The 65,550-nt window shown below is 45.1% G+C and overlaps 1 protein-coding gene across 1 annotated transcript; it reads right to left on the minus strand.

Annotated features, from left to right (window-relative positions):
- Positions 1–32,423: 32,423 nt before the first annotated feature.
- On the minus strand, positions 32,424–59,394 carry RUVBL1 (RuvB like AAA ATPase 1). The gene is made up of 11 exons (XM_066596149.1): positions 59,138–59,394; positions 53,759–53,845; positions 52,949–53,081; positions 43,720–43,871; positions 42,184–42,273; positions 41,450–41,599; positions 39,496–39,559; positions 38,877–39,075; positions 38,193–38,295; positions 34,998–35,089; positions 32,424–33,640 (listed from the first exon to the last, which is right to left on the minus strand). The coding sequence occupies exons 1-11, from the start codon at positions 59,276–59,278 to the stop codon at positions 33,481–33,483; spliced, it is 1,371 nt and encodes a 456-aa protein (XP_066452246.1). The 5' UTR covers positions 59,279–59,394; the 3' UTR covers positions 32,424–33,480.
- Positions 59,395–65,550: the final 6,156 nt, after the last annotated feature.

A 65,550-nucleotide genomic window follows, 5' to 3' on the forward strand; every position in this document is an offset into this window, starting at 1 on the left:
GCTTTTTTATAAATAGTGGGTGAGAGAGGGAGAAATGTAAAATAAACTTCAAAAAACTTTTTGTCCTTCGCTCTTTCTCTCTTTGTCTTCCTTCTTTCTTTTCATTCTTTTTCCTTTCCTTTTCTTCTCCTCTCCCTTCCTTCCTTTTATCTTCCTTTTCTTTCCTCTACCCTTACCCCCCAGCACCCCCGCCCTCCTATAGTCTCCTCATCATTTGCCAGTCCGGGCAATATTCAAGTATTTAAAGAGTAGAGGTAATTGTATACAATTTTTAATATGACGCCGAAAAACAAGGTTCATGGTTGCTCTTCTTTTATTTCCGTACGGATACTATATATATATATCCGTTCTGCATGTATTATTATAAACTGTATATTTTAATTTATATTTATTCTATAAATCCGCTCATGAGATATTGTATGCAATTTGTGCCTGATTATGTAACCCATTAGTATATAAAAAGCTGTCTAGATGCATTTTATATAAGAAATAGAAATGTATACAATATGTAAAAAAATATATATATTATTGAACGGTAATAGATGGTAGATTTTTTAGGAATTCGCTTGGATGCATGCTGAGAATGATAAATCTTCATTTAAACCTAGAGAACTCTTACTCTGTAGACAAAAAATCCATTGCGTTTCTTCTCTGAGAAGTTTTATGTCCAGGTTTCCTTTACGTTCATTTAGTTTAATCTGACGAATAGCAATGAATCTCAGGAAATCAGTTTTTCACCCATGTTTTTCAATAATATGTCGTGCAATCGGGGTGTCCACACTGGTTCTTATAGTGCTTTGATGTTTGGAGAAATGGTTTCAGAGTTCTTGTATGGTCTTTCCCACGTACTCTTTAGGACAGGGGCAACAAGCTATATAAATTATGCATTCACTCCTACAATTGATAATTTGACGAATATGATATATTCTATTGTCAACAGGGTTTTTGAAGTTTTTGGTCTTGATAATATATGGCCAAAGAGAGCATAGGCCACCTGGGGTGCATCCAGTTCATGGGACATGTTTAGATGTATTTTTGGTAGCAGAAGATTGAAAATGACTTCTTACCACAAGCTCCTTCAGATTTGCCCCTCTTCGATAGGTGACAGAAGGATGTTTATGAATGACATCCTTCAGGTGCGGATCGGACAGGAGAATGCGCCAGTATTTATGAAGTATCTTATTAATTTCGGTGGTATAGCTATCAAAAGTCCCAATACATCTTTTTATATTGTCATTAGGAGAGGTATTGTGTATTTTCAGGAAATTCTCCCTAGGCTCAGATTTTGCTCTTTTATACACTCTTTTTAATACCTTTGTGGGGTAACCACGTTTCTTAAATCTGGTAAATAAATTGTTGTATTCTTTTTGAAATGCCTGGTCACTTAAACACTTTCTTCTTGCCCTAATGTACTGACTCATCGGGATGCCTTTCTTAAGGGCCAGAGGATGATGACTACTCCATTCCAAAAAAATGTTGGTGGAAGTAGTTTTGCAAAATATCTCAGTTTCAATGATACCTCTCTCAGTTATTTTTAATATAAGGAATTTAGGAAGTTAGCTGTGGATGGACTCATATCATATGTGAATTTCATTCCTGTTTTATTGGAATTCAGATGTTTCATAAAGAGATTCGCATCTTCAATATTTCCATTCCATATTACGATGATGTCCTCAATATAATGTCCCCAATATTGGATGTTGTTATTGAACTGTTCAAGATCGTCAATAAAGACGTGTTGATTCCCACCAACCTAAAAATAAGTTTGCGTAAGTTGGTACACATACCGTGCCCATGGCGGGAACCTTGTTGTTGGAGGAAGAATTTACCGTCAAAGATGAAAAACTTATGTGTAAGTAGAAAGTTTAGTAGTGTTATTATGAATTCATTATGAGCACAGTAGTGTGTCCCCCTCATGGAAAGAAACATGTGATTGTTCCCAGCAAGAGAAACCAAGTAATCTTGAAGATATGATACCTTTTAATGGCTAACAAAAATACATGGTACTATAGAGAGCTTTCGAACCTCTCAGGATTCTTCCTCAGGCATAATTAAATAGATCCAAATACATGGATGTGATTAATTTGCACTTAACAGAATACCACAACAGGATGAGTAGAGAAATAAATAAATACTTAAATAGTCCACTGATAAAGGTGTAAAAGTTTTATGGTCTCTGAATTAGTGTTAGGGGGGTCACGAGATCAGAGTGTTATCTGTGCTATAGATTTCTCATACTTTCCATTCCATGAATCCTCTTGAAGAATTTAACCCTCTGTTGAAAGTTTCAAAAGTTATTATAAATTTGTACTCCCAAATTCTTCTATGCCTTTGTGATTTGAAATCGTCTTTAAGTATAATAACTTTCATGTGTTCAATGTGTCCGTGACTGGAAAACTGCTTGGCTACAGGTAATTCTTTCTTTCTCTCTTTAATTGTGTGGTAGTGAGATCTCATCCCGGCTTTTAGTTTTTGTCCTGTTTCTCCAACACAAAGGGGACATTTACTGCACAGGATCTGGTACACAACATCGGAATTGGAATATGTGACTGTCCCAGAGATCTTATACTCCTGTTGTGTGTTGGGAATTTTGTATGCTGTCCTTGGTCAGTACATGTGAGCAGGTCTTGCAGCTTCGTACATTGCAGGGATAGGTTCCTTTTTGTGTGTCAGAAGGCAATGCACTCCTGACTATAAAGTTCCTCAAATTTCGGGCTGCTTGTAACACAGAAGGGAGGGTCCTGGAATATTGCTTTTTAAACGGTCATCCTTGTGTGGGGTATGATGGAGTTTTTTTGCAGTTCTCCTTAGCACCTCTAGCTGTGAATTGTAGGTCCCTACTAGAGGTACATGATCGTTTCCTTCCTTCTCTGTGTATTGGAGTAGTTGATTTCTGGGTATCTTGGTGGCTCTGGTGATTTGGTCACCAACTGAGGTGGGATGGTAGCCCTGATTAAAAATGTCCTTTTAACATGGTATCGATGTTCTTCTCTGTTTGTTGGGTTGGGGCAGATCCGATTGTATCTGATGGCCTGCCTGTAGACAATGGACTTTTTGATATGTTTAGAATGGGAAATAGAGTTTTAGAATGGTGTCTTTTGTGTAACGAATGTATGAGGGTAGGGATTAGAGATGAGCGAGCACCAAAATGCTCGGGTGCTCGTTACTCGGGATGAAATTTTCGCGATGCTCGAGGGTTCGTTTCGCGTAACGAACCCCATTGAAGTCAATGGCCAACCCGAGCATTTTTGTATATCGCCGATGCTCGCTAAGGTTTCCATTTGTGAAAATCTGGGCAATTCAAGAAAGTGATGGGAACGACACAGCAACAGATAGGGCAGGCGAGGGGCTACATGTTGGGCTGCATCTCAAGTTCCCAGGTCCCACTATTAAGCCACAATAGCGGCAAGAGTGCCCCCCCCCCCTCCCAACAATTTTTACTTCTGAAAAGCCCTCATTAGCAATGCATACCTTAGCTAAGCACCACACTACCTCCAACAAAGCACAATCACTGCCTGCATGACACTCCGCTGCCACTTCTCCTGGGTTACATGCTGCCCAATCCCCCCCTGCACGACCCAGTGTCCACAGCGCACACCAACATGTCCCTGCGCAGCCTCAGCTGCCCTCATGCCACACCACCCTCATGTCTATTTATAAGTACGTCTGCCATGAGGAGGAACCGCAGGCACACACTGCAGAGGGTTGGCACGGCTAGGCAGCGACCCTCTACAAAAGGGGCGGGGCGATAGCCCACAATGCTGTACAGAAGCAATGAGAAATATAATCCTGTGCCACCGCCATCAGGAGCTGCACACATGGGCATAGCAATGGGGAACCTATGTGCCACACACTATTCATTCTGACAAGGTGTCTGTATGCCCCAGTCAGACCACGTTTTTTTATAAATAGTCACAGGCAGGTACAACTCCGCAATGGGAATTCCGTGTGCAGCCACAGCATGGGTGGCTCCCTGGAACCCACCGGCTGTACATAAATGTATCCTATTGCAGTGCCCTGGACAGCAAAGCTAACGTCAGATTAAATGCAGGTGGGCTTCTGCCCACACTGCATGCCCCAACCTGACCGGGGTTTTTAATTCATAGACACAGGCAGGTACAACTCCCTATTGTGAAGTCCCTGTGGACCGACAGCATGGGTGGGTGCCAGGAAGCCACCGGCGGTACATAAATATATCCCATTGCATTGCCCATCACAGCTGAGGTAATGTCATGTTTAATGCAGGTGGGCTTCGGCCCACACTGCATGCCCCAGTCAGACTGGGGTTCTTTATAAGTAGACACAGGCAGGTACAACTCCCTATTGTGAAGTCCCTGTGGACCGACAGCATGGGAGGGTCCCAGGAAGCCACAGGCGATACATAAATAAATCCCATTGCATTGCCCAGCACAGCTGAGGTAATGTCATGTTTAATGCAGGTGGGCTTCGGCCCACACTGCATGCCCCAGTCAGACTGGGGTTCTTTAGAAGTGGACACATGCAGTTACAACTCCGTGTGGACCGACAGCATGGGTGGCTCCCTGGAACCCACCGGCGGTACATAAATATATCCCATTGCATTGCCCATCACAGCTGAGGTAATGTCATGTTTAATGCAGGTGGGCTTCGGCCCACACTGCATGCCCCAGTCAGACTGGGGTTCTTTAGAAGTGGACACATGCAATTACAACTCCGTGTGGACCGACAGCATGGGTGGCTCCCTGGAACCCACCGGCGGTACATAAATATATCCCATTGCATTGCCCATCACAGCTGAGGTAATGTCATGTTTAATGCAGGTGGGCTTCGGCCCACACTGCATGCCCCAGTCAGACTGGGGTTCTTTAGAAGTGGACACATGCAGTTACAACTCCGTGTGGACCGACAGCATGGGTGGCTCCCTGGAACCCACCGGCGGTACATAAATATATCCCATTGCATTGCCCATCACAGCTGAGGTAATGTCATGTTAAATGCAGGTGGGCTTCGGCCCACACTGCATGCCCCAGTCAGACTGGGGTTCTTTAGAAGTGGACACATGCAGTTACAACTCCGTGTGGACCGACAGCATTGGTGGGTGCCAGGAAGCCACCGGCGGTACATAAATATATCCCATTGCAGTGCCCAGCACAGCTGATGTAACGTCAGCTTTAATGCAGGTGGGCAAAAAATTTATTGGATTACACTGTAGGCGAGGGCCCCAAAAAATTGGTGTACCAACAGTACTAATGTAGGTCAGAAAAATTGCCCATGCCCAACCAAGAGGGCAGGTGAAACCCATTAATCGCTTTGGTTAATGTGGCTTAATTTGTAACTAGGCCTGGAGGCAGCCCAGTTAAAATAAAAATTGGTTCAGGTGCAAGTTTCAACGCTTTAATGAGCATTGAAACGTATAAAAATTGTTTACAAAAATTATATGACTGAGCCTTGTGGGCCTAAGAAAAATTGCCCATTCGGCGTGATTACATGAGGTTTCAGGAGGAGGAGCAGGAGGAGGAGGATGAATATTATACACAGATTGATGAAGCTAAAAGGTCCACGTTTTTGATGGTGATATAGAACAATGCTTCCATCCGCGGGTGCAGCCTATGTATTGTTTAGGTATCGCTGCTGTCCGCTGGTGGAGAAGAGAAGTCTGGGGAAATCCAGGCTTTGTTCATCTTGATGAGTGTAAGCCTGTCGGCACTGTCGGTTGACAGGCGGGTACGCTTATCTGTGATGATTCCCCCAGCCGCACTAAACACCCTCTCTGACAAGACGCTAGCCGCAGGACAAGCAAGCACCTCCAGGGCATACAGCGCGAGTTCAGGCCACGTGCCCAGCTTCGACACCCAGTAGTTGTAGGCGGCAGGGGCGTCACGGAGGACGGTCGTACGATCGGCTACGTACTCCCTCACCATCCTTTTACAGTGCTCCCGCCGACTCAGCCTTGACTGGGGAGCGGTGACACAGTCTTGCTGGGGAGCCAGAAAGCTGTCAAAGGCCTTAGAGAGTGTTCCCCTGCCTGTGCTGTACATGCTGCCTGATCTCCGCGCCTCCCCTGCTACCTGGCCCTCGGAACTGCGCCTTCGGCCACTAGTGCTGTCGGATGGGAATTTTACCATCAGTTTGTCCGCCAGGGTCCTGTGGTATAGCATCACTCTCGAACCCCTTTCCTCTTCGGGTATGAGAGTGGAAAGGTTCTCCTTATACCGTGGGTCGAGCAGTGTGTACACCCAGTAATCCGTAGTGGCCAGAATGCGTGTAACGCGAGGGTCACGAGAAAGGCATCCTAACATGAAGTCAGCCATGTGTGCCAGGGTACCTGTACGCAACACATGGCTGTCCTCACTAGGATGATCACTTTCAGGATCCTCCTCCTCCTCAGGCCATACACGCTGAAAGATGACAGGCAAGCAGCATGGGTACCCTCAGCAGTGGGCCAAGCTGTCTCTTCCCCCTCCTCCTCATCCTCCTCATGCTCCTCCTCCTCCTCCTCAACGCGCTGAGATATAGACAGGAGGGTGCTCTGACTATTCAGCGACATACTGTCTTCCCCGCCTCTGTTTCCGAGCGCAAAGCGTCTGCCTTTATGCTTTGCAGGGAACTTCTCAAGAGGCATAGCAGAGGAATGGTGATGCTAATGATTGCAGCATCGCCGCTCACCATCTGGGTAGACTCCTCAAAGTTTCCAAGGACCTGGCAGATGTCTGCCAACCAGGCCCACTCTTCTGTAAAGAATTCAGGAGGCTGACTCCCACTGCGATGCCCATGTTGGAGTTGGTATTCCACTATAGCTCTACGCTGCTCATAGAGCCTGGCCAACATGTGGAGCGTAGAGTTCCACCGTGTGGGCACGTCGCACAGCAGTCGGTGCACTGGCAGATGAAACCGATGTTGCAGGGTGCGCAGGGTGGTAGTGTCCGTGTGGGACTTGCGGAAATGTGCGCAGAGCCAGCGCACCTTTCCGAGCAGGTCTGACAAGCGTGGGTAGCTTTTCAGAAAGCGCTGAACCACCAAATTAAAGACGTGGGCCTGGCATGGCACGTGCGTGAGGCTGCCGAGCTGCAGAGCCGCCACCAGGTTACGGCCGTTGTCACACACGACCATGCCCGGTTGGAGGCTCAGCGGCGCAAGCCAGCGGTCGGTCTGCTCTGTCAGACCCTGCAGCAGTTCGTGGGCCGTGTGCCTCTTATCTCCTAAGCTGAGTAGTTTCAGCACGGCCTGCTGACGCTTGCCCACCGCTGTGCTGCCGTGCCGCGCGACACCGACTGCTGGCGACGTGCTGCTGCTGACACATCTTGATTGCGAGACAGAGGTTGCGTAGGAGGAGGAGGAGGGTGGTTTAGTGGAGGAAGCATACACCGCCGCAGATACCACCACCGAGCTGGGGCCCGCAATTCTGGGGGTGGGTAGGACATGAGCGGTCCCAGGCTCTGACTCTGTCCCAGCCTCCACTAAATTCACCCAATGTGCCGTCAGGGAGATATAGTGGCCCTGCCCGCCTGTGCTTGTCCACGTGTCCGTTGTTAAGTGGACCTTGGCAGTAACCGTGTTGGTGAGGGCGCGTACAATGTTGCGGGAGACGTGGTCGTGCAGGGCTGGGACGGCACATCGGGAAGTAGTGGCGACTAGGAACCGCCGCCGCCATCATACTAGGGGCCGCCGCCGCCATCATACCTTTGAAAGCCTCCGTTTCCACAACCCTATACGGCATCATCTCCAGGCTGATAAATTTGGCTATGTGCACGTTTAACGCTTGAGCGTGCGGGTGCGTGGCGGCGTACTTGCGCTTGCGCTCCAACACTTGCGCTAGCGACGGCTGGACGGTGCACTGAGAGACATTGGTGGATGGGGCCGAAGTCAGCGGACTTGAGGGTGTGGGTGCAGGCCAGGAGACGGTAGTGCCTGTGTCCTGAGAGGGGGGTTGGATCTCAGTGGCAGGTTGGGGCACAGGGGGAGAGGCAGCGGTGCACACCGGAGGCGGTGAACGGCCTTCGTCCCACCTTGTGGGGTGCTTGGCCATCATATGTCTGCGCATGCTGGTGGTGGTGAGGCTGGTGGTGGTGGCTCCCCGGCTGATCTTGGCGCGACAAAGGTTGCACACCACTGTTCGTCGGTCGTCTGCACTCTCAGTGAAAAACTGCCAGACCTTTGAGCACCTCGGCCTCTGCAGGGTGGCATGGCGCGAGGGGGCGCTTTGGGAAACAGTTGGTGGATTATTCCGTCTGGCCCTGCCTCTACCCCTGGCCACCGCACTGCCTCTTCCAACCTGCCCTTCTGCTGCACTTGCCTCCCCCTCTGAAGACCTGTCCTCAGTAGGCGTAGCAAACCAGGTGGGGTCAGTCACCTCATCGTCCTGCTGCTATTCCTCCGAATCCTCTGTGCGCTCCTCCCTCGGACTTACTCCAATTACTACTACCTGAGTGATAGACAACTGTGTCTCATCGTCATCGTCCTCCTCACCCACTGAAAGCTCTTGAGACAGTTGCCGGAAGTCCCCAGCCTCATCCCCTGGACCCCGGGAACTTTCCAAAGGTTGGGCATCGGTCACGACAAACTCCTCCAGTGAGAGAGGATTCGGAACCATTGCTGCCCATTCTGGGCAGGGGCCCGAGAACAGTTCCTGGGAGTCTGCCTGCTCCTCAGAATGTGTCGTTGTAATGGAGTGAGGAGGCTGGGAGGAAGGAGGAGCATCAGCCAGAGGATTCAGAGTTGCAGCAGTGGACAGCGCAGAATTCTGGGTGGTCGATAGATTGCTGGATGCACTTTCTGCCATCCACGACAGGACCTGCTCACACTGCTCCTTTTCTAATAAAGGTCTACCGCGTGGACCCATTAATTGTGAGATGAATGTGGGGACGCCAGAAACGTGCCTCTCTCCTAATCCCGCAGCAGTCGGCTGCGATACACCTGGATCAGGAGCTCGGCCTGTGCCCACACCCTGACTTGGGCCTCCGCGTCCTCGCCCGCGTCCACGTCCTCTAGGCCTACCCCTACCCCTCAGCATGCTGTATTACCAGTAGTGCAGAAACAGAACGCTGTAATTAAATGTGCCGCTTATTGGCCTGTGGTTGGAGGCTGACTTCCCTTACGGAACGCACAGCAGAGCCAGGAAATAATTCTGCGCACGCCTGTAGTGAGACGTAGGTGCGTATGACTGAGCTAGTGGAATTCACAGCGCAGAAGCAGTCAAGTGGCCAAAGGCCAGTAGTAGGCCTTAAGTATTTTGCTTCTATTTTTTTAAAATGCTGAGCTGATACAGCAGACAGATACTGTAGGCAGCGTATAATATTATGTATACTGTTTCCCTCTGGCGGGATGACGGCGGTGATGTAACGGAGACAGCAGAGCCAGGAAACAATTTTGCGCAAGCCTGCTGAAACGCTTAGCTGCGTATTAATTAGGACTACTACCCCCAGCAGACAGATACTGTAGGCAGCGTATAATATTATGTATACTGTTTCCCTCTGGCGGGATGACGGCGGTGATGTAACGGAGACAGCAGAGCCAGGAAACAATTTTGCGCAAGCCTGCATTATTTTTAGGGACTCCATTTATTTCCGCACAAGAGCGCAACGGGGCCTGGAATTTATTCAGTTGTGCCCTGAAATCCTATGGGTGTTCCCTCCATTATAGGTCGAGCCATATGTCCTATAAGTAGATTGGGGGTACTATGGCTATGTTTCTAAACACAGGACAAACAGGGGTATCCATTTTGGGGTGAAAGTCTTCATTCATATGCGTGCTGTACAAAAAAACTTTTTAAATTGACACAATTGGCAAACAATGAAAATCGTAATTTTCTCTTTCTGCTTTGCTTAGATTCCTTCAAAAACGGTGGGGTCAAAATATGCAGTAGGCTACTAGATGAATTCTTTAAAGGGCCTAGTTTTCAAAATGGAATCTATCGTTTTGGCCACTCAAGGGCTCTACAAGTGTGCTATGGGGCCTAAATTGCCTTCAAGCAAAATTTCCGTTCTGAAAGCCTCCGGCTGCTCCTTTCATTTTGGGCCCCGTTGTGCATACAGACATAATATTACGGCCACAATGGGTATGTTTCTGAACACAGGACTAACAGGGCTATCCATTTTGGGGTGTAAATCCTAATTTTCATATGCACTATAGAAAAAAAAGCTGCCTTTAAAATGATGTATTTGCAAAAATATGACATTTTATTTTTTCTCCTCTAAATTGCATTAACTCCGGAAAAAATACTCATGACACCCCTCAGTGAATATATTAAGGGGTGTAGTATTTAAAATGGGGTCATTTGCGGGGGTATCATTCATTCTGACACCTGTGAGCCTTTGCAATCTTTGCTTGGTGCAGGAAAACAAAGTATTCCTCAAAATGTTGATAATTAGAGATGAGCGAGTATACTCGCTAAGGCTAACTACTCGAGCGAGTAGTGCCTTAGCCGAGTATCCCCCCGCTCGTCTCTAAAGATTCGGGGGCCGGCGGGGGGCGGGGAGTGGCGGGGGAGAGCGGGGAGGATCGGAGGGAAGATCTCTCTCTCCCTCTCTCCCCCCCGCTCTCCCCTGTTCACTGCCGCAACTCACCTGTCACCCGCTCCGGCAGCCGAATCTTTACAGACGAGTGGGAGGATACTTGGCTAAGGCACTTCTCGCTTGAGTAGTTAGCCTTAGCGAGTATACTCGCTCATCTCTATTGATAATCAATGTTAATAAATTATAAATTATGAAATTATCAATATCAATGGTTTAAAAAATATGAAAGTTTTTCAAATGTGCGTCCAGAATAAAATAAACAGATGGAAATATATATCTTATTTAGATTTGTACAGTATGTTTGCACATATTTAAGATATTGCAATTGAAAATGTGAAAAAATGATAATTTTTCAAAATGTTCCCAATTTTGGCGCTTTTAATAAATATACAAAAATTCTAACAGTCTATTTTTACCACCTAAATTAAGTACTATATGTGGCAAAAAAATTATGTTAGAATCACTAGGATATGCAAAACCTTTACAGAGTTATTCTATGTTAAAGTGACACATATCAGATTTCCAAAATTTTGCTCCGTCACTAAGGCGCAAACAGGTTTCATCACTAAGGGGTTAATGCACCTTTATGGATCTCCTGAACTTTGAGGTATAGTTGATCCATATTTACTTTTGAGTCCCAGCATGGGTTTGTTATTTTATTATATTTTATTTAATAGTATCATAAACTGTTATATCATAATACTTAACTAACTGTCCTTTCCCATAATATTTGTGACACTATAATGAAGGATTTTTTCGCCCCGTCCATCAGGAGAGTGAACGTTTCCTGGTTATGGAACACACCTTTCTTCACTTTCGAGTCTCGCGATGCATGCAATACCCGGGAGATGTTGGAACTTTAGTGTACTTATGTGCCCAGTGAGTGAGATTTGTGGTTGGGCACTCCTAGACAGCTGGTGCTGTCCTCAGCACTGTAGAATGCACACCCAATATACACATCCAGACTGCACCACCCAGAATAATATACCCATCCCCCCCCCCCCCCCCCCACACACACACAGTATAATATATAAACAGACAGCTGTGTTCTCTCTGCAGTGGACAGGCTTGCTATTGCAGCTCTCCCATTCACTTCAATTTGTCCTGCAAAACCAAGCCTGGCCAGCACAGTGTGAATGGAGCTATTTGCTTCCTGCAGAAATCAGCTCGGTGCATGAGTGTACCAGACTAGTCAATAGCTGATTGGCAAGGGTCCAGGGTGGCAGAACCCCACTGATCTACTTTTAAAAGCCTATACTGTGAATAGGCCATCAATAGTTAACACCCTTTTACATTGCAATTACCAGCAATGCGGATATGCTGAAACAATAGTCCAGCAGTCATATTTGGTAACAAACTGAATGCTGCGTCTACATGGAGGAAGAAGCGTATTATAAGGAAAGAGACAACCAGCGGAGGTGACTGACAGATTAATAACTGGCTTAAAATGCATTCCACCTAAAACCACGCAGCCTTCTCCAAGAAGCGTGGCAGCAGACCAGTGCAACACAAATATTATCAGCCTTGTCCCCTTCAACAATGATTTATTATTAGCATTTAGTTATTACAATGTGCCTGCGCTCGCCTTCCTCGCTCCCCCACCCCCAGCACCCCTGACAGTGGCTTGATAGCCCTAGAGTCATTTATATTTAGTCATGAGGCTAATATGATTTGGGTCCTCGGAAGGCCCCCCTTCCTTCCTCTCCTTCTCTCTGCCCCCCACCAACCTTTCCCTCGCACTGTATTGTTGTCTAGCCGGGGTGTTTTGTGAAGCCTCGGCCACGCTGACAGCCCTTGTAAAAGGGAAAAAAACAGGAGTCGATCTTGCTTTAGCTTTTCACCATTAATCAAACTGCCCAAGGATTGCAAAGTAACACTGACAGGCCTTTATCTGCCGGGGAGAAGCGCTGGCAGATGTATTTTATTAAAGACGAGACTTCAGTGGATTTCCATTAGATGTGGTGCGAAGGGGAAATAAGGAAGGGGGAGGGGTGCTGGATCGACGAGGCTTGCTGAAGGGAGACTGGGGTTTTGAATGGACAAGGTGCGCCGTTGGTGAAGGTAGAATGCCAAGGGCCAGCAGACAAGCCGGAGAAGGATGGAGGTGGGGTAGCCGGTAATGGAGAACAGAAGGCTGCAGATAGATAGATCAGTCAGTCAGGCGGAGAGGTCCCAAACGGTGAAAGCTATTGTGGGTGACAGTAAGACCAATCAAAGGAGGACTGAATCAAAAGGTACATCTTATCAGCTTCGGGCCAGCTGGACGTTTCGTGCTCCAGCAGGACCCTTGGAGGGCAACAGGAATTAATCGTGCTGTCTAGCCGTGAGAAATTGTACCCACTCAGAGCTTCAAGTTCAAGTCAAGGCAGATATGATTAACCCCATCAGGGAACGGTGCCTATAGGCCTGGACGCTTGGTTGGTGAGGAGCTGTCTAGATAAGAGTAGATGAGTTGTGGAGCGACAGGCAACCAACATGTTAAAGGAAGAAGAAATACCGTCTTCTTACGCCACCTGCAATTATTACCTTTTATAATCCAGTTCTGTCAGGCAGAACGCCCCCTCCGCCAACCTTTTTATTTTTACCTCGCTCCCCACCCCCCCTTTCTCCATTCCTGCTGATGAAAAGATACATAAGTAATGAGGAAGCCGATGGGAACCGGGGAAAAGTTTTTGAAGACCATTAATCAAAAAGTTGAAACCGGCCAAGTGACAGCACCATCAATATTGGAGATCCCCCTGCTGGCTGAGCGTGACGGCTCTGGAAAGGCGCTTTATTATACTTATTTATGTGTTCATTTCATCACGGCCCAAACTATGATCACAAAGTAAAACCTGTACGCAGGCGGAATGAAAGGGACGGGGGGGGGGAAGGAGTCGGGAGAGGGCGGCGGATACTTTTATGTCACAAGTAATAGTCTTATTATTTTCTCTAGAACCGCGGCCCCGAGTTCAGAATTTGTGTTGGCATTCTACTTAATGATAAATTCTAAGGATTCTCTACCAAAGTGGGGGAAAAGCGGGATTCTGTCCTGCCTTTATGTGTCAAAAAACAAAGTCACAAAAATTACGAATAAAATTCCTTTAATCCAGCTAGCTCAATTCAGGTAGCTAGCTCAAGGTTGACTTCTTCCGAAGTCAGTAAAATGAGTACCCCGCTTGCTAGGGGGTAAAAGATGACTGGAAAAGGCAATGGCAAACAGCCCCGCAAAAACAGTCTGCCGAGAAAACGTCACGATGCAACGTCACCCTAGGAGTCTGTCATGACTCGGTGCTTGCAACAGGGGACTTTAACTTTACCAATGGGACCAGATATATTGTTGGATGGTCATAGAAAGGTCCTTACAAAGTAAGAGCAAAGTACTGTCAGTAGTTTGATTAGAAAAATTTGCTAATTGGTTCCTTTTGACTTTTGTTCCAGTGAATTTCCACAGTTCAGTGGATATTAGTATATCTTGACCCCACCAGAAAATCCTGGTGGAGTCAAGATTGACGGGGTGACGCCCCCTCAACGTGATTGGCTGCAGTGCTTGTTAGTATTCAAGTCCTGGAAGCACACTAAAATTCACAGCAGCCTGTGGTGCAAGTGCGTTGCCTGGCTGGGCCACCGAAGGGATAGCAGTTAGCTTCCCAGCTGGCAGGAGGGAAGCGGCCGGAAGGGCTCACTGACGCGGCCGCCATGACATATCACAGAGGCGGCCGTCATCTTCGGATGTGTCATCAGTGCAGCGGGCGTCCGGGGTCACAGTGACGGCCGCCCTTATGCCACAAGAGAGGCGGCCTCTGTATACTGAGGTGTCGGCAGGGGAGCTTCCGTGAGGCAGAAGAGAGAGCCGGCCGCCGACAGACACAGCTGTCAGTCGGGCCCCTGCACATAGGCGGGCGCCCTGACCCAGCAGAGAGGTGGCAGCAAATTTCTCATGCGCCACCGGGGGAGTGGCGGCCACTGAGCACAGAGACAGCCAGTGCAACACAGTGCAGTTCGTTGGCCCCCTACAGGGAGCACGAAGTCGGCGGCCCATACGGAGGAGTCAGGGGACGGACAGCAGGGAGCCTTCAGCTGCTGCACGGGGGGGGGGGGGGGGGTAAGCATGTCTGAATTGACAGGCGGCATGCAGCACACACAGGCAGCAGCACACTGTGCATTGATTTGTGCGTGTCCTGCATGCAGAAATCAATCCACACTGTGCTGGCAGGACCTTACTACGTTGACCCTATTGGGAGCTAGGGGTGTGACAGAGGCTTAACTCCTGTCAAACCCCTAGCTTCCGGTGGCGTCAAGATACACTAATACCAGTTCAGTGCTGGATAAAAAGACTTTCTCTAATACTGGATGCCAGACTGAAATCATTTCATTGCATTTGTTTTTGATTTGGCTTTCTCATTGTCTTCTTAATACATTCGATTATACTAAGCACAGATATTCTTTTCATATAGCTGTAAGATGTCAGGTTGTGCTGGTGGGATCTGTTGTTCTATATGGGTTTCCAGCAGCACAGATTCACACGTGTGGGATGTTTTAGCTGGCTGGATGTGGAGTTCTCCAGCTAGCCAATTCCCACTGGTCTGCTGCATATAAATACCAGCTCCTCTGGTTAGAGGATGCTGGTCATTTTATTCATTCTGTCTTATTCCCTCACAGAACTGGGTGTTATGCATGTTTAGTCTAAAGTGTCTTTCTCACCTTCCCTGAGGACGGTCTGGACAGATATATTCCCTGTCTGCATCTTATGCAGATTCCCTCTCCTCTTCCCTTTGACCGGTGTGGCCGCCAAACGTCTGATGTCATGTGTGTTGTCAGGTGGGTGATACCTGACACTGTTCCCTGTATGACAGTTTGGTGTCTGACTCTTTCCCCTTAGTGTGAGGACCCTTGCACTAGCTATTGTTTAATATCAGTATGCCTGAGAGTTCTGAGTGGGGTTCCTGTTTTGTGTTATTGGTATGAACAGTGAGCTGCTCTGTGTGTCTGTGCAGGTGGCCAGACATGAGGTGTGAATAGTCCTGTTCTGTATGTAGGTGTGAACAGTGGCATGTCCTGTGTTTTATGCATCTCTCCAGGTACCTAATCAGGGATAGTCAGGTCCTAGGTGAAGATCGTGGGGTTGTTCTTTTTAGAACACCCACCCTGCTTTTAGGTTCCCTGATTAGTGGGGGACAGGTTTCTCCTTCTTTCTTTCTTTGTCTGGAGTGTTGTAATCTGTCCTAGTATATACTGTGTGTTGTTGCGGTTTTGTTAGGATGTCGCTGAGGCTCCCCACGGACATAACATAAGATTTGCACAACTTTGAGGAGGAATTTTGGACCCTTCCTCCTTGCAAATAGGTTTCAGTTCATCTGTATTTCTGGGATGCCTCGTATACATAGCCCTCTGCAGGTCACAGCACCTCCATCTCTCCACCTTTCTTTAGCTCATTCCTTCTGTGCTTTCAGTCATTGTCTTGTTGCATTACCCAATGTCTCTTTAGCTTGGGGTCCTGGACGGCCTGTACATGCCCCTGTAAAGGACCTTTCACACAGGATGGAATATTCCCCAACAGCATTATGAAAAATGCTGTCCCAGAACTCAAAATTTGCATGTTAGCAGTACGGATTTTGGGGCTAAATATTTCGCAGGAGCGCATATTCCACAACACTGTTGCAAAATATTTTGTCCTGTGTGAAAGGTTCCTAAGATATTCTGATCCACCTTAGAAATCGTTGTTGCATTAATGATTACAAGGTGTACAGGCCCTGAGGAGCAAAGAGCCCCAAATCATGATGTCCTCTCCATAACCCTAAACCATGATACTTCCTCTGCCATAGCAGCAAATCACGATGCACCTATGCTTTAGGCCCAAACCATGATGTCCTTTTCACCATATATCCAAATCATAGAGAAGTCTTCAATCCAGCAGCGCTCCGTTCCAGTCACAAATCAGTGACAAATATTGCTCGCCCCGTTCTGGACTGGATCCATGTCGACAGAAATCATGCATAGAAGAATAGAGCCACAGGACAGCAAAATTATGGTGCAAAAAGTCCAAACATCCAAAAGATTCACTCAAAATCGAAAGATACAAGCTTGACAAAGACTGCTGTATGCAGTCGAAGCGTCGCTGTATCATCCGATGGATGTTTGGACTTTTTGCACCATAATTTTGCTGCCCTGTGGCTCTATTCGTCTATGCATATATCCAAATCATGATGTGCTGCCCTTTCCACCATAGCCCCAAATCAGGATGCCCCCTCCGCCATAGCATCAAATCATGATGCACATATGCCTTAGTCCCAAACCATGATGTCCTCTCCACAATAGCTTCAAATCATGCCTCCTGCATGATATAAAAAAAACCATGATGCCCTTTCCACTATACCACCAAATCATGAGGCCTGCTTCGCCACAGCCCCAAACCATGATGTCTACTCCACCAGGTTTCACAGTTGGATGAGGTTTGGTGTTGGGAGTGCAGGGTTCTTCTTCCTTATATTGTGTGTTTGTGATGAAAGACTTCCAATTTTGTTTCCTCCTTCTATAGAACATTTCCCAGAAGCATTGTGGGTCATCCCAATAGTCTTGAGCAGACATGAGACAGGTTGCCAAGTTATTTTTGGCCAGCAGCAGCTTCCTTGGTAGTGTCTTTCCTTGAACACCATTCTTGGTCAGTTTCTCTAATAGGACCAAAGGTGTCTGCAAACTTCTGTGGGTCCTCTGTTGTTCCTCTTGGGTTCTTTCTTCCTCTTTTAGGATTGCATATTGTGCTTTTGCAATTATATAACACAACACTCTTGGGGAGAGTAGAATAGTTCTGAATGTCCTCTATCTGTATTTGGGAATTGATATGCATCCAGCTTCCGGCATAATAAGGTCTCATTTTAATGAGATTTTGCATTAAAAATGGCCTGATTTAAATGGGTGTGTATGTCCTTGTAACAACCGCATGTTTCGTGTTTCCATTTTTACTTCTTTGTGTGATCCATGTCTCATCTGTTTTTTTTTATTTCTAATTGTTTTGCATCCAATAAAAAAAGTGAAGGGAACTCAATTTTTTTTGTACAACCATTGACTTGAATAGGTGATTCTGGCACTTGACACTGTATGATCAGTTGCATACACAGACCAAAAATACATTTATGTGAATAAGCCCCAACACGTCTAGGTGTGGTTCACAGTAACCATTCTTTTCTGAGAATAGATTTGTCAGTAACTAGTCTTTGTGTGCCTTTATTTAATGGGCAAAGCACCCGTAAAAACCCGCACTGCAATATCATTTCCTTACGGCTAATTTCACATGGGCGAGCCCGAACATTGGACCGCGCGTATTTTTGTGTCAAAAATACCTCACATCAGCTGCGCCGGAGGATCAACAAGTGTTCCCTATTGCTTGAAATGCAAAACCTTGTTTCGTAGTCTTGTGTACCTCGCATGTCGTGCAATGTTTTTCTCGGCCCCATTGAAAACAATGGGTGAGGCATTTCAAAGGGAATGCCCAACCATAGGACATGCTGCAATTTTTTTTTCCCGCACCGCGATGCAGGAAAAAAGAAAAACGCTCATGTGTATGACCCCATTCAAAAAATGGGGTTCATATTTGTGTGAAATTTGTGTGTCTCGCAACACACAAATCTCATGCTTTTTTCTCGGCTGTGTGAAAGCGGCCTAGCTGAAACATATTTTGATAATTGGCTCTTGGAGAAGTCATTAAAGCGACCATCCAGCTCTAGCCAAACAAAGATGCGCACAGTATAGTAGTATGCATCATTAGTATAAGACACTACATCTGCTTTGGTTGACTAGTGTTGTCCACATGAACAGTGCTGGCTAGTAAAAACAGCATGTAGTGGCTTAGACTACCAATGCATGCTAATACACAATGTGCATCAGGTTAGTCAGAGAAGCAGTGCGGCCATCTTTCTATGTCTAGGACTGGAAAGGGACTTTAACACAGAGGTTCACTTACTGTTTCTCCCTGTACTGTATATGTGCTTAGTAAAAAGTATGAATGGGGCAACTGTTAGGGCGCTATTATATGAGCACTGTTAACACCTAGTTGTACCTAGACTTGCAAGTGTAGCCGAACAATTGCCAGGAAAACGCGTGCACTAGTGGCAGCTGGTAACGCGTGAAATGGCTAAAATTGTGACAGGGGCTTATTCAAAGGTGTGTATCAGTCGGGTTTTTTTAAGCCTGGCCGATATACGCTGCCCCTCTCTGCAAGGGGAGGAGATGGGATGGGCTGCGAGCTAGAGCACTGAGCTCCCACCCCCTCTCTGCCACTGTTTGCAATGAGAGGAGGCGGGACAGGGGCGGAACTGAGCTCCGCCCATCCCACCCCCTCTCATTGCAAACAGTGGCAAGGGGCTGGAGCTCAGTGCACTAGCTCCTAGCCCATCCCATCTCCTCCCCTTGCAGAGAGGGGCAGCATATATCAGCCAGGCGTGAAACCATGGACGATATACGCCCTAAGGCCGCATTCACACAAGCATAATATGGGTGCAGTTTAGTGTTACAGATAAGTGTCTCAGCCTGACTGCAGATCTACTGACCCAGACTCACAGCTTCATAGGGATGTAAGATGCTGTGATGGCGGGGCAGCAAACCACTGATAAGCCAGGACATTGGTCCATATTATGAGCTCACTTTTGCTTGTGTGAATGCAGCCTTAGATTACTAATAAAATGGGGTCTGATTTGTTATCAATGCAGAAATCAAGGGAATTTCAAAAGGTTCACTTACTTTTCTTGCAGCTGTACAGTATATGGACAAATTACGTTTGCAAAAATTTGCAGCAGAAAATTGTTTTGAGCAACATTTGCATTATCCTGAGTAAGAAATTCTCTGTAATTATGTCCAGGATGTTACCATATCCTTAACTCCTTCGAGAGAATTCAACAGCCTCCGCATGATGCATGATGAGATCGCGAGGGACTGTGTGGTTGTCATGGCAGCCCAGGGCCTTCTGAAGGACATCATTTCTGGGACTAAGGGATATGCGACCAAAAAGTGCTAGTGATACCAGTGATGGAGCTGGAGACAGCAGGAGAAGTGCAGGATGAGCAGAGGCAAAAGAAAGTAGGTCCTAAATAGCTCGTGTTGGCGGACTGGAGCATGCATAGATGGACATGAGCCCTAAGGCAATTTACAAAGTTGATAAAAATTTCATTTTAGATGCATTAGCAAAAGTGAATAAATCCTTCAATTCTTGTACAGCAAACATTTGATCCCTACTTCCCTGCCCCTTCATGGTACAGAGATTCAAATTTTGGGGTGAAAGGATATACTGCTGCACTCCCACAATTGGCGATATTACTATACATGTCTAATGGACATAATGAAGGAGGGTCTCTTGGTCGGGTACCCTCTCTGTATCAGAACAGATCGCCGCTCCGTACAATCAGCTCCCATTCTTGCAGACTCTGGTATTACACATAGAGCCAATGATCTGACTGTCCACTGTGTATTACATAAACCCTAGCAAAATCATCTGTTTGCCCTGGTTGGGGTAGACTCAAGAGTCTGAGTGTGTATATCACAATGGTAGAATTGTCTGCATTTTGAGTGTTTTATGGCATGTTCACCTGGAAGTGAAGAAGCCAAAGAGGATCTGACAGGAGCCACAGCAGAAAACATACTGAGCCTCAAATATACAGCTGCAGCTCCATGTGTGATTTAGCTCAATTCAGAGGGACAACTCTGTGTTAAGAAAAGCCATGTGGCACAGGTTCCTATTCAATTGAGTAGGACACTTATTTTATGAAGGTTTGCTGCGCAATCAGCATGGGTACTCTGTCAAGTCTGCAAAAGATGAACACAGGCTTATGGTGGAACTACCTGTCAACTGAACCACTAGAACCAAATGTAATGTCCCCCAATACAAGGGCTAATGAGAATCGTCCTACAAGTAGATGCATCACTGGCTTGATGGAGGCATCCGAGTAGTACAGCCTACATACGTATACACATATACACATTCATATTTCTTGGTTCAAAAATTGACCAGGCTGGGTAATCTATGTCAGAGATAAAACATAGGATAGCATTGGGGCGAAGCGCAGTGCTAAACATGGACAAAATCTGGAAAAGTAGGGATATCGGTATAGCAACTAAACGCAGGATAGTGCAAACCATCATCCCCATAGCCATGTATGGATGTGAAAGCTGGACTGCGAAAAAAGCTGATAGGAGAAGATAGGATTGATGCATTTGAGCTGAGGTGCTGGCGAAAGCTGCTGCATATACCCTGGACGGCGAGAGTAACAAACAGAGAAGTTCCAAATCGTGTAAGACCTGATATATCACTGGAGGGCAAGATGACCAGACTCAGACTTGCGCATTTTGGCCATGTAATGCAAGCAGAGTCGCTAGCAAAATCTATAATGCTTGGACAGATCAGTGGCAGGAGAGGACCTAGCCGCCAAACACGATGGCTGATACTGTCAGAGCTGATAGTGGCATGGATATCACAAAACTGAAAGAAGCAGTGCAAAACTGAAAAACATGAAGGGAGGGAGCCTTTAGGATCGCCGAGAGTTGTGAACGACTAAACTGCTAACAACACCAGCACCACACACAAGAAGGATTGTCAAGTTTATAAACACTGCTATGCTGCTCAAAGAATGTCAAAAACACTATGGCCCCCTGCACACGGGCATAAAATCCGCATTGGGATTTCCCGCAGAATTTCCGCTTGTGCCTGCTGCCATAGGAGTGCATTAGATAACAGAAAACTCGCACAGTAAACAAAAGGCGACATGTTCTATTTCTGTGAGACTCGCAGAGGCCCGCACAGAAACGTCACGGCTGATGGAGCAGAGTAGACAGCGTAGCAGGTGAGCAGCGGTGGTCACTGCAGCGGGATCTGACCCGGCCATCTGCAGGAGGCCTAAAGGTACGTTTAAACCTGCTGATTACTCGTTTGAAGGAGCGAACAATGTCAAAGTTCACTTGTGCAGCCTGTATTTATACAGGCAGATACATTGTTGGTTTGTTCAAATGAGAAATTGCTCAGTCATTCACATTCATTGTATAAGTGAATGAGAAGGACTGAACGATCGGTATTTAAAACGAATGATTAGTGAATGAGCTAATTTTATGCCTACGTAAAATGAACAATCAATGAAAAACAAATGATTCATTATTCAATCATAGTAACATGGTATGTAAGGCAAAAAAAGACATGTCCATCCAGTTCATCCTATTACCCCCAACGTTAATACAGAGGAAAGCAAAACCTCCAATGGGGTAGAAGCCAATTTTCCACATTTATTGGGATAAAAAATTCCTTCTCGGCTCCAGTCTGGCAATCAGCATAATCCCCGAATCACCAACCCTTCTGAAATAATCAGTGATATAATATGTAATATTGTATCACTCAAGAAAGGCGTCCAGACCCCTCTTATTGGATTTGTCATGACCACATCATCAGGCAGAGAGTTCCATAGTCTCACTGCTTTTACAGTTAAGAACCCCCTTCAATGTTGTGTAGAACCTTATTTCCTCTAGATATAGAGAGCACCCCCTTGTTACAGTCACAGTCTTAGGTATAGGTAATGGGAGAGATCTCTGCATTGTTCCCAGATATATTATACATAGTTATTAGAGCGCCTCTTTGTAACAGTCTTGAGTATAGATAGATGATGGGAGAGATCTCTGTACTGTCCCAATATATCTATACAGTTATTAGAGGGCCCCCTTGTTACAGTCAAGGGTATAAATAGATGATGGGACAGATCTCTGCACTGACCCCTGATATATCTATACATAGCTATTGGAGCGCCCCCTTGTTACAGTCCAGGGTATAAATAGATGGTGCAAGATCGATTTGTACTAACCCCTGATATATTTATACATAGTTATGACAGCGCCGCCTTATTATATTCCTGGGTATAAATAGATGATGGGAGAGATCTCTGTACCGACCCCAGATAGGTCTATACAGTTATTAGAGCACCCTACAGATGTCTTTTTTCTAAGATAAATAATCCCAATTTTCATAACCTCTCTGGGTATTCTAGTTCGCATTCTGGGCATTCTGTTTATTAATTTAGTAGCCAGCTTCTTGAGTACTAATGCCCAAACTGTCCATAATATTTCATGTGTGGTCTGACCAGTGACTTGTAAAGAGGAAGAACAATGTTCTCATCATGTGCCCCTAGACCTCTTTTGATGCACCCCATGATCCTATTTGCTTTGGCAGCAGCTGCCTGACACTGGTTGCTTCAGTTAAGCTTACAGTTAACTTAAATGCCCAAGTCCTTTTCCATGTCAGTATTTCCTATTTAGTCTGTAATGGTGACATGTATGTCCTCTGTCTATATGCAGAACCTTACATTTATCAGTTACACCTCTGTGAGGGTATATATATATATATATATATATATATATATATATATATATATTGCCATATGTTTTTTATGCTTTTATACCTGTATGCAAGTTCTATTCAAAGTTAAAATGAGAAAAACTTATATGTCGCCTTACATCAGATATTCCAAAAGTTTGCAAGGCTGAGAGAGATGTGTCCAGAAATTCAGAGATGATGCAGAACCGAACACGAAGGCCGCGTGCTTGGCTGTTTTCCCAGAGGCGCCGTATCAAGATAATGACTGTTTAACTACGTATATGACTATCAGTGCCTCAGCCAGAAATCCAGACTTAACATATATTGTTATGCGGTGAATTTGAGCCAATGAGACCATCACCCATTCCTAGTGATGAGACCAAAGGGTATAAGATCCCATGTAATCTGTAATAAAGTGCGCAGTTATGTCCCCGTGTGAGGAACTATGCCAGACCTCCGTGTGTGGTGTCTCTTCTTTACCGCCGGCAGCAGGGCATTGGGGTGGGCCTGATTGGTGCTGTACGCAGAAATTTCCCTGACAAATGGCGCCCAAAGGTGGGGCGGTAAAACCGGAGCCGTGCAGCGCAGTCCACCCGGATCCACGCCACGGGGAAGCCGTCCTGCTGCAAACCGAGCCTGATCAACTCACAGAACTCCAGGTAAGACCGGCATATATTTATGTTGTGTTTTACACTGAGAGTCTTGCAGCAGGAGGGACTATCTGTGTTTTGTGACCGGACGGGTTGGGTTAAGAGTTCTACACGGTAACTCGTGGGCTTCGGGTTTGCTGTCACGGACCACTGACCGTGATAAGCGCACCAATCACGCACCCAGGAACTAGTCTGTAGTCTATTTGTACTTTGAAGTCCGTAGCGTTTTAGCAATAGTGGAGGTTGTTTGTTGTATCTGCAGAATTTTTTTTCTCTCTCTTTTCATTTCGTCTTACAGAAGAAGGGACCCTCAGTTTTAGTTTAGTTAGTTGTTGATGGTTTAGCAGAGAGGGATGCACTCTGTGAGATAGGTCCCATAGAAGAAGGGACCCTCGGTTTTAGTTTAGTTAGTTGTTGATGGTTTAGCTGAGGAGGAGATGCACTCTATGGGACTGGTTCCATAGAAGGAGATGCCTTCGGTTGTTTTGCCAGTATATAAGGGGCTAACAATTCGGGTCAGAAGGATGCACTCTATGGAGCGTGTTATTATTATTATTATTATTGTTGTTGTTCTAATATGCGTAAGACCTTATTAAAGAAGACAGAGCCCCTCAAGGGCCGCCGCCGTGTGGATGAATTGGTGGAGGAGAGACAAGGGTCCCAATCTGTAAAATGTAAGAAAACTCTTATGAAAATGTGTGACATGGACCCACACGGTAGATTACAGCATGGTGTCTGGGAGGAGATCTTTAGGACCAAGAAGCGTGCCTTGAAAGACCAAGGTTTGCTAGAAAGTGCTGAAGTGAGAAGCAGAGAGACAGTCAGAGAAAGTTAAGTATGTACACATTATTTGTTTAAGATAGATACAGATGTATGTGTGTGTGTATATATATGTATATATGTACAAATGGTTAACTGAGCTTGCTTTTAATGAGGAAAGGAAGGGGGGCTGAAAGATACCCACGCATTCTAAAATATATCAGCATTTATTATAGCATATAATAGTTTCAGTAAATAAGAAAGATAGAATGTCTAAGTCACTCAGCAAACTTTTTCACATAATTTGTCATAAATAGCGCTCATTCACAATCTCATCTCAATAGAATCATGTACTTTATAACATTATAGCACTCACCTCAATGTTTTTCAACTGATGTATGTTTGTTTGTCAAACTTTTTTTGTCTGTGCATCTGTATGTACTGGTACACCTTCAATGGGGGGTAACGGGGCAGACTTGAGCGCATGGATGGATGAGAGTTAATGACCCGTGTTCAGACTGTGATGAATGTGAAAATGTGTGATGCAGATATTGACTGGGGATAAAAGTGTCCCCCCCCATGCATAAGACTTTACTTGGTTGTGATGTGGACGTGCAGACTGTGGAGCTTAAATGAAGGTGTGAAGAAAGACGCAAGCGGCCAGTATAGAGGGGGTGGAGCTAGATGATGTAAAAGTACGTAACCTCTTGTCCACAAGGGAGGGGGTGAGAATCTTGAGCAGCTAGTAAAAGTTTTTGTTTTTTTTCTCTCTCAAATTTGATAAGACATTGCAGGCAGGATCAGATTAATAATGAATTTGCTTAAAGGATATCACATTTCAAATATTAATAGGTGTTTGTAGATTATTCTGCCCCGATGTAACTCATGTCTCTGTTATTGGTGCTAACATCTTACAGGCCTTATCTGCATCCATCAAATCTTTTTCCAATGTTGTACTACCTGGAACCCGGTTACTCTTCTTCCAATTGAGTACCCTGGTTCAAAGGGGGGGAGGAGAAGGCATAGGTGATCTAGGTATTGCAAATCAGCCATTTTAAAAAATTTTTGCAACAAGATTCTGATCTTTTTGAAATAGAATACCAGCATGATTGTCTAGCATTGATGCAACAAGAAAATTTAAGTTTTAATAAGTTACTGAAAGCCTTTGTTAACAATGTATATTTTGAGTTGTTTTTTATAGATGGTACCAAGGGTGATTGACGACTCCACACCAGATATGCAGTGGTCACACAACAAGATGTCCTAAAAGCAGAATGCCTCCGCATGTCTCAGTACAAGAAGCGGAACTGAAGGCCCTCACTGAGGCGTGTAGAGTGGCAGAGGGTAAGACGGCAAACATTTACACTGACTTCTGGTATGCATTTGGCATAGCTCATGATTACGGCCCAACATGGAAGGCCAGACAGTTTTTTACCTCAACAGGACAGCCAATTAAGAATGGTGCAGCGGTGCAGAGTCTCACGGAGGCTCTACTACTACCTAACAAAGTGGAGAGCTCACACCAATTCCTACACCGAAGAAGCAAGAGGCAACACCATCACAGACCACACAGCAAAAGCAGCGGCCCTGATGCCGTGAAAGAAAAGAAGAAAAGAAGAATTTAACAATAACTTTGGACTTTGATAAAAGCTTTGGACTTTGATAAAAACTTTGGACTTTGATATGCTAAAGACTTTACAGTTACAAGCCAGCAAGGAAGAAAAAGACGAATGGACTAAATATGGGAGCAGCAGAAACAGGATGGCGTATGGTGAACAGTCAACAGAACTTGCCTACCACGGTCCCTGTGCCCCATGATGGCCCAGCTGACGCACGAAAAGACGCACCTCTCAAAGCAGCAATGATGTCGACGCTTGAACAAGGACGGGTGGCTCCTGGGTTTTCTGTAGCTGCTGCATCATTTGTCCAATTTTGCATGATCTTTGCCGTAAAGCAACAGGGCAGAAGTAAATTTGCCATATAATACTTGCCAGGGCCACTCTACCCATTTCAGGGATTGAAAATTGGCTACATTCAGCTCCCACTTATTGGGAAGTATGAATATGTGCTTGTTGTTGTTGATTTCTTTTCAGGTCGGAGACCTATTCTGTTACCAAAGTAAATAAGCAGGTAACCGCACAGAAGCTCATGAGGTAATCCGCAGATACAGGGTACCGGACATGATTGAGTCAAACAAAGGTACAAACTTTACAGGTGAAATAATACAACACATCATGTCTGCTTTGGGTATATCCCAGGCTTTTCACACACCCTACCATCCGCGGAGTAGTGGGAAAGTAGATACAAAAGGCAATAAAGAAACCGGGCAAATCTTGAATTGAGTGTTTTCCATTAGTTCTTTCCCAGGAGGGTACATGCCACAGTAGCTGAGTTTGGGGAATGATTTTCTTGTTATTTTGTCATAGGTCTCTCCAAGGAATTGTCAGTAACGCATTCTGCAGTCTCTGCTTTTCTCCCAGGTCCTACAGACGAGTGTCACAATCTGAAACCAGGTGACAGGGTCTATGTAAAAAAGTTTGAGAGAGAAACCCGGTTTGAAGGTCCCTACCAGATGCTGTTCACCACCCCAACTGCAGTCAAGCTCGAAAGAAAGTCCACTTGGATCCACACTTCGCACTGAAAAAACTCATGATCCTGCATATCCTTTACATGCTATGGGCAGGGTTGGGGACCTTGGCGGAAGCGGATGTCACAGTGACATTGTGGTACAATTCCTCTAACATACACCTTTGACTATTGTACACTAGCCCCCTGTTTCAGGGATCAGAACAAATTAATACAATCAAATGTGCAATATGAAGACAACACTGAGGGTGAGAATCTAACACCGCATTGTGCTAAGGGAGAAGTTGACACTCCAGGTGGTAACTTTGATTCATATGTATACATAGATGCAATAGGAGTGCCAAGGGGGGTGCCAGATGAATTTAATTCTAGAGATCAGGTTAAAGCAGGTTTTGAGTCCTTATTTGCTATTGTCACTGTTAATAATAATGTAGATTGGATGGATTATATCTATTACAATCAGCAGAGGTTTGTAAACTACACCAGGCATGCTTTGCAAGGGTTAGCTGACCAGTTAGGGCCCACTGCATCCATGACGTTACAAAATACAATGGCCCTGGATATTATTTTAGCAGAAAGAGGTAGGGTACGTAACTTCCTGTACGTGTATTATCCCTTTGATCAAAAAGAGTATGAGTAAGGGACTGGACAATGCGACACCAACGTTTCCCTTGTTTGAAAAAGATGAAGAGCCAGTTCCGATAATGCCAAGCACGTACGTTACCAGAAGAATGGAGAAATGTACTAGTACTGCGCCTGCCTCGATCTCCTAAGACGGACTGTCAGTGGAATTCCCATTTGCCTAGGGATAGTGCAGAAGACCTTAGGTTCCGGCGAGGGCGCACCCTGTGGGGTGTTACCTTGTACAGATAGAGGGTATGGATGCCCGGAAATGAGCCCAGGGAATCCATGGCCTCCTTCTGAGGTGAGGTAGGGATCCCCCCTCCTAGGAGTAGGGACTTATGGGCAGTGGGGAAACCCTGACGCAAGGGAGAGGCGACCAAGGAAGAGTGCAAGGTCTGGTGCTTGATCTCTATATAAGTTTTTAGAGGGGTTTGTGAGGGTATATGTATATATTGCCATATGTTTTTTATGCTTTTATACCTGTATGCAAGTTCAATTCAAAGTTAAAATGAGAAAAACTTATATGTCGCCTTACATCAGATATTCCAAAAGTTTGCAAGGCTGAGAGAGATGTGTCCAGAAATTCAGAGATGATACAGAACCGAACACAAAGGCCGCGTGCTTGGCTGTTTTCCCAGAGGCGCCGTATCAAGATAATGACTGTTTAACTATGTATATGACTATCAGTGCCTCAGCCGGAAATCCGGACTTAACATATATGATTATGCGGTGAATTTGAGCCAATGAGACCATCACCCATTCCTGGTGATGAGACCAAAGGGTATAAGATCCCATGTAATCTGTAATAAAGTGCACAGTCATGTCCCCGTGTGAGGAACTATACCAGACCTCCGTGTGTGGTGTCTCTTCTTTACCGCCGGCAGCGGGGCATTGGGGTGGGCCTGATTGGTGCTGTACGCAGAAATTTCCCTGACACCTCATTTACCATTTTTCTGTAACCCCCCCCCCCCAATTATTCTGATCCTCTTGCAAGCTCCTTGCGTTCTCTCGAGTTCATTACTTTACATAGTTTTGTCATCTACAAATATTGATATTTTACTGCAAATCCTTCTTACCAGGTCATTAATAAATATATTAAAAAGAATCAAGTCCAATACTGCCCCCTGTGGTACCACACTAGTAATGATGCGCCTTCCAATACTGCCCCACTAGTGATGGTGACTCCTCCAGTACTGACCCCTGTGGTACCTCACTAGTAATGGTGACCCAGTCAGAGTATGTACCATTTATAACCTCCCTCTGCTTTCTATCACTGACCAGTTACTTACCCACATTTTTGCCCAGAAGCAGCATTCTCATTTTATATATCAACCTTTTATACAGCATATCATCAAATGTTTTGGAAAAGTCCAGATGCACAAGATCCAGTGGCTTTCCCCAGCCCAGTCTAGAACTTAGGTTGGTTTGACAGGAGCGATCTCTCACAAACCCAGCTGATACAGGATCAGCGTCCGACGGATCGCATTGTGCTTGAGAAAGGAGCCGTGAGAGCTCCGAAATGTGTTGCACTAGTTTGTCCTGTTCGATAAAACTCAATTTTTTTCAAGACATCACACCTCATTTCATGATTTACTGCACTTGACCATACCCACGTATGGCCTTTTTGACAAGGTGTTCCCTTCTCAGGTTACCCTGCGCGCAGGAATGTTTCTCGCTTTCCAAATGCATCTGATATGGAGTTATACAGCTATTTTCCTGAGGTTCTCCAGGATAGCATCCATTAGAAACCCTTCAAACATTTTAGCCACAATGGAAGTTAGGCCATGCTCACACGGGCATATTTGAATTGCAGAATCCGCAAGCAGCATGCTCCTGGACAATGCTCAGTAATATGCAGGCATTGACATGCATGAAATTTCGCTGGTTGACTCAGACATGCAGGTAGGAATTGCAGATTCCGTGATCAGAAGAAAAATCAGAGCATGCTCTATTTTGGCGCAGATTCAGCACACAGGGCCTCCATTGAAGTTAATGGATGCGAGTGTTCCATTGCCCATATGCAATTAACATTGCGTATGAACGGTAGAAACACTTGCTACTTCATAGGAAAATAGCTAGAAATGCTGTCTGGAAAGATCTTTCTCCTGGGTGGACAATATGCTGTATATTGTGTGTATTCACAACAATTCGCAATTACTTTCCATGATGTATCACAGGTCTTCTGTTACAGATATCAGCATGTGAAATCTGACCTGTTCGTGTTAGCCCAGCCTAAGGGCCCTTTTATACATAACGTTTTCCTGACACTGGGCCCTGTGATGCTTGCTCTGCAGCACGGCTGGAGGGGAGTTTTCTCCCCCTTCGCCCCTCTCCATTCACTGTAAGTAGCTGCCGTTCAGGATTGAACAACTGCTGTTTACACTGACTGATCTGTCATTCGGATTTTAAGCTTCGTAAGGGCTAATGTCCACAGCCGGATTTCTGCCACGTTTCAGTGTTCACGCTGCGGAAAGAAATCGCAGCATGCTCTAATTGCCGCGGGAATATGCGCGTCCGGCTTCCATTGTAGTCAATGGAAGCTGGCCTTCACGCTATACTTTCACTGTAGCGCAGCGGAAGTATCGCATGAATACAGGTCCCCACCCCCTGCAACATCCCGCACTGCCAGGCAGGACGCGTACAGCGGATCCAGAGAGGAGAGTATGGGGTCTTTGGGATGGGGGCGCTGTCATAGACTCTGCTGCGATATTCTACTGGCGGAGTCCGTCAGGGTCGTGGGCAGGAGGCCTAAAAGTGCATGACTGGATGAGAATGCATGCTGTTAGACAGGACAATTAAAACGCCACAGGAGAAGGATGATAGTCTTGTGTAAAAGGGCCTTAAGACTTTTCGGCCTGTACATTCCAGGTTCAATTTTAGAATATTGACACCACATTGGCTATACACCAATTCAGTAGAACAAACCCTGTCACTGTAGAGTCCTTAACTATGAGGGAAAAAAAAAAAAAAAAGGTCTGTGTATCACATACTTAATTCCCTTAGAGCCCAGGGGTGTATGCCATTGAGACCCGGTGATTTGTCTATTTATCTTTTTAGACAGCTCTGCACTTCTTCCTGGGTTAGACTAGTGAGCTTTAGTGGAGAGTTTACATTATCACTCTCCATCTCATATGACATTTCATTTGCCTCTGAATACACTGAAGAAAACCACTACCGTATATACCGGCGTATAAGACGACTTTTGAACCCCGAAAAATCTGCTCTGCAGTCGGGGGTCGTCTTATGCGCCGGTAAGACAAAAAAAAAAAAAAAAAAGTGTAAAAAAAAAAAATTTATTACTCACCTCCCACAGCGTTCTGTCGCGCTCCGGCAGGCTGTCACTCGCTCCGGCAGGCTGTCGCTTGCTCCTCGTCCCCGGCACAGCATAGCTTTCTGAATGCGGGGCTTGAAATCCCCGCTTCCAGAAAGCTAATACACACGCCGGCAGCCATGACAGCATTGAATGGCTGTGATTGGCTAAAGCACACGTGGCTTCAGCCAATCACACTATTCAATGACATCATTGAATGGCTGTGATTGGCTGAAGGCGCACGTGTTAGCAATCACACCCATTCAATGAGGTCATTGAATAGTGTGATTGGCTGAAGCCACGTGTGCTTTAGCCAATCACAGCCATTCAATGATGTCATGGCTGCCGGCGTGTGTATTAGCTTTCTGGAAGCGGGGATTTCAAGCCCCGCATTCAGAAAGCTATGCTGCGCCGGGGACGAGGAGCGAGCGACAGCCTGCCGGAGCGAGCGACATCCTGCCGGAGCGCGACAGAACGCCGTGGGAGGTGAGTAATGAATTTATTTTTTTTTCTCCACTGTATACCGGCGTATAAGGTGACAGTTGGGGGGGTCGTCTTATACGCCCCGTCGCCTTATACGCCGGTATATACGGTATTTAATAGATTTGTTTTCGCCTCCTCAGCTGTTTGTTTTTCTACATTATTTATTAAAAGGGCCAAAACTTTCAGTATTAATACTTGTACTAATAGAATTGAAGAACAGTTTAGGGTTAGTTTTACCCTCTTTGGCAATAAGTCTCTTTGTCCTCATCCTTACTGCTTTTATCTGGTTTTTACAGAATTTTTAAGGGCTTCTTCACTGCCTTCTTGCTTTAGTACTTTAAACGCTTTATTTGTGCTGTTTATCATTGGTTGCATTTACATTGAACGTTTTTCATTCATTGAAATGAGTTAAGAGCTGTCGACATTGTTTCAATATGCTTGACAAAGATCTTGTTAAAGATTGAAACGTTGCAGCTTTTACAATGGAGGAAAAAACAAACACAAGTGGGTATGGGCCCTAAAAGGATCCCTCTTAAATAATCTCTAATTACTCTGTACACATTTAAATCACATGCAGATCTGGGATGAAGACAGTAAGAAAGCAGTAACGATCCTACCCCCTATTCTCCTGCCGCCTCTGGAGCCAGAAGTCAATGTATTTTCCACAGACAGTAAAATGGAGAATATATGACCATTCTATATTTTGCAGCTGCACCTCCTAAAGCCTTGCTCGCACTTACTGTATGGAAACCTCAAAGGCTGCTTCAATCTCCCGCACAACCATCTTAACATTTTTTTTTTTTTACTTCACTGAAATTGAAATTGCAGAATCTATGTGTCTGCTGTAATTGTTGCTAGATTAGGTGTCAGGCTGATAAGATGTAACTAATATGTCCTTTTTCGGCAGGGCCCTGCTTCCTACACATAATGAATCGGAAAGCTTCTTACCAGCCTTGGCAATTTGGTTGTAAAAACTTCAGTGCAAAGATGGATTTGATAATTGCGCAAGTGGCGGGGAATAACAAACTCTGGAAAGCATTACTCGCGTCCCATCTCTCATTCGTTACACTCACCTGCCAGCCGTAGGCTACTTTGTATGTTTTAAAGTGGCCACTGCCACCAGTCATCTTCTCATTACATTTACTGTGCAGATAATGGGGGATGGACGTTTAACCCCCTCAAGGACATGGCAATCTTTGGGGTTTATCTCCACTTTTCAAAAATCACAACTTTATTTCGTATTTCACAAGCAGCAGAAACTACATGATTTTTTTTCTGCTGGTTGGTATGCTTACAAGGATACCATACATTTTTTTCCTTCTTTTAGCTTTTTCTACTTTTGCACAATGACACGTTTTGGGAAAATTTAGTTCTGACATCACTGCATTCAAAGAACATTATTTTTCCAGAGACTTGCTTTACTAAGTGAGGAGCTACACTTTTTATTTGTACCATTGTGGGGTATAAAATGTGATTTTTTTTTATCACATTATGTGTGCGTTTCTGGAGAGACAGCATTTCCCCCTTTTCCCCCCATTCAAACAGTGAATAAAAGTAAGTGTTTAATTTATTGTACAGATGTGGTAATGCTACACGCGCAACTTTTTTTTTTTTTTTTACCCTTTTTTCCAAAAAATAAAAAGGGATGTGTGCACAAAAAAAGTTGTTTGTTGTTTTTCACTTGAATTTTGTTATTAAGTCTCTGAAGGGGATCTTAATATACAATGCCATGAAGACTTCAGTAGTGCAGTGTATCATCTCCTTCCCACTTGTACTACTAGCCATGGCAACCCATCAGTACTCCTTGATTGCATTGCAGAGGGTCAAGGATGTGACAGAGGACACTCCCTCCCCATTAACCACTTACATAACACCTTCAATGCACTGCTCAGTGCTGACTGTTGTAACGACTGGGATCATTGAGGCAAGACACACAGTTTGTCAGCCACACCTGACTACCACTGCGGATGCCGTGGAAGCAGCTGCTTAGCCCACACCATCAATATTATAAATATATAGCATTTTGCGGGCAGGAAGGGTTAAAGGAATAAAAGAAACAAAAAACTTTTCTTTAGGTTTCCATATAAAATATTTTTAGCAGAAATATTACAAATTAAATATACTCCACAACGTTCACAATCTGCAGCACAGGGATGGGAGCCATAGCGAGCGGGCACCCCGGGTGTAGTTTCCATTCATCAAACAATTCAGTATCAGAGTTGGAGGAAGAATTAAGATGCAGCTGTATTTCTCGGTTGCTCATTTCATGTACTTCTCTTGTTGCTCAGCCAATATCTTAGCAGAAGATTTTGCATCGTAGAAGAGTTCATTGATTTCCTCCACATGTTCTTTTTCGATGCTGTCTTTGCTGTTTATTTTGGCGAGGAGGTTGGCCGGCGTCAGCAGCTGTACGGAGTACCTGCCAGGGCACAGAGGTGAAGTGAAGTCTAGTTACATAAAACAAGTAGAGCTAAAGTGGGGGTGGGGGGGTGGAGAAATATCACCATTGTGCTTTGACGTTTGTCTATAAGGCATTCACGACATTTTGTGGGTCAGTATGATTAGGGAGATTTAAAAAAATAAAATTAAATTAAAAAACACATTGTCAGTTTTTTTTACTGCCATATTTGGAGAACCATAACTTTCTTTTTGCATCTATGGTGCTATATGAGGGCTTTTTTTGCAGGGGTTATTGGTATTATATTCGCTGTACATAGAGCTTTTTGATCACTTGTAGGGGTTGTCCGAGTTGTACCACTTCACTGCAACCCCTTCCAAATTGAGTTAAATTGTCATATACTCTCACCTCTCCGTTCACTGATTGTGACCCGTGACAGTGCTCAGTCTTCCAGTAAGATCTCTAATTACAGCTGCATTCCCATCTGGTTCATGGGACATCAGAGGGGCTGCAGCTAATAACAGAGCTAAGTGATCAATCATCGTTTTTCTAACCCTTTTAACTTGCAATCACTTGATTGCTGGTACAATATACTGCAATACTTTTATATTGCATTTGTGAATTCACACGTGGCATAAAAATAGGTCACAAATAAATTTGCATGTCTTCCATACGGATTTGGATGCTATTTTGCTGCAGAGTTGCAACTTTTATCAAGCATGAAAAAAGGCAAAACCACATCAAAATTTGCATATAAAACACGTGGCGGATTGGTCTGTGGTATATTTTTTTGCCACATGGAAGCCACTATTAGGTGTTTAGAAAGGGATTGTCTCTGCATGTTAAATAGTGTCTAGTCCATTGCTTGCCACAGCTTTGTATCTCTTGGCATCATGAGGGCATTGTAGGGAAAACAAAACATTACATGCTGGCCATTTACATAAAGGCATAACCTCCGTATACCCCAAAAGGCAATGGATAGGTGCTGTCTTTAAGAGACAAGACATTTATTTCATGAATGATCATGAACTCCGGCTTAAAAGAACTTCTTAGATTGTAAAAAAATTGGAAAGCAGCAGCTTCTAAGACTGCAGCAGCAGGAAACATTAGGTTTATAAAAAAGGTAGGAGAAAGAAAATAACGCCATTTCAACAGGAGCCAAGACGTTCGCGACTATTTCCTGAATATAAAGAATTACTCGGTGCCTCCAGTATCATCAGATGTGGTGGGTAATGCACCTGTGCTGCTGAAATGCCTGACAGCTGACATCTATCTACCTGAGCTGTGAGGTCCACCTTGGACGTTACTCAGCTAGTCCGTCCTTTAGTGCCCTCTCTCCGATGAGAAGAATGACCAGCAGAGCTTCCCCATCATTTACCTTAATGTTGTCTTGGTGCCGATCTCTCCCAAGTGATTTAATGCTTCCTCACTAATGTTAATCCCTTCAGTCTGTGCACGGATCTTGATAATCTGAATCAGGAAACAAGAGACCAAAATTAGAAGCCATGTTATCCAATAGAAAAAAAAAAAAAAAAAGAAGGTCAGTACAGAATAGCATAGTGCAGCATAGCTTAGTTGATACTATTCCATAAAAGGAAGAGAGAGGGGGTTATACCATGTTATGTACTTTATTTAACATGGAAGCCTACTATGGCCACCATATACCACAGTATGCCTATAGTGGCATATGTCAAAGGCATCCTTTGGGAGATCCTACTGATGTATAACTACTCAGACGTACATGGCAGATCGTGGTGTGAATGCACCCCATGCAATATGGGCTCTATCCTGTATGGTTGGTATCACAAGGGGATAGGGGAAATCGCTTTGCTGCCTTATAACTTTCAGTTAAGTACATTTTATAATTGTACCTACAATTGCTGCCTTTCTCAGTTTTACTATGTGAATCGAGGGTCACCTTAAGATGTACTTTAGCGTTTATGTTGTCAAAGTGGTTTAATTAACATAATACCTTGTAATTTATAGTGACTCTTTATTAACCACTGATAAGCGATGCAGGGTCTTGTGCCAAACTGATGATGTTCCTAATATTGTAAGATACAGTGACAAGGAGCTGCACATAGGCATAGAGCTGGCACAGTGCGCCAAGGAGCCAGTTCTCACTGCTGAGTGATAAGGGGAAGAGTCTGGATAATGGTATTGTGTGTTGTACTGCTGAGATAGCAAGTCTCATAATACAGGTATTTTTCACTTTGGCAGCTCTGTAAACAAGATAGCAGGAGGCGCCTGCTTAAATTAAAACTGGGAATGCACAACAAGTAGACGGCGTGTGAACGCTCTAGAAACTTTACAGACAAGCCATTTGAGAAATGGTGAACGAACATCAACTCTTGAAATTCATTTACTGATCTGAATCCAAATGCTCTTGCTTTAACCATTTAGAGTTAACCACTGGAGCCACTTAAAAAGGGAACCAATCCAGCCCCCTTCCTAAACTGCCTATGGTGCAGGCAACAGCCTCCATTAGCAGACATGCGGATTTCAACAATCCATCACAATCAGTTTAGTGGTTTTGCAAAACTAAAGGTCCATTTACACGGGACAAGTGTCTGGCCAACGATGCCCGACACTCGCCCCTGTGTTTCCTCACTCCCGTGCCCCTGCACGGGAGCTAGCAGAGCTGTCTTGCTCACAGAGCGGCCAGCAGGGGGGCGGGGCAGTGCAGGAGATTTCTCTCCTCTCGCCCCCCCGCCCCTCTCCATTGAGATAGCTCATCGTTCAGTTTAAATTATACAGGATAATAAATGCCTGTGGGCATATTCACAAGCAGCAGATTTGTCTGCATCTGTTCTTAAACATCCCCAATTAAATGTATAAAGTAGATTTTTCTTTCCGATGATTTCTATTGGTATTTTCAACAACATAAAGGTGTAATTCTGGTTGTGGACATCAGTATTAAGTACAAAGGATAGATTACATTCTTAGGGCTCTTTCACACGGGCGTATTTTTCATCAGTATTTTGTGAGCCAAAACCAGAAGTGGAGAGAAAAGTATAATGGAAAGATTTACATTTCTTGCGTATTTTGGACCCGCTCCTTATTTTGGCTCACAAAATACTAATGAAAAATACGCCCATGTGAATCAAGCCTTATACTGCAGACAGTCCGAGTATGAAGATTTTTTACATAAAAGTTTAATGGTAGCCTGTAATGTTCAGATTATTTTATTAATAACATTATTAACATTTGAAACAAGAAACAACATTTACCCAGTGTACCATTTTGATAGTTATTGAGACTTACGGTATTGAGGGCAGGCAGTATAAAGGGAAGGGTAGAGTTTTTAGATTAACGGAGTATAATGGTTAAGCCATATGTTCCATTTGTCATTGAAGGCGTCTAGACAGTTGTTTGAAATCAGTATGATATCGTCTATGGAAGATATTCTATTGCTTTTCCAGTTTTGTGCTAGCGTAAGACTGGAAGCATGAAGAACATGGCATGTGATAGTCCTGAAATTCAGTCGGAGGCTGTGTATGCCAAGCAGCAGAAGGGCCAGGCACGGACTACTTTTAATTTGGGGTGAAGGGGAGAGTAAATTCAGGAGACGGAACACTGAACCCCATAGACTATAAATAAGTGGGCAGCTCCAAGAGATATGTAAGAGCGTGCCCCTATGCCTGCAGCCTTTCCAGCATAAAGGTGAGGTGTCAGTAAAGAGATGTGCAAGTCTATCCAGGGTGTAGTACCACCTTACTAGTAATTTAAAATATCGTTCATGGTGGGAAGCGCATGCTGTGGATTTAATAGCCCAGTTTATAGCGATTTACCAATCCCTAATAGAGAACTGGCTCGCAAGGTCTCTTTTGCATTTTAGGAAGTGCCCAGTTCTCTCCAGGAACATGTATTGGTGGGGCTCAGTATCTGGTTCCCCAAGAACATTGGTATGTGGCCATGTGTATCTGGGTGGGAGCGGAGAAATTCCCCGATTTGGATAAAGGTGTAGAATTCTGATGAGGGAACTTCATATCTTTCTTGTAAAAGTGAAAAAGGTATAAGTTGGTCGTGGTGATAAAAGTCAATGACCGATTTGATTCCAGAGCAGGACCATGCTTCAGTGGAAAGGTTATGGCTTACATGATTTAATGCTGAAAAGGGGATAGAAGTTTTCTGATTGTTTTGTGATTCCATGTTTTTTGTTAGACATTCTTTCCATGCGGAGAGAGATGCTTGGACTGAAAGTATAGGTGGCAGTTCCGAAAAAGAAAAATATTTATGGAATGTCACTAGATATGCCTTCCAATCCACAATTTGTGTTAAATGGGATTCTATAAGAGGCCACGTTTTTTCAGGGTGGGAGGTGCATAAAAATTTGGTCTATTAGAAATGAATTGTGGTCATTTTTCAGGTTAGGAAGGCTGAATCCTCAGTTCTTCCTGAATGTAGTCATTGCACTGAAAGCAACTTTGGGTTTCGATTTTTTTGCCAGATGTATTTTTCAGTCACAGAAATTTGTGCATTAGATCTGCCGCGTGTGAACATACCCTTACACAACTGCCCGAACCTAGAGGAAATAAGGTTCCATCATAAGTCTATGTCAATCATATCTCACCTGCTTCATTTCCTGTGGTGTGTACAGCATAGTGCGAATAATCATCACTCTGTCCAAGAGATCCAGAGGAATCCCATGAGGGGAAACCACATCTTCAGTGCCCCTGTAATCAATCACTGGATTAGGTCTTGGGTTAAACTAAATTGCTATGCAAAGAAGTAAGAAAATCAAAGTTCTTTTACACGGGTAGATTGTTGGGCTTAGATATACCCGACAGTCATCCCAGCGATGATTGCTCTGGTGCTTTTACACAGGAGTGATAGTTGCTCAGGCCGGTTTCACATAGCCGAGAAAAGTTGCGCGAGATTTGTGCGAGACACACAAATATGAACCCTTCTTTTGAATGAAGTCATACACCTGAGCAATGATTTCCTGCATGGCACCGCGATGCGAGAAACAAATCACGGCATGTTCTATCTGGCTGTGTAAGCTCTCATCACAGCCCCATTGCTTTTAATGGGGCCAGCGGCAGTAGCACCGACCCCATTGAAAGCAATGGAAGAACTTCACAGTCCTCTGCCTCGGCTGTGACAGTCGCGCCGGAGGAACCCTGCATCCCCAAAGTGATGCAAGGCTGTTTTCATATGAAAACATCTTGCATCCATGGAGCTTTCACATGGTGGGGAGCGCAATATGGCGGTGGGATTCACAGCCTGTAACATCCTATGAAGAACATTTTAGTACCTAATGACGCAGTTGCCTCGGTTAGTAGCAAAGATGACAATGGGGGCGAGAGAGGATTCCAGAGCTCGGTGGAGATAAGTAAAACACTCGATATCCAGCATGTGAACTTCATCGATGAACAGCACTCCAGGCACCAGCTCAGCAATGCCTTGGTCAATGTATTTGTTCACCACCTTGTTGATTTCACCTCTCAGTTTATCTGGGGAATAAATAAAAGAAATGCCATATTCTTCCACTGCAAAACATATGTCCTATTATGGTGGACAAAAGAGCAATTCCATCTACTCATACAACTCCCACTGTAGCTGAGTTAATGAAAGGCCAAAGTTCGCAGTGTAGCCCCGAGATTTCCCAATCTAACAGACGTCAACACAGGCTGCACTGCAAATCGCCACAGACGCGAACTGCAGATTGCAAAATTTTAAATGTTTAATAAGGTTGCAATTTTTGCAGTGTGGATCGCAAGCATGGCAACTTGGAAGTTACAATGTGACCCGCATTCACTTCCGTTAGATTAGGAGATGACAGGACTACACAGCGATCTTTGGGTTTAAATCCTGTGTCACAGCCAAAGTCACCACGTAACCTTAGCCTTATCATAAAAGGTAACGCCACATACCTGTGATTTCAGTCTTCTTTGGCTTCATCAGCTGACCCATCATAGATAAAATGTCTTGTCCTCCCTTTAATATAAAAGTATAAAGATTTCATTACCTGATGGACATGCAGCGCATATGTATCCTACACTAATGACATACTAAGAAATGCTGGTTAATAAGTTAAAAGCCCTCAAACCTAAAGCCCTCCATGCACATTAGACTATAGGAAGTCCACATTGATTTCAGCAAGGCCGGATGACTCCCACATACATATCTCAACTTTCCCTCAACAGATAATGTTGGGGAAATAGAAGGATCAGGTGTGCTGAATTTCAAGCCTCCATCCTTTTCTCCTTCATGGAGATAAGCTGGTTCCAGGGCTGTCTGGATGCAGCTTACCTCCCTCTCCCCATGAAAACCAAATGAACCACTGAGGATTCATGTTTGAGGTAGACAAGAGAACTAGTTGTCAGCTGAATGAATTAGGCCAACAACTACTGAAAGTGTCAGAGCTTATAAAAGGTGTTGTAAAATGAGCTGCTGATCACATTTATGTACAAGTAAGGCATCTGGAGGTTACCGCAGAGACCTGCCTATTGCAGTAAACCTCCTGAAGACTGCTATAGTTCCTAGCCTGAAACAGCCGATAACAGATTACATTTACCAGCAGGGCTAGTAGATACAATGTACTTTAGATTTCGTGTCTATGGCTACAATCTTCAATTACTAACCACTTAAAAACGCAAGGTGCTTAGTGCGAAGAGTCTTGTATTTTTTGCAGTTAGTATAAACAGTTGTGCAATTTTATATAGATCTTAAATGTGTTTGAGTGCTGAAGCATGTTTCCGCTACTTATTTCTCGCAGCTATGGCTTATGTGCACCGTCACATTTAATTTGCTGGACTAGCTGACTTTGTTTGTGTTGTACCTGCAATTATACAATTTACCCTTCCATAATCTTTACACCATATCCAATTGAAAGTCTTTGAGTTGCATCAAAGAAACTCGCACGGGATGGCACGCTCTCCGATCTTTTCAGACCCTGTACATTGCTTGTGCCATTTCCATGCGTGAAAAAGGACAAGAATAGGACATGCAGCAATTCTTTTACATGCTCTACTCATTTGTGTGAACAGTCTGAGACTATCATGGTGGTTGTATGCCATCTGTGGAATACATGGGCAACATATGGTCCAAATATACAGCCATCTGAACAGGCCTTCAAATGGGCACTAGCTTTTCAGACAACTTCTGCTCATCTACTAGCTTGTCTTAGTCTCATCAGTTATGTGAAGTTTTGTTGCTTTACCCTTGCAAAACATGTTTAAAGTGGCTGCCACCAGGGATCTCCCTTCCAGCTTCTCTGCAAACCACTCATTAGGTACAGAGCTTCCTTAGTAACAAGGACACAGAGACAGGGGACGGGGCCATCTTCACAGACAGCTTCCCTGCACTCAGAGGCTGCAGTCTGACAGATCTGCAGATACTGTGATAAGGATATCCACAATATAGAGGAGTATACCCACCATTTCACCGGACTGTTTCTAAATGCCTGATCGTTCTGGGAAAGCAGAGCGACGGGCATTCTGAAACTAACTTCCTGCTGACTGAACTAGACACAGCACAATGTAGAATGGGAAGTAAGGGTAAGAAAGTCAGAACAGTGAACAATTGGCAGAATGCTAGGCTTGCTACACGCACCTACTCCCTGATAGCCTATTGCAAACAGAATAACCACAGAATAATGGGGAAGACCACCTGAAAATCAGCAGCAAACGAGCAGGTAATGAAAACCTGGTGTATTTTGTAAAATTCAGTTACACTTTTACTTTGTAGCTGGTAAAGGCAGCAATATTTATAATGCAGAAAGTGAAAATCAATCCATATAAAAATTTGTCCTAGAGCAGGAAGTGCTTTAGTGACTCAATATCTACAACTTCTGAACATGAAGGCGCTCCCACAACCTTAACTTACCTGAGGTCTTGCATTCGCCACATCCAGGTCATGCAATGTCACGTCCTGAATCACCTCTTTCTTCTTGTGAACATCACCCTTTGGCAAGGGCACATACTCCTCTGCTTCAAGGTCAAATTCCGTGGCATAGGTGTCACACCTGCCCTGCCTCTGTGGATGGGGACAGAATCAGCATTACTAAAAGGGAAGCAGGTGTGCTGTGTGTGTGGCTGCCAAATCTCTGACTGACAGGCTGCTGAGAGCAGGCAAAGGGGGCCCACTGCCCAGTTTCGCTGAAAGCTTTTTAGTGCTTAAGTAACCAAAAAAAGGGAACTCTGTTTCTTGATGTTGATAGCAAAAACTCCAACCTGCAAAAGCCCTCTTAATCCTTTTGAAAGAGCCATGAACTGAATCCTTCTGATATAAACAAATAAAATGTTTCTAGTATAACCTGCTTTGGATGGATGTCATTTAGGTCTATTAGGATGACTGCAGACAGCCAGGTCTGTTCCCGCTGCGAGATGCGACCTGTGCCTCTGCAGTGACCCATGGCTCACCTCCTACAGCATCTTCTCTTCTCTTCCACACGGTCAAAACGCGGCTGTCTGCATAGGATTACATAAACCAATGCAATCCTATGGCAGTGGGCACGGTTGGAAATTCTGCGGGAAATCTCGCTGTGGAATTTCCGCCTGTGTGCATTCACTCTTACATATACATATTTGCTGGTGTAAAATCTGTGAAATCACACTTACCTTTACTGCGCCACTGTTTGCTTCAATGTAGATGACATCTCCAACTTCCACCCGCTCCTTCTGTAAACTTTCATAGATGCTAGGATCCAACTGAATAGAAACAAACACAAACCACCAAAATTAGTAGCAACACACAACAATACCAAACACCTTGACTTTTTTTACAAGATCAGAAGTATCCCCCTTGAAGGGAAAGTGCCGACTTTTAATGTTAAACGTGTTAAGAGTTTTTGGTGAATTTTTATTGACTTATTTTCAATGTTACCATCTATATTTAAAAAAAAACAAAAAACGCTCTGCAGTTCTCACACTGACTACAGAGCCTAATAATCTGACACTTCCTGATATGTAGAGAAAACTCAGCTGTCATCTCATTATCATCACAGGCAGGATTCCACCGAGAGGTGAGATCTGCTATTATATATTTATATAAAAACCACAGGATCCACCAGTCACAGCTGATCTCCTCCCCTCCCTAAACAGGTCACAGAGCATGCCCACAACACTATCCCATAGAAGTCAATTTCTTCCCTGCTGTCCACTGTGTATGTCCCATAAGTCTGCTGTTAAGCATCTCTCTAAATTCTATTAGCTCCAGCTCAGACAAGATGGCCGCCCTCAGTCACGTACAGATGATAAAAATTGAAAAGGTTTACCTGGTTCAAATAAACCTAGGTGATATATTCCCTTTAACAGGGCTGAGTTAGAATACCAGACACAAGCCATGAACAATAATGCGCTGTTTCTTTAAGAAAGCAACCACGTTTTTCTCAAATTTTTCTAACCTATTTTAAGGCCTCATGTCCACGTTGAAATTTGGGCCCGCACGGATCCCCCATGCAGAATCCCGCAGCAGGTCCCTCCTGACCCGCAGACATAAGGCCAAGAAACCGATTATACATAACTGTCCGGACGCTGCGGGTCTCCCCTCCGTCGTGACCGGAACTTGCTTCTTTTGCCCAGCAACGTGCATTCGCCTTGCACACTTTTTTTTTTTTTTTAAACTTCTGCTTTTTCGCGGCACGGATACAGTGACAGCGGCGTATGTACTGCAGATCCGGACTGCTTCAATGGAAGCTGCGGAAGCAGTTAATGCAGGGAAAAAAAATGGCACAATGGCATGCGGTCCACATGCCGGGGGGAAAAAATGACATCGCATGTGTTCAATTACCTGCGGGTGCCCAATGATTCCCTATGGGCGTGGATCTCACCTGTGGGAGACCCTCGCGTTTTTTAAAATTCCATTTATGCCATGACATAAGGCCTAAAACTTAGTTTTACAGCTGCAGCTTTCTAGGAACAGTCAACAAGCTGCTGCTGCCAAATCTTCTTATGGCTTTATTTTATTCTGTGTGTCTTGCATCTCCTCATAGTGATTGGAGATTATGATGGTATATAGTGGTGGTGGAAGCAGCAGTGTAGCTTCAGGGAAAGTAAAGCATGGTCGCAAGCAGTCTTTCAGAGGAAGACTGGACTTCAACCCGCCATCCATACATTCTAGCACAAGGCATTAACTAACCAATGAAGTCGACGCACCTTTAACTGTTTGGTTCCTTTGGCAGTTTTTAGGCCTATAATCACATGGCTGATCGTTTTGCCGTAGCCTCCCATTGGATTCTCAGTCTCACATGGGGTTAATTCTGTCACCTCTCCTTCATATACTTCCTTTGTTTCACGGATTCGCAGACCTGCATTGAAAAACACGAACAAAAACACATTTTTGGTAATTAGAAATAATTAGTCAATGCGATAAAGTGTTACATAAAGTAGAGCATAGAAGGTTGAAGCAGCCTTAGTATTTGATGAGACATGAGGCGGCTTTAAAAGGGTGATTTCCACCGGAGACCAAGGGTGTATTCATACTGGTGGGCACAATATCAGTCTAGGAAACTCAGACCAATGTCGTACTTGTAATACTGCATTTTCTGCTGCGAGTGCGATGCGTTTTGCCTGAAAAACATTGCATCTCTGCAACAGGCGTGTTTCATGCACATGGAAAAAATAAAATAGACTTGTTTCAATAGGGAAAAAAAAAAAATAGAAAAAAAACCACATTGCACTCACATGAAAATTGCATTAACATGCAAGTGTGATTTTTTTTTTTTTTTTTTTTTGCTGCCAGATAAAATAATGGGCAGGATCACCTAAAACTAGGACATGAAGCAATCCTCCCATCTCTGACCAGCAGTCCATGTGAATAAACACACTGAAAACAATGTGTTCTTTTCAGGTGCAATATCTGACCGGATCACAATCAGTCACATATAACACGGGTGAAACTCATCCATGTGACTGCGCCCTCACATGGTAATCCACAGGATATGCCACAAAAGTCTGCGATTCTCATCTCTGGGACCCGCACTTCTCTCTAGTTTTGGCCTGGCTAATGCAGTGATGGGGTGGTTGGCTTCACTACGCCGCTGCTCCTGTGGCTGTGCCAGCATAGTGAGTGGCACTGTTCCCACAGCTACAGAGCTTCACAGAAACAGTGTAGCTCTCTGCATTACCTTCCATAATTTACAAGCACTTGTATGGGAGTGTAAAAACCAGAAAAAAAAAAAAAAAAAAAAAAAAAAAAAAATACAGGTAAAATGAAGCCCACCCATCTGTTTCTATAAATCTAGACCACCCCCTGGGACAAAGCAGTGAATCCGGCTGGGAGCGGTGGAGGCCAGAACTAGAGACAGGTGCAGGTCTCAGAGATAGGACCCCATTCACCACACTTTCATGGTATATCCACAGTATAAAATATACATGCAAGCCTCAGATGGAAACACCCTGTTAAGTTTACCTTAAGGTCCTTTTACACAGACCAATTATCAGGCAAGAAAAATCCACCTGACAGGGACATGTAGAGTTTTGACCAATGACAGCTGCAGGGAAACTAGTGATTGGAATGATTTTTCGCCCCCCCATACTTGCAAATATTAGCGCAAATCGACATTTTGTCAACTGGTGCTTTACATGTGGCTTGGAATCAACGCATGTAAAAGGACTCTAAGGCTAGTTTTGCACTGACAAGGGCAATATCGCCCTCGCCATCCATGTGAAAGTCCCAGTGATACAAGGCATTTTCATATGAAAAAGGGCCACGCATCACTGCGGGGATTCCCTCCATCCCCGCTGTGGCTGTCACAGAGGATGGCAGAGTTCTGCCATTGTTTTCAAGGGGGCTAGAACTGCTGCCGCCAGCCGCATTGACAACAATGAGCAATATCGCAGAAAGATAGGACATGCTGCAATGTGTTTCTTGCAAAGCATGGCAGTGCTATGCAGGAAAACATCGCTAATGTGTATGACCCCACGCACAAATCTGGAATGTTTTGGGTTTTTTTGGCCTTGTGAAACCGGCCCTAGGGTGTTTTAATATGTTGCAGATCTTCAAATCTGCTGCAGATCTAAACCAAAATCCGAGACAATGATTAAGGGCAACCTGCAAGACGGCACACGCTCCCTGTTCCTTTATGTCTGCCTGGATAGTTTAATGAAGACTGAAAGCTTTTAAACCAATGCCAAACTTTCTCCATTTTCCTGCGCATCAGTCGTGGTTTCCAGGCGGTCCTTGCATGGGAGCGTCTGCAGAGGAGCTGGTTTCTGCTTTCCATTTCTTACACATCAGATGCTGCAGGCTCCATAAGATTACCCAATGTTTACATCCTAGGCATTTGCGGAGTTAAAATGCCCAATTTTACAACTTAATCTGAATGCTGGCTTATTCAATGAGTTTAGACAAACATGATAAGACCTGAACAGAAAGCAATGCGAGTTACGACTGCCGTAAAATTGCTGAGGCCGAGCAGGATGGTGGGCCGGCCTCCAATGCACAATTCATTACAAACACTTGAAAGCAGTTTAAATCATTGGCAAAAACTATTTTCTGTTGTGCTTGTGTAGAAGAAATAACTCCAATTTCAGGCTAAAAGAATAATCCATGCATGAAGTATAGAAATTTAGATTTGTTCAACATTAGGAGAGGCACAAATTCCTCCTCTACATTGTACAAACATCACTGGGACCATTCCGATTTTCACTTTTAGAATGCATGCTCCGGGGCACAGACTCGTTGAGTGAACTGCGCTGGGAGATCAGATTAGGAAAAATCCTCAATAATGAATATAAGCATTAATGGACGCTCATAAAGGAGAACAGATGGAGAAACCGCAAGGAAAAGACCATCAAGTTTGAGATGCAAATAAAAGGAGAACGTAACGAAATCACTGCAGTTTATTTGAAAATACAAAAGGTGATGAGATCAGATCTGATCAGCAAGATGATAGAACAGATGGAAGCGAGATGAGCCGCTCAGTAGGAAGTCCGTGCAGGAACGGCTGAAGCACGGGTGCAATTTTCCGTTGCAGTAGCAAATGGAATGAATTGTGAGGTTAGGGTGGTTTTGCATCGGTGGCAGGGATTGAGCTTTCCTGCTGCGTTCAGGGATCAGGAAAGGGAAATCACCGATGGCCGAATGGGTCAGTCTCTGGATGGAATCGAATTGACTATAATAGGGTCTGCCCGCTTTCCACCCACCTGCCTGGCTTTTAGACAGCAGAAAGGACTGCATGCAGCACTTTTGCTTCCAGTATTTTCAGCTGGATCTGCGACTGAACCTCCGGCCAGACGGTCCGACACAGATGTGAAATTGGCCTTACACATGTTGGGCATGTAAACACTGAGGGGATTAGCTTTGGACCACCTTTGCTGGGGTCAAGGGACACATCTCTTCTCCAAAACACAGTCAGCAGCCAGAAATAAGGCCCCCTGTCCACGCCTGTGAATTCGCCGGCGGTAAATTGACGATTTCTCATTTGAATGGGACAACAATGTATCTGCCTGTATAAACAGGCTGCAAGAGCAAATGAACAAAGTCAGACGTCATTCACTTGTTCAAACGATAACTGCTTGGTGTAAACGGCCATCAAGTATAAACGGACACAGGGCCAGCTTTATTAGCAAGGTTAAAAATACAGAGCGGAAACAAAGAGGCACGGTTCCCGCAGTCCTTGGCCGCCCACACAGGATCACTTTCTGGTTATGGGATTCATAAATCCCACCTCCACAATGTGATGGCTGTTATTTGTTCGCTTCTCAGCCAATCAATGCAGCGCTCGATGACCCAATCACAGCCATCACTTCATGGAGTGATCCTGCGTGGGTAGCCAAGCATTGCGCGAACTGTGCCAGGGCTCTGGAGAGCAGCGGGTGGAACCTGCACCGAGCCTGCTAGGTAATCTTTTCGTAATTTTTTTTTTTATTGTAATGTAACTAGGGCTTATTTTTGCAATAGGGCTTATATTTCAAGCCTCCCGAAAATTTTGAAAAATCAGGTTAGGGCTTATTTTCAGGGAAACATGGTATCACCGGCTATCTTGTCACAATACAGACAGTAAGAGGGACACACAGGCCATAATATATATGTGTGTAATATATGCTCCATATTCATAGCTTCCAAATCCTTCATAAGAATTAATGTTGTAATGGAGCACAATGCAATGCAAGTGTGATGCTTTGTAATAGAGAACCCTGTGGTGGATAGCACATCAGGATGCCCTCATGCATTGTTCGTATTATGTAATCCATCCATAATCCACAATATTAGTTTTGAAAACCTCTTTAAATGCTGGGCAACGGCAATCCTTTTCACAGCGAGTCAACAAGTCTAAATAGGGCCTTTGCTGGATTTGTAATGACTGGAGCGGCAGAAACATCAGCAATTAAATAAGTTCCAGACTCTGCCAGCACAGAAGGTGCTGCTAGAATTAGATGCTTCATTTAGGCGAGGTGAAAGAATCCCATTAGGATCCCCCTCCTAATCCCAATCCCAAATTGAAAATTCCACAAAAGCTCCCTCTCCAGTCTTTCAGTAAATCCAATATTTGTTTAGACCCTTCCCGTGTGCTGACATTTAAAGAATGTTCCCCGGTAACAAAAGCGTCGGCTGTTAGTGATGATTTAACTCTCAGACTGTTATCTTGGGAAATGACAACGGGGACGACACAGGTTTCATCTGTTGGTTCAAATTTCCAAATCCCTGACAGGCAACTTCATCACATCAAGGAAATATTGCAGACGCTTCTCTTTTCATTTCTGCTCGAGAGGTTTCTTGCCGTTCTCTTCCTCTTTGCCCCTGACTTGACAGGAATTTAAAGCCCAGATAATGTTGGCTGTCCCCTTTCTTTGCAAAAAAAAAAAGTATATAAAAATCAATAAAAAGGTCAAGCTTTATTTACCTCTGGGATTAAAGGAAGGAGATTTGTCTCCTCTGCTGCTTCTCTTGTGCTGCCGGACTCACGGCTCAGAAAATGATCACCCGCCATTTGAATATAGAGGGCCTGGGATCATCTTCGGTCAGAATGCCCACACAATGCCTTTTTCATACCTTATTGTTGGTTTGTTTTTTAAGCACCCAACGCCTCCTTCACACATACGGTTTTTACCGCAATTAACGCGGCGGTTTCAGCACTGCGCTAATCACGGTATAACACTCCCATTGCCTTTAATGGGACCGCTCAGACAGCCGCTAGATTGTAACGCTTTTCAAGCCGGGTCTGTTCTATTTTTGAGCGTTTAGCGCTCCTCATCAATGATTAGCAGTGCTAAAAGCAGGCGTTGGTCACAGGGAGCTACGGCCAAAACCAAAAGTAAAACATGGCACCGCCTGTGTGAGGGAGGCCTAATACATCTCCAGCTGCTGCTTACATCCTTTCAGCAGATGGATTTTAGGATGTCAAGGTGTCAGATGGATTAAATTATCTTTATTAGCAGACAGAATGCTACGCATTAAAATGGTTGTTTCATCAGAGACCCTTTCAAAAACACATCCGTCGGGGTCTTCAGCGGACAGGCAGACATTTCCCGGGCAGCAGCCTTTGCAGTGGGATGTAGTATTACATGACGACCATTCAGATGAATCTTACAATACAAGAACTCCAGTCCACAGAAACATGACAGAGGCCCCGAGGCTATTCAGTGGCCATTTAAAGGAGTTTTTCTATTAAAAGACATTTATCCCCTATCCACAGGATAAAGGTTTGATGGTTGGAGGTTCAGTGATCCTGAGACCAGCGCACACAAATGTCCCATGTGAATGGATCGGTGGTGTGTATGTGAAACCACTCCCTTCACTTTTTTGGAACAGAGAGAGATTGCCAAGTGAATCAATCTCCGCCTGTACCATAGAAGTCAATGGAAGGGCAAACGAGCACATGCACCACTGCTCTATACACATGGTGCTGGTCTCAAATCACTGCAGCTCTAAGCAGCTGGTCTCCCAGCCATCCGGCATTTATTGCCTAACCAGTGCGTAGTGGGAAAAGATCTTTGACAAAGTATAAAAATGTTAAAGGGGTCATCTGATGAACACAACATCAACATAAATGTACCTTAAAAGGGCCACTAACCCTAAAGCGGACCACACGTAATAGTGCGGAATACGTGGAACTAGCTTGTTAGCTGCGACTTTGTATTTTTTTTTTTTCTTTTTTACCTAATCTGTGTTTTGCTGTATATGGAAACATAAGAAGTTGAAATAGTGGAAGGAATGTAACTGCAATGTTATGTCAGCGCAGTTCTGTACACTGCGTTTTTGGTCTGGTCATCTTTTGCTAGACTATAAGGCTTTTGTGAGCTGTATACATGTGAGCACGCCACATACAGCTGCCCATGAAAAAAACCTTGTGTTTGACCTTCAGCCTCACCGATAGTCATCACAAATGCTGTTTTTAGAGGGAATTGCAGCATTTTGAATAAAAGCTGCGCTGTGATTGGTTGCTATGGGCAACACAGATTTTCTTTAAAATCTCAATCCATGTTAATGTGTCATTTGTTCAAGTTATAAGGCAAAATCTGTCTGTTGTACAGCCCAGCTCTCATTTGTTATACTACTGAGGTAGAATGAAAGCTGCCCTGTGATTGGTTACTAGAGCTCAGTTTTAATTTCTTACACAGCTGAGGTAAAATAAAAGCTCTGCTGTGATTGGTTGCTATGGGCAACAGATTTTCTTTCAAATCTCAATCCATGTTAATATGTCTTTGGTTCAAGTTTTAATCCCGGGCAATACCGGATATCCCTGCTGTCTTAATAATTGCATACATGCGGCAATGACGCCTACCCGTTTGTGTAGGCACAGCTTACGATGTGCATCCCTTCCCCTCCGCCTTGTCACACGACGCCAGAGCGGAGGTGCGCCTGCGCATCACCACATTACTGTCTTGTCACGCTCCGTAGGAGAACTCTATAAATTTTCGGGATAAAAAAGGTAGCTTGCATCTTAAGGAAGGACAGGCTATCTCCCTGCCAAATTACATCAAAAATCGCTTCCATGGTTTAGCCGTGAAAAGGTAACAAAGAGTTACTAGTATGGATGCAAATATAATTAACGGATTGCATCTAAATGCAGATAACAAAACAAAGAAGAAACAAAGTAGAAATAATTGAGAATAGAAATACTTAAATCTGTAAGAACTGCTGAAATCTTGCTGGAATCAGGCGAAAGAGAAAGAAAAAAAGCGGTGTTCCTTCACGTATTTGCACCATATTCAGTGGGCATCTACGTTTAAGCACAGCGGGTGTCTGTTGCAGGGTACTGTCCGGCATCCCAGGGGCAATGCACAAAGCAAGCGGCTGATTCTGGAGAGGAGTTACCGGGCAGGCTGCAGCCATACATAATGCAGTGCAGCATTTTTGCTGGCATTGGTAATGCTCCTTTTTAGGTTACAAATGCTACAGCCAGTGATTACCCTACAAGTACAGCAGTTTATGGAAACTTCAACATACATAACATTACACACTGTTTTTTAACGCCTTAAGGACATTGTTCCCGCCCCACATATTTTTGGTTTTTCTTACCCCCTTTTAAAAAAGTATAACTCTTATTTATCCATCACCGCTGCTGTCTGAGGGCTTGGTTTTTTTATGGGACGGGCTGTATTTTTCACTGGTACTATTTAATGTACCATATAATGTGCTGAAAAAAAAAAACTTTAAAAAATTCTAAGTGGAGAGAAATGGAAAAACTAAATTCCACCATCTCTCAGTGCGTCTTGTTTCTACGGCGTACACTGCAACAAAAATTACCCGATAACTTTATTCTATGGGTCAGTATGATTACTACCATACCAAACTGTTTTGTTTGCTGTATCACTCAATTTTTTTTCTCACATTTATTTTTTTTTAAATTTTGTCTGTTGCCATCTTCTGACAGCAATAACTTTTATTTTTCCCCATCAACATAGCTGTGCTAGGGCTCATATTGTGAAGTACCTCCAGTAGTTTCCATTGGTACCATTTTACAAAACATGACTTTTCAATCGCTTTTTATTACATTTTTTTTTAGGAGACAGAGTGACCAAAAAGCGCAATTCTGTTTTTTTTTTTTTCCTCTGACGACGTTCACCGTGCAGGGTAAATTACGCGTTACTTAGATAGATCAGACTTATACGGACACAGCAATACCAAATATGTATTTTGATTTATTTAGATATTATAAATATGGCAAAAAAGTGTTTTTTTTTTTTTTTTTAATTTTACTAATTACTATAAAAAACAACAAGTAAGAACTATTTGAAAGTTTTTTTTATCCCCGAATGAACAAGAACATGCAATGCTTTGATCGCTCCTGAGGTATGATGTAATACCATAGCATTACACTATACTGCGATCTGACAGGCATTCTGCTATGACAGTCCTGGGGCCTTCCAGAAGGCCCCTGGCTGCCAAGAAACCTGCACGACTCCCTGCGATCTCATCGCGGGGGGGCCATACGGAACCCCCGAACATCGGCCAGGGCATTTAAAGGGTTAACAACTGCGTGGCTTATTGGAGCTATTGCGGCCAGCTGTATGAAATGCCATGAAAAGCTCTTGAAACTCATGGCATTTGTTTTTAAGCAAAGATGAAAAATGCTGGAAACAGTCCAGGCTCATGAGGTGGATTTTGCTGTGGAAATTCCATAATAAAATCTGCATGCCAATTTTGTTGCAGATTTGCTGTGGATTTTACTCTACGCATTGCAAAATGATGAAATCTGCATGAAAATCCACAAAAACAATCGACACATGAAGATTTCAAAAGCCACACCGCATGCCAATTTACACACGGAAGATATCCAAGTTTCACCACCTTTGCTGGTAGCCGCACAGAAAGCCCACCTATAAGACCCTTATTTACTAATGCTGTCTAGACAGTCCCTAAATGATAAATCTGTTGACTTTTAGGACTAAGTTTAGACCTATTAGTTGGCTAAGTTTCTGCCCAATATTGCACCAATCCTGTGTAATTTAGGCTAATGCCCCTTTTTCCTGACAAGTTGGAAAAACTGTCTGACAAGGTCTGGAAACACATGATAAATGTGGTTCAAGCACGTAAGATAGTTCTCTGGTGTAATTTGCGCCAGCAAACTGATATTTTGAATGGTAAATCCGTGTGCATGTATGTTCCCACGTAGCAAAAATGCTGGAAACCGTCCGCATCATTTTACAGCACCATTAGTGTGGATAAAATTTCAAGAACGCTCATCCACATGCTGTGAAAAAACAAAATGCGTAAATTGACCCACACTGTACATTTAAATCCATCGTATGGAAATTTATGCATTCAGTGTTGATTTTACCTTTTCAAATGAGGGGGTGAAATCCGCCTCCAACTTTACACCAAGTCCCATGTGCTACATGCAAATGTTGACACATTAGCAGCAGATTTTTCGCTACATAAGATCTGCCATGAATGAACGTAGCCTTTGGGAGACCTTAAAGGGAATCTGTCACTTACCGATTGCTCTTCGGAAATTCTCCATTAAAACTTCAGTTTTCTTAATCTCTGTGGAATAGACTTCACTTCCAACCATGGGGCAGAATGGAACTTTGCTGCCCAACTCCTGAGCAATAGCTAGAGCCAGAGCAGTCTATAAAAACACAATACAAAGAAATACACCACGCTTTAATTAGTGAATTATACTTCATTTGCCTTAAAATGATTTTTTTTGTCCACTTGTAAACCATTTATGGCCTAAGTGAGATACAGGCCATCAATAGTAGATCAGCACAGGTCTGCCAATCAGCTGTTCGCCAGGCCAGTATGTTCATGCAATGGCCAGGCTTGGTATTACAGGCATTAAAGTGAATAGGAACTTTGCCTGTAATACCAAGACTGGCCACTGCAGTGAAAACAGAGCTATCTGCTTCCTGCAGAAATCAACTTAGTACATGAACGCATTGGCCTGGCAAACAGCTCGACAGACCCTTGCTGATCTACTATTGATCCTAAAGCTAGACCATACATTAGTCTACAACTGGACAACCCATAAGCCAATAGTATAACGCAACCTGGTTATGAAGCAGAAATATTAAACACTCCTGCACTCTGTAAGAGCAACGCTGAAATGCGAGTCTGCTATTTCCATTTTCGATGGTGAATAAACTTAATTCCTTCCCTAAATACTGCATCTATTTAGATCTGGGTGAAAGTAGGAACACTTCAGCACGTGGGGCACGGCCAGCTGCTGTGCTTGTTGGGAATGTTCTGATTTCCATGCTTAACATTTTCCATGGCTAAATAAAATGCAGGTGAAATCCAAGGTACCTTGCCAGTTCCAGGAGGTCCAGCGAGCAGCACGGCTCTTCCAGCCATTTTCTTGCTTTTAATTAACTCTACTATTACGCCGCATGCCTGCGATTTAAGGAGAAAAAAAAACTTGTAAGAAATGACGGAATGAGAGAACTTGACTAAACATGGTAACATTAAGAAAAAGTCTGGCAGCACAATGACATTTTATTCTCAAGCCTAACTCCATCATTACCCAGCCCCTTCCTCAATATAAGCCAAGCCTGTTTGACTAGTGAACGGCTTGTGTCCACCATATTGCAAGCAAAGAAAAATGTCACACTGGTCAGAATCAGCAGGGCAGCAACGATTCCTGGTACCAGACTTGGGCTCCAAGCAGGGAAAGCGAGAAAGTGGCAAACAGCATAAATGGCAATCAGCAAAACATTCAGTTAGCCAACAGCAATCCCATCCTCAGCTGAGAGGGGAATAAACTGCTGCTGGATTGGGCATAATAAAGTGCAGTATGGCGGATCCTTCTTTTCCCCTGAAGAAAGGAAAATCCAGCGATCTGAGCAACTTCCTACGAGGCCACGCTAGGCTAGTCGGGGGCCCCACTGCCAACTGCTGGGGGTGGGGTGTTTTCTTGTGTAACTGTGTGGAGAGTATAGCGAGTATGGCATGATCGAGGAAAATATCGAGTGAAAGGGGATCCTGTGGATGGAAATAACTCGTTTCCGAAAGGGGTCAGAGGTGGATGTCAGGAATCGTGCTGACCAACAGATGGTACAGAGTCAGCTGAATACAACCCTGGAGCTCCAACTAACATGTCTGAACGCACAACTCACAGTTCCTTTGCACGGATAGGCTATAACAGTAGACGACCAGTTACAGCGCCATAAGACAAACAAAGGTGAGACTCCAGCGGGCAAAAGAGCACAAAACTTGTATCACTGAGCAGCGGAAAACCATCTCCTGGTCGCATGGATCTAGATTTTTGTTGCACCGTGCTGATGGGAGGTTGGAATTTGGTGCAAGCAGCATGAATTGATGACCCCTTCCTGTCACCTGGACAGAACATGTCAGCACCTCCATCTAATCTGTGGCGACTACAAGACGCTTCCTGTCCGCAGGGGCCGATATTCCTGCAGAACGATTTCATCACCTCGTGGAATCTATGCCATGATGAATTGCTAAAGATCTACCAGATGGGTGTCTAATAAAGGGGCATTTACAGGGACTATTGCTATGCAACAAAGGAGGAAGATGGGGTAGAAGAACCTGATCAGCCCCAGGCATCCTCAGATAAGTTACCAAGGTTTTCCTTCAAAGATAAAGCAAAAACAATCTACGCAGGACTCAGAATTCAGACAACCTAACTAGGAAGCCCTGTTCTAAGCCCCGGTTACTGTAGTCAACGTAAAATTAAAACCTTCATTGTTTGTGCTTTTAGAGTAAGTGGATGTGATAACCTTGGAGCGACCACAACAGTCTGCCTCCCATTTAACTTCCATGCAGTGACATGAATACGGTTCAATTGTGTGTGCCAGGCAAGAACGGAGCGCGCTTGTACAGCTTTGATCCTGCAATTTCTCCATCTATAAATAAAAGCCCCAATCACTGGTTCACGGCGTGTTTTCTGCCGCCATCAGATAACCTCTCCGCTCAGCCCACATGGACCAGACTTCTCAGAGGACTTTCCAAGTTGTGCACTGCTTCACTGCCAGTGTTCGCACACATCTGAAAGACAGCACATGAAATGAAAACCAGGCCGCCGACTGGAATATCCATCTGATCCATGAGGAGCAAAATGTGGCATTTCACAAAGCAAATTAAGTTTGGTACCGTGTTAGCCAGTAGAGCAAAATGTGATTGTTCTCAGTGAGAGAGACCAAGTCATCTTGTAGATAGGATACCTTTTAACGGCTAACACAAATACATGATGTTAATGCGTGCTTTGCAACCTACTTAGGGGTCTTCCTCAGGCTTAATGGAAGAGCTCTGAAGATACACATACACTACAAGATCCCGGAGACATTCACATGTTCCATGTCTGATCTTGTGTACCTGATCCTGTGCAGTGAATGTCCTGTTGCGGGGGCTTAAAGGGGTTGTCTCGCTAAAGCAAGTGGGGTTATACACTTCTGTATGTCCATATTAATGCACTTTGTAATATACATCGTGCATTAAATATGAGCCATACAGAAGTTATTCACTTACCTTCCCTGCGCTGGCGTCCCCGTCTCCATGGCTCCGTCTAACTTCAGCGTCTAATCTCCCGATTAGACGCGCTTGCCCAGAAGGGTCTTCTCCCATCTGTTCGGTCCGGCACGAGCGGCATTCTGGCTCCGCCCCCTTCTACGCGTTATCGCGTAGCTCCGCCCCGTCACATGTGCCGATTCCAGCCAATCAGGAGGCTGGAATCGGCACACGTCATGGGGCGGAACTACGCGATGACGCGTAGAAGGGGGCGGAGCCAGAACGCCGCTGCTGCCGGACAGACCAGAAGGTAGAAGACCCTTCTGCGTAAGCGCGTCTAATCGGGAGATTAGACGCTGAAGTTAGACGGAGCCATGGAGACGGGGACGCCAGCGCAGGGAAGGTAAGTGAATAACTTCTGTATGGCTCATATTTAATGCACGATGTATATTACAAAGTGCATTAATATGGCCATACAGAAGTGCTTAACACCACTTGCTTTCGCGACACAACCCCTTTAATGTTTGAGAAACAGGGCAAAAACTAAAAGCCAGGATGACGTCTCATCTCCACATAATTAACCCTTTCCAATCCAATTTGTATCCTGGTTTTCCTAGAGGGCTTACTCTTTCTGCCGTTATACAACGGCGCTATCTGCTGGCTAAAGCCAGTACTGCATGAGGTGACACGTTGGATAGGCTCCGACAGAAGAGGCTGGCAATATACAGTAAGAGAACCCCGACTGATATCTTCCAACATCGGAGCTGTACAGCCTTAAATCATAATGTTGCCAGACAGGGGATTGGAAAGGGTTAAAGATAGACAGAATTCCCTGTTGCTGAGCACTTTTCTACTCATGGACACAACATAAACCATAGGCAAGTTATTAGAGTTAAAGGCAATTTAAAATCCCAACGTCACTGAAGAATTTGGGAGTACAAATGTATAACTACTTTTGACACCGTTAGGACCGGAATGAACCTCATTAGGGGCTTCTTGCATCAGTAGAGGATATGAGAAGCCTAAAGCAGAGCCAACATGCCGGCCAGTCAGTCAGTTTCTGCATGCAGGATTATGAACAACCAGAACGATAATTGTCCTGTGTAAAAGCCCTAACTACGCTCAGCAATGCCTATAGACTACCAACTCAAGATCCCAGACAGCAAGCAAACAGCACTGACTAGAGAAAACCCTGTGTAGTGACCGATGTCATGAGCTACGGGTGAGTAACCAATAACAGAGCATTGGAATATGGATAGGTCAGGTGACCTTCAGCCTCGCTTTCAATGTTTCGGTTTGTTTGTTTTTTTGTCTATAAGGACTACAAAATACCTACGGCTTGTTAAAAAACAAATGGAATTATTCGCGATTTAGGCCCAATGCCCATGGATGGATTATCGCTGCAGAATTCCATAGCAATGTCCGTCCATAGACATGCCACGTTAAAAGATTCTTCCCTGCCCACGAGCGGAAATCCACTGCGATTTTCCGCTCATGGGGAAGAATTGCAGCAAGGTCTGTGCAGGGAAAAAAAAACAAACAAAAAAAAAAAAGCACGGACGGCGTTCATTGCAGTTAATGGAAGCTGTCCGTCCCGTGTCCAGTCGCCACAGACCTGCGTCATTGCCGGCACCGTTGTACTCTGCACTGCACACCGGCCGAGACACTTGCCACGGATCAGGACAGGCGAGTATAGCGTCTCGACCGGGGCTGACTCCACTGTGAGATTTCGCGGTTGGAATCAGACCCGGCCGTGGGCATGAGGCCTTACACAAATGGTGTGTGACCTGTGATTCTCCGAGGGGCTCAAACTTAACCCTGATTTGGAACACAAGAATATACCTGTAAGGCTCCATTGCGCCAACCCAACTATAACTTTCCATAAGTCCTATCTCAGAAGCTCCTGGGCACAGGAGGGCGTGCGCGGTCACTGCAGAATAACACGGACATTTAAAACACTTTTTCCCCTCATAATTTAATTCCAATACAAGTTAAAGTAAGACTGGCACGAAAAAGTCTAACTTTCTTGGAACTGAGCCACTCCAGAGAGAACGCTAAAGACATCCATCTCCCCATCTCCAAGGTATCCGGCCCATACACTGACGGCTCTTATCACACCATTTCAGGAAGCCATTCTTTGTAGGTTTTGAATGGTGCCAACTCTATACTGACAACTGTTCTAGTGGTATCAAGTAGAGGCAACCACACCTGAAGGGTACATCCACATGATATGACCTTGCGTACTGCGCCCATACAGCCAGCATACACCATTACCTGGCAACCACTACCAGTTAGGTGATGCCAGGATGGTGGGGCTGAGTAATCTGAGGTGAGAGGAGCAGTGTTGCAGACTGAAGTCAGCGGACACACGGCTGAACCCAAGGCAGAGAGCGCATCACTAGTGCTGACTATAATGAGCAAATGCTGTGGAGAGTCTGCAGCCTCTCCATGTGTGCTTGTACCCAAATATGCTTCCTGTCATGGATCGGGCGAGACGCCGGCTTCTGGCCAGACGACTTCAGCTGCGCATAAATTATTGGCACATCGGTCTACGAGCAGATTTCGCACCCAGTTCATGATACGAAGCATATCCAGGCAATGGAAGAAATGGCATCGCGGTGCAGGAGACCCCCCCCCCACGGGCATCGCGGTGCAGGAGACCCCCCCATGGGCATCACCCCATTCAGAAGTCACATTCATATTTGTGAGTCTCGATGAGCAGATCTCACACGGTTTGGCTGGGTTCATTTTCAGTACATTCCTACTCCCAAGAGCCCTGTAGAGCAGACAGCTCCAAGCTACTGTCTACTTCCACATCTCTGCTGGCTGGCAGTGAATGGTTTTACTGTATGCTTTACCTCTTCAGTCCAGAGGCTGAAAACAGCCTGCGTCCAACCGCGACTATGCTGTCAGATGACTGATACACTGTACCAAACCATCAGCTGTCGGAGGATTGTTACCACCACCTCAGCAACCAGAGGGATTTAGGCCCAATGTCCACAGCAGATTTGATTTGCAGAATCTGCATGAAGGATCCACAGTTCAAGCCGCTCGTAGGGAAGCATAGGCGCCAGCACCCCAGCTAACACGTTAACAAGGGCTCCATTCACTGACAGCAAGCTGGGATCTCGAAAACATTAAGACCAGCCCGAGTATACACATCCAAACCAGCCGGCTGCGGAGCATGCTGGGACATGTAGTTTACGGTCCAGACCTCACCTCACGGGCATTCTCCTGCCCCACAAGCCCCGCGGCCGCCTGCTTGGCCATCCCGTTCTCATCCAAGCCCAGGCCTTTGACATGGCTGTGGGTGGCGATGCGCTGCGTCTTCGTGGTGCTTTTCACCTCCTCGATCTTCATGGTGCTGCCGATAGAGCCTGAGCCTCCGGGATCTGAGGGCTCTGTGCCGCCTCGACCAACGTGAGCGGGAACCTGCGCCTCTCCAGCGGCTTACCACGCGGTTACCAAGGCCGCAGGAAGCAACGCCCACTGACCTGCTTGCTGCTGCCTGATTGGTTGCTACGGCAAGGTTCTGCGTACGGATTGGAGAAGGCAAGTGTCAATCTTCGTGTAGCCGGGCGCTTCCGCTTGCGTTGTCAGGGGCTTCCACTAGCCTTAGCAACGAGGCCTGTAACGGTTTCTCTCCCCGGCTGCCTGCCTGGTTGTTTCTAGGCCCGTGATGTACACAGAGGACATTCTGTAGTCAGGAAGATAGTAAAGCAGCCCCACCTCTTGTACACAGACCAATCATGTTTTCACCGTCATGACTACATACTGGTGCAGCAGCACCTGCTGGAATTACTTCAAATAAAATGTCTTCAACACAAACGCTAAGAAAGTGTGGCGGTATCCCATCGCCCTCAGCACCATGTCCCTCTAGGCGCAGCGGAGCTTGCTGACGGTGGCTTGACCATCATTATAAACCTGAACTCTCTGCCTGAGGACGTGGTGATGGCAATGACCCCTCCAATAGTGCCCCCTGTGGTACCCTACTACTAACCCCCCCAATTCTGACAGTGGTACCCCACTAGCAACGGTGACCATTCCAATACTGATCCCTGTGGTACCCCGCTACTAGCCCCTCCAATAGTGCCCCCTTTGGTACCTCACTAGTAATGGTGACTACTCCAATACTGTCCCTTGTGGTACCCCACTATTAACCCCTCCAATACTGCTCCCTGTGGTACTCCACTAGTAACGATGACCCCTCCAATAGTGTCCCCCTGTGGTTCCCCACTAGTAAAAGTGTTCCCCCAATAGTGATCCCTGTGGTACCCCACTAGTACTTCCTCCAATATTACCCCCCATGGTACCCCAGTAGTAAAACCCCTCCAATATTGATCACTATAGTACCCCACTAGTAACCCCTCCAATTCTGACCTCTGTGGTACTCCAATAATCACGGTGACCCCTCCAATACTGCCCCCTGTGGTAACCCATTAGTAACTGTGAGCACTCCAATACTGTGCCCCTGTGGTTCCCCACTAGCAAAAGTGTTCCCCCAATACTGCCCCCAGTGGTATCTGAGTAGTAAAACACCTCCAATACTGATAACTGTAGTGCCCCACTAGTAACCCCTCTAATTCTGAACCCTGAGGCACCAACTAGTAACGGTGAACTCCCCAACACTGACCACTGTGGTACTCCACTAATAACCCCTCCATTAGTGCCCCTTAGTACTTCACTAGTAACCCCTCCAGTACTGCCCCAAGCGGCACCCCACTAGTAACAGTGACCACTCCAATACTGACCCTGGTGGTACCCACTACTAACCCCTCTGTTAGTACCCCCTGTGGTAGCCCACTATTAACCCTTCAAATAGTGCTCCTTGTGGTACTCAACTAGAAATGGTGACCCCTCCAATACTGCCCCCTGTGGTACCTCACTAGTAATGGTGACCCCTCCAATACTGCCCCCTGTGGTACCTCACTATTAATGGTGACCCCTCCAATACTGCCCCCTGTGGTACCTCACTATTAATGGTGACCCCTCCAATACTGCCCCCTGTGGTACCTCACTATTAATGGTGACCCCTCCAATACTGCTCCCTGTGGTACCTCACTATTAATGGTGACCCCTCCAATACTGCCCCCTGTGGTACCTCACTATTAATGGTGACCCCTCCAATACTGCCCCCTGTGGTACCTCACTATTAATGGTGACCCCTCCAATACTGCTCTTTTTGGAAAACTGAGCCCTGTAATTTCCCGTTACTAACAACTATTGTTTTCAACGGGGTCGGAAAGCACATTGCATGGTGTGTGAAGTGCACGCAAATGTGACGCAAGGTTTCCCACTGAAAAAAAACAGAAAACACTTGCCGCTTGGAGGATCGCAACCGTACTGAAGTGATGGGAGGCGTTTTTGACGCTAAAACGCCTTGCATTTGTGGGTACATGGCATGTTCCTGAGCACGATATTGGGCCGAGCTTCACATGAGCGTATTGTAAGACGTCCACAACAGAGGTCTGTGTTACGGATAATTTTGCAACCGTACATCAACAGCATTTCTGTATTGTTTGATCTGTATTTGCCTCCATATTTGTTGTCATTTGGTTTTATTTTCGGCTAGTCAAATACAGATCCAAGTATATACCAAATGGTGTGCGTGGTGTGGATTCTCTGCAGACTGCTCACCGCCACAAGGCTGCCATGTGTGAACGCACCTTTATGGATGGTGTGAAGTCCCCAGCAAATCTGCATGCAACACATCATTGTGGATTTTCTGCTGCGGTCAAAATGTCTCATATGGATATACCCTAAGGCTGGGTTCTCACGGGACGGAAATCCCGCGGCTTGGCCGCACCGAAAAGCCGCAAGACTTTTACGGGAGAGCCGCGGGTTTTGTAGCAGTTTGGCCACCAGCATTCCCATGCGACTTTCCCCGTAGAGAGGAATGAGGCCACAATGAAAAAAAAAAGAACTGACATGCTGCGGCTGTTGATTCTGTGCCGCACCGCCGGTTCTGCCTGGCTTTGCCACGACCGATTGGCCGCCCTGTGTGGACGAGATTTTTGCAAAATCTGGACCACATGGCTGATTAATCCCGGGATTAGGAGCCGCGGGCGGATTTGCCGTACAGGAATTCTGCACTGAATTTCCGCGGCACATCAGTCCCGTGTGAACCTAGCCTTAAACCGTTTTCACACGAGAGATAAAATCGTGTGATGCGAGAGTGAGTGAAGACGCACAATTATTAAATCAATTATGTTCAATGGTTTCATTCCCATTTGCGATGTTTGAGTCATGAGATGTAGCTATATTTGAAAATTGCAGCATGTCCCATCTTTCAGCGTTTTGCGATTTTCTTTTCTAGCCCATGTTTCCCCATTGAGCCTCTCTTTTATCACATCGCAATGCACGCATTTGCGATTTTTGTGCACTGTGATTTTAACATTAGAAACTCCTATTGACTTTCGCATGTGTCAGCGATGTAATGTGGGATTTTTCACAAGAAAAAACATCACTGACGCTCAAAAATCACCTGAACAAAATTGCAGTTTGGGTGTGATATTCTCGTGCTGATATCCCGATCGCCTGTGTGAAGCTAGCTGAAGGGCTCTATCACACCCATTTCCTAGTTTAAAGGAGTTGTCCAGTTAAAAACTATTGATGGAGCAGCCTTAGCATAGGTATTCAGTGGTAGATTGGCTGTGGTCTGCCACCCGGGCGCCCACAAGCAGCTGTAAGTTGGGTCAGCGAGCTCATGCACTGAGCTGAATTCCACAGGAAGCGCACAGCTCTGTTCCCACCACAGTGGTCAGACTTAGTATTACAGGCGAAATTTCCGTTCTCTTCAATCGCTGCAATATCACACCTGGCAACTGCCGTGGAATGGAGCTGTCTGCTCCCTGCAGAAATCAGGCCTCCAAAACGCCACAAACCAAAATGATTTCTATTGAGTGCAATTTATATCTCACTATAGATTTTTATATAAAATTTGGCCCCAGCAGTTTTGCCAAAAGAAAATGCGCGCAAAACATGATGAAAAACATTCCTGAAAAACATGGCTGTTTCTGCAACATGCTGTAAACAACTTGCAAATGTAACTGCTCCTCAACATTGGCATCAATGCAGCGTCTTCTACATAAGAGTAAACTGACATTTACTTACCGTGCATCCCACGCTACGTCTATTCCGCCTGTCATGTGATATCCTAGGAGGACTCGGAGGCCAGTGTGTTTATAGAATAGGAATAGCAAGTTCCACTCAGCCTTTTAACTATCCTTGAAGTCTGATGGATTTAGACTGTCAAGAACATTGTTATTCTTGGAGCGAATCCCCTTCAGTGTAAATATGGAAGAATATGTGCGAGACCTGAACGTTTAACCCCCATCTCTTCTGGCAACATCACTTCCTGCGTTTATTCTAGCATTGCTATAGGAATGAAAACAAAGTCTCCGTGATAAAGGGAATGGATTCTGGGTTTGTCTCGGGTAAGAGCTTCATGCACCAAACATTTAGAATTTATTTGCGGTCATGTATCAGATTTCAACAAAGGAAGAGGTACAATCTATGGACACGAACCAAGGCCTTACAGGGACTCCTGGGTAATGAACGACTTATTTATTTGAAGGAAATTTATTTAGCTTGGAAACGGGTAATATTTTTTTTTTTTGCTTTAGATTAGGTAGACGCACGCGGACGCATTAGAATCGGAGGAAATTACGCATCTATTCCCACAGCATAAGGACCCTATTTATTAGACATTATTATGATTGTAAACAGCTCGGGGGTTAATATGATAATGTAGGGTTGTTAATCATCGGAGGGTTGTAAGGTGGCTGCAGACTGGAGTAATGTTACAGATGAGGCCCCGGCCATACAGTACCAGAACAGGAAAAGTATGGCTTTGTGCAAGAAGAAGTATATGGCTGGGTTCACATGGGGCAGGATTGCCGTGGAATCCCTGCGCGGACTTTCTGCACGGAAATTCCGCCTGCAATTTTAGGGCTTATTCAGACGACTGTATATCGGCTGGGTTTTCACGCCGAGCTTAGCTCCACCCCCATCCCGCCCTCCCATTGCAAATAGTGCCGAGGGGCGGGAAAAGGGGTGGGAGCTCAGTTCCTGCTCCTGGCTCTTCCATCCTCCCCCCTGCAGACTGGGACACCGTATACCGGCTCGGCGTGAAAACCGAGCCGATACACGGTGATCTGAATAAGCCCTTAAGCCCGGGATACAACAGCAAAGCGGACAAAATTTGCAAAAATCTCGTCCACATGCTGCGGAGAAGCCGTTGCAGCCAAGCCTAACTGAACTGACATGCCGCGTGGAATTCAAAGCCATGTCAATTTTATTGCTGTCTCCGCTGCGGTCGTCTCTCCTCTCTATGGTGGGACGGCCACAGCGGAATGCAGGCGGCGAAGCCGCTTCAAAACCCGAGCTTTGAGGCTGCATTTCTGCCACGGCAAACGCGCGGTATTTCCCTGCGGCCCTGCTGCGGTCTTTCCACAAGATTTCTGCAGGATTTATACCCCGTGTGACCGCAGCCTATAGATGGGTGATCCTGCTGTAACAAGCCGAACATTCCCAGCTGATGGAAATATCACCCATTGGTCAGGACTAGAGATGAGCGAGCGTACTCGCTAAGGGCAATTGCTCAAGAGAGTATTGCCTTTTGCGAGTACCTGCCCGCTCATCTCAAAAGATTCGGGTGCCGGCGGGGGTGAGCGGTGAGTTGCGGGAGTGAGCAGGGGGGGAGAGAGAGAAACAGAGATCTCCCCCCGTTCCTCCCAGCTCTCCCCTGCCGCTCCCTGCCCCCACGCCGGCACCCGAATCTTTTGAGACGAGCTGGCAGGTACTCGCAAAAGGCAATACTCGCTCGCGTATTTGCCCTTAGCAATTACGCTCGCTCATCTCTAGTCAGGACGTTTATTGGAGGTGTGAGATACCGTAGTCCAAACGGAGGTCTATCTGACATTTGGCACCGGTGACCCCAGGCTTAATGACTGCACATGTTGTTTCCGGCAGATGGAGATAAGTAGCTGCCATCATATTTAATAACATTTATCTTCCGGGTTCTGACAGGTAGAAATCCAAGCGATTGGTAGTCTCTGACACTTTTACTAAATGCTGTCAAAATTGTGGATTTCCAATATGCTGGAGATGCTCTGAGGGCAGGGGTAGTATGAGCCACATATGGTGGGTTTGCCCTCTGGTAGGAGCATTGGGGTTGAATGTCTCGACCCTGTACAACAGCATATGTTTCCGGAGTCCATCACTAGGGTGAAGAGAGGTCTTTGTCCAGGCCATTGGGCAGATTATCCCAGGGCCTAGAGTGTGGAGATCCAATATTTCCCCAACAAGAGAGTTCAATGGGTGGAGGCAATCAACACCCTGGTGTGTTATGAAGAGATAACAGCTGATGAGGACTGGAGGTTCCAGATTGGAACAGTGTCTGTCCTTTGGGTCGGTCATGGCGTAATAACAGCTACTCGAGCTTGCTCCAGGACCCCTCGGAGTCTTCTGGGGAATTACCAATGGCAGTCTAGGCTTCTCACATCCCTACTCAGCAGGGTAGGCTCACCTATTCTAACTTCCTTTGAGGCTGAAACATCCCTCCCCAGCTTACCCTTCCTCTACCCTAAGTTCAAGGGTTTTATTTTAGATGTTCTCATTATGTTGATTTA

This window comes from Eleutherodactylus coqui, chromosome 3 (genome assembly GCF_035609145.1).
Source record: "Eleutherodactylus coqui strain aEleCoq1 chromosome 3, aEleCoq1.hap1, whole genome shotgun sequence".
NCBI lineage: Eukaryota > Metazoa > Chordata > Amphibia > Anura > Eleutherodactylidae > Eleutherodactylus > Eleutherodactylus coqui.

Excerpts from the sequence above, each read along its gene's own strand:
- RUVBL1 (XM_066596149.1), bottom strand. The coding sequence starts at position 59,278 with ATGAAGATCGAGGAGGTGAAAAGCACCACGAAGACGCAGCGCATCGCC. Across the intron at positions 53,846-59,137 it reads GGCAGGAGAATGCCCGTGAG|GCATGCGGCGTAATAGTAGA; the intron begins GTGAGGTCTGGA and ends CTTAAATCGCAG. Across the intron at positions 42,274-43,719 it reads AAGGAACCAAACAGTTAAAG|TTGGATCCTAGCATCTATGA; the intron begins GTGCGTCGACTT and ends GTTTCTATTCAG.